This window comes from Nicotiana sylvestris, chromosome 11, assembly GCF_000393655.2.
Source record: "Nicotiana sylvestris chromosome 11, ASM39365v2, whole genome shotgun sequence".
Lineage (NCBI taxonomy): Eukaryota > Viridiplantae > Streptophyta > Magnoliopsida > Solanales > Solanaceae > Nicotiana > Nicotiana sylvestris.
The window spans coordinates 52984451-53056539 of record NC_091067.1 but is presented as its reverse complement, the minus strand read 5'-3'; the positions used below and the strand labels follow the sequence as shown (position 1 = coordinate 53056539).

The 72089-nt window shown below is 38.8% G+C and overlaps 1 protein-coding gene across 2 annotated transcripts; it reads left to right on the top strand.

The window, feature by feature from the left end:
* The first annotated feature begins 17110 nt into the window (after nt 1-17110).
* Nucleotides 17111-35547, top strand: LOC104229239 ((DL)-glycerol-3-phosphatase 2). 2 transcript variants are annotated; one of them, XM_009781843.2, is made up of 7 exons: nt 17111-17360; nt 19992-20216; nt 23041-23101; nt 23251-23398; nt 29939-30018; nt 34306-34375; nt 35234-35547. In XM_009781843.2, the coding sequence occupies exons 1-7, from the start codon at nt 17273-17275 to the stop codon at nt 35279-35281; spliced, it is 720 nt and encodes a 239-aa protein (XP_009780145.1). In that variant the 5' UTR covers nt 17111-17272; the 3' UTR covers nt 35282-35547. The 2 variants fall into 2 exon arrangements, with proteins under 2 accessions (XP_009780145.1, XP_009780144.1); XM_009781842.2 differs by lacking the exon at nt 34306-34375 and having other exon boundaries at nt 17120-17360.
* Nucleotides 35548-72089: the final 36542 nt, after the last annotated feature.

Genomic DNA, 72089 nt, shown 5'->3' with positions numbered 1-72089 from the left:
GGATATCAATCCCCACTTCCTCATTCATGTTCTCATCAATCACATTTTCAACCACCAAAGGAATCTCATCTTCTTGAAACTCAACCTCATCACTCAAAATTTCTTTTTACTTGGAGGCATGCATATCACCGCCTCATCCACTTCTTGTAGTCACCGCCATAACATAATTGTTCCCACCCTTCAGGTTAACTACCGTATCACTTGGTAGAGCCCCCTTAGGGCGAGTATTCAAGGACTGTGAGATTTGGCCTAATTGAACCTCCAAGTTTCTAATTGATGTATTGTGGGAAGACAACTGAGCATCAGAGTCCGCATTCTTTTTTATCATCTGTTCAAACATCATTGCAATTCTCCCCATTTCATTGTTGGAAGAACTAGGACCTTGGGATGGAAATTCGGGTGGATTGTTCGGTTGTTGATACATCGGGGGCATTTGAAAGCCTTGCCCCCGATTTCCTTGATTGCCATTGTTCCAACTACCCTGATTGTTGTTACCACCACAGTTGTTGTTGTTGTCATTCCAATTACCCTGATTGTTTTGATTATTGTTCTGATTGCCCCGATTGGAATTTTGGTTGTTGTTCCCCTAATTACTATTCCCTTGTTGTTTTTGTTGATTGCCCCAATTGCCTTGGGGTCTCCATTGTTGTTGGTTAGAAGAATTGCCCCTTTGGCCCTAATAATTGTTCAGATATTGCACTTCTTCATTCTACCCATCATAACCATCACCTTGGAATCTACCACAATCATTGTCAAATTGATCCGAACACCCTTGGTTTTGTTGACCTCTTTGTCTTCTTTTGTTCACTAGAATGTTGACACCCTCCATAGCATTTACATGGCGTGGATTTTGAACCTGCTGTAATTGTGCCTTTGCTAGCTGGTTCATTGTTATTGTTAGCTCTGCTATAGCCTGCCCATGATCATGTAGATCTTTGTGCAAGTGAGTTACCGTGGGGTCACCCTGTGGCACATTGGCTCTACTTTGCCAAGTGGAGGATGTGTCAGCCATCTCGTCAAGAATGTCACAAGCCTTATCATAAGACAACTTCATGAAATTACCCTCAGCAAGTTGGTTCACTATGCACTGATTTGTTATGTTAATGCCCGGTAGAAAGTCTGTTGTATCATTGCCTCAGTCATATCATTGTTAGGGCATTCCTTTACCATGGTTTTGTATCTCTCCCAAATCTCATGTAATGGTTCTATAGGCTCCTGCTTGAAGGCTAAGGTCTCATCCCTCAATATTGCTATGTGCCTCAGTGAGAAAAACTTTGCAATGAACTCATCCCAAGTAGTGATGGAATGGTTGGGAAGTCGTTCAAGCCAATCCAATGCCTTCCCTCTAAGTGAGAAAGGGAATAGTCTCAACCGAAGTGCATCCTCTGACACATTAGTTTGCTTGCTCCCTCAACAGGTATCCACAAAACCCTTGAGATGTTTGTAAGCATTCTGAGTGGGAGCACCCGTGAAATACCCTCTCCAACAATGTTAGCATCACATTTGTAATTTAAAAATTGCCCGCCCGGATCCGGGGAGGGACAATTGTACTAGCATATCCTAGGTTGGGAAGCACTCGAGGAGCCACTCTTGGAGGTGTCAGGGGAGGGTCTAGAATATTATCATTCACCTGTCGGCCTCTCTTTTGAGCTTGAGGTACTATAGGAACCTCATCTCAATATTGTCATGCACCTCCTCCCCCGGCGGAAGATCTCCAAGAGGTGCGTTGTTTGTTGCCATTTTGTACCAAAGTTGTGATACACACAAATTAGTAACACAGAAGGAAAGAAGAACAATACACAAAACTATTTAGATAGATAGCCAAAATCGTTAGTTCCCCGGCAATAGCATCAAAAAGTGATCGGAGCCAACCCTACACCACTACAAAGTAGCGAGAGTGGTCAAAGAAGCTTTTACCCGAGATGGTCGGTATCGAATCCACAAGGAGCTAGAAGTGGGAATTGGATTCCTATCTAAACTAGAGATGCGTAGTGCTCTTAATTGCACTTCCAATCATAGTTGGTCTTTTGATTACTTCTAATATTATGCTAATAAGATGCTAAATTAAGCTAATAGTAAGATACTTGAAAGGTTGACTAATTGGTTAAAGAGGCACTAGGGAAGTGACTTTCTCCTAGGTGAATACTTGACGGGTTCTCGAATCTAAGGCAAGGTTGTCATGTTGGGGATTACGATATAACCAATGCATGAAACTTCTCACTCTATACCTCTTGATAGTTTGAGTAATTTTGCCCTAATTGACTTTCTCAATACCAATTGGGTATGATAATTGGCGCAAGCAATTTAGGTTCAAGTCGGGTATTACTATCTCTAGGTTTAACCCTTTAATTGGTGCTATCAATCTCTTGAATATGCCCCAATTCCTTATTGGACTAATTTTCCTAGACTCAAGCTCTCTTTCTCAAGAAGAGCCCAAGTAAAAAAGGCACAAATTAGTGTTTGCAACCACTAATTCAACATGGAAAACACAAATTAGTCCAAATATCAAACACCCATAGACATTCAAGCCTTAAAACTCAAGACCCATCAAGTACTCACATTAGGGTTGAGCCACAACCCTAGCTAATGGGTCTAGCTACTCATAATAATAGAAGAAAACTAATAAATAGATGAAGGAAAACCCATGAGATTTAATTAAAAGCTAATAATTGAAGATTCAATGATAAAACCACTATAAAATTACTCAAAATGGTTAAGAACAGCCATTCATGTGCTCAGCCAAAGTCAGATTACAAAAGATGACCCAAAAATGGGAAAAGAAAGTATTTATAATAGGCCAAATTTTCTGGACAAAAATAGCCCTGCGGGGGTACCGCAGACCGCAAGAAATTGAGTGCGGCCGCGGTGAGGCTTCTTGGCTTTAGATTTCTGCTCTTTGAACTTGGCCACCGCGGGCCACATAAACTGCACCGCAGTCGCGGTGGCTTCTACTGTGGTCCACACAAAGAGGACCGTGGACCGCATTGGCGTTAACCTCAAAATTCCCAACTCTCTGAACCCCATCACTACGGACCGCACAATATCGATTGCGGTCGCGGTGAGACCAATGTGGTCCGCACAAAATGCTTTGCAGCCGCATTGCTTGAGTTTCCAAAATAAGCATCTCTCTGAATCTCCTCACTGCGGACCGCACTAAATGGAATGCGGCCGCAGTGGATCTGTTGCACTATGCTTGGACTTGTTCTTGGTACTTGTGCATGTTTCACCCCTTCTTGAGATGGTTTTGACTAATTGTCACCTTTTTTACCAAACCCTGCAAACAAGTACAACATGTAAGCCTTTAGAACTATTTTGTATACATTTTTAATTAAAACTCAAGTAAAAAGGAGTGTAAAATGAACCATAATCCCTAGTTATCAGTAGGCAAACTCCGCTAAAGGCAAAAATTGATCCCACGAGCCTCGAAAGTCCATAACACAAGCTCGGAGCATATCCTGCAAAATCTGAATAGTACGTTCGGACTGCCCGTTCGTCTGAGGATGAAATGTTATGCTCAACTCGACCCATGTGCCCAACTCATACTGAACTGCCCTCCATAAATGTGAGGTAAACTGCATACCTTAGTCCGAAATGATAGACACGGGCACACCATAAAGACGAATAATCTACCGGATATAGATCTCGGCTAACCTCTCAGAAGAATAGGAAACTACCACAGGAATGAAATGTGCTGACTTGGTCAGCCTATCAATATTAACCCACACTGCATCGAACTTTCTTTGAGTCCGTGGGAGTCCAACAACGAAGTCCATAGTGATACACTCCCACTTTCACTCAGGAATCTCAATCTTCTAGAATAAACCACCAGGTCTCTGATGCTCTTACTTTACCTGCTGACAATTCAAACATCGAGCCACATATGCTATAATATCCTTCTTCATCCTCCTCCACCAATAATGTTGCCGCAAGTCCTGATACATCTTAGCGGCACATGGATAAATGGAATACCGGGAACTATGGGCCTTCTCTAGAATAAACTCTCGAAGTCCATCCACATTAGGCACACAAACTCGACCCTGCTTCCTCAAAACTCAATCGTCTCCCAATGTAACATGCTTGGTACCACCCTGCTGCACTGTGTCCCTAAGGACACACAAATGAGGATTATCATACTGTCGATCTCGGATACACTCAAATAATGAAGACCGAGCGACTGTGAAAGCTAACACATGGCTGGGATCAGAAACATCCATCCTCATGAACTGATTGGCCAAAGCCTGAACATCCAAAGCAAGCGGTCTCTCACCAACCGGAAAATACGCAAGACTGCCCATACTGGCTGACTTTCTACTCAAAGCATCGACCACCACATTGGCCTTCCCCAGATGATATAAGATGGTGATATCATAGTCTTTCAATAGCTCCAACCACCTTCTCTGCCTCAAATTTAGCTCCTTCTGCTTGAACAAATACTGCAGACTCTTGTGATCCGTGAACACCTCACATTACATGCCATACAAAAAGTGCCTCCAAATCTTCAGTGCGTGAACAATGGCTACTAACTCCAAATCATGAACTGGATAATTCTTCTCATGAATCTTCAATTGTCGTGAAGCATACGCAATGACCTTGCCATCCTGCATCAACACTGCACCAAGTTTAATACGAGATGCGTCATAATAAACTGTGTATGGCCCTGAACCTGTGGGAAAAACCAACACCGACGCCGTAGTCAAAGCCTTCTTGAGCTTCTGAAAGCTCGCCTCACACTCGTCCGACCACCTGAACTGGGCACCTTCTGGGTCAACCTAGTTATCGGGGCTGCGATAGATGAAAACCCCTCCACAAACCAACTGTAATAGCCCACCAAACCCAAGAAACTCCGGATCTCTATAGCTGACGCGGGTTTTGGCCAGTTCTTGACTGCCTCTATCTTCTTCGGATCCACCTGAATACCCTCTGCTGAAAAATGTGACCCAAGAATGCATCTGAACTCAACCAAAACTCACACTTTGAAAACTTAGCATACAACTGACTATCTCTCAAAGTCTGAAGAACAACTCTCAGATGCTTCTCATGCTCCTCCCTGCTGCGGGAATAGATCAAAATATCATCAATGAAGACTATCAAGAATGAATCCAAGTAAGGCTTGAACACTCGGTTCATCAAATCCATGAAAGCTGCGGGGGCATTCGTCAACCCGAATGATCACCTAGAACTCATAATGCTCGTACCGAGTGTGAAAAGCTATCTTAGGGACATCGGATGCCCTAATCCTCAACTGATGGTAGCCAGATCTCAAGTCAATCTTCGAAAATATCTTGGCACCCTGAAGCTGATCAAACAAATCATCAATCCTCGGCAATAGATACTTATTCTTAATTGTGACCTTGTTCAACTGCCGATAATCTATACACATCCTCATCGATCCGTCCTTCTTCTTAACGAACAACACCGACGCACCCCAAGGCGAGACACTAGGTCTAATAACGCCCTTATCAAGCAAGTCTTGCAACTGCTCCTTCAATTCTTTCAACTCAGGGGGGGTCCATACAATATGGCGGGATAGAAATGGGCTAAGTGCCCGGAGCCAAATCAATGCAGAAGTCAATATCCCTGTCGGGTGGCATACCCGGCAGGTCTGAAAGAAATACCTAAGAAAACTCACGAACAATAGGCACAGAATCCATAGAAGGAACCTCAGCACTAGAATCACGAACATACACTAAATAGGCCAAACATCCTTTATCAACCATACGCCTAGCCTTCATATATGATATAAACATACGGGTAGAATGACTAGGAGTCCCTCTCCACTCTAAATGAGGTAAACCCAGCAAGGCTAAGGTCAAAATCTTGGCATGACAGTCCAAGATAACGTGGTAATGTGATAACCAGTCCATCCCCAATATGACATCAAAATCAACCATGTCCAAAAGTAACAAATATACCCGAGTCTCAAGACCCCCAATCATAACTATACATGAACGATGGACACGATCTACCACAATATAATTACCCACTGGTGTAGATGCATATACAAGAGCACTCAAAGAATCACTAGGCATGACCAAATACGGTGCAAAATAAGATGACACATAGGAGTATGTAGATCCTAGATCAAATAGAACTGAAACATCTCTACTACAAACCAGAACAGTACATGTGATAACTACATCGGAAGCCTCAGCCTCAGGCCTGGCTGGAAGAGCATAACATCGGGGCTGGGCCCCACCACTCTAAACTACCTCTCTAAGATGGCCTCCTGCTGGCTGGCCTCCACCTCTAGCGGCCTAACCTCCAGCTCTAACTACCTCTATCTCTAGCACCTCTAACTCCACCTTTAGCTGGCTGAGTGGGCGGTGCAACACTCGGTGCCTGAACTATGGCATGGGAACCTTGATGCTGAGAGCTGCTCGGTGATAGAGGGCAAAATCTAGCAATATGCCTTATATCGCCACAAGTATAACAAGCTATCGGCTGCTGAGACTACTGACCCTGACGGCCTGAATAACCACTTTGAAAACTCTGGAGTGGAGGTGCACTGATAGAAGCTGGCGGTGCACTGTAGGGCAACTGATCTGAATAATGCATATGAGAACCATGACCACCTGGAGTACCGTGAGAAGCCTGAAGTGCTGAATGAAACAGCTTGGAAGAATGGACCCTACCAAAAGAATCTCTGCCTCCAGATGAGGCACCACTGAATTTGCCCGAATGACGAGGCCTCTTGTCAGACCCCTGACCACTCCCTTGTGATAAAACCATATCAACTCTCCTGGCCACATTGGTTGCATCCTGAAAAGAAATCTCGCTCCCAGTCTCCTTAGTCATCTACAATCGAATAAGCTGAACGAGCCCCTCAATGAACCTCCTCACTCTCTCTCTGTCTCTCTCTCAATAGGAAGTATAAGAAGAGTATGACGGGCCAACTCAATAAATCTGGTCTCGTACTGAGTAACAGTCATAGAACCCTGCTGGAGATGCTCAAACTGCCTCCGATAGTTCTCCCTCTAAGTGATAGGAAGAAACTTCTCTAGAAATAGCTGAGAGAACTGATCCCAAGTCAAAGCCGGTGACCTAGCTGGTCTAGCCAAATAATAATCTCTCCACCAAGTCTTGGCGGATCCAGACAAATGAAAAGCAGCAAAGTTGACCCCATTGGTCTCCACTATCCCCATGTTTCATAGAACCTCATGACAGCTGTCCAAATAACCCTGGGGATCCTTAGAAGATGTACCACCAAAAGTAGTAGTGAAGAGCTTAGTGAACCTGTCCAATCTCCACAAGGCATCAGCAGACATAGCTGGCCCCTTACATGTCTGTGCCACAACTCCACGCTGAACTACCCCAACTGGCTGAGTTGCTGGAGTCTGAAACTGGGGAGCCATCTGCTCCGGAGTGCGAGTAGCAGGAGTCTGGGCTCCTCCTCCATCCTGAGAGATGGCTGGTGCTACAGGAAGCAAGCCTGCCTGGGTAACACTCTCCATAAGGCCCACTAGATGGACCAGAGCATCTTGAAGTACCGGGGTGGCGATGAACCCTTTTGGGACCTGAGCTGGTCCTGCTGGAACTGTCTAGGCTGGAACCTCATCTTCAAACTCAACCTGAGGCTCCGTCGCTGGTGCTGCTGCTCAAGCTCTAGGTTGAGCTCTGCCTCTGCCTCGGGCCCTAGCACGGCCTCGGCCTCTGCCCCTTGCAGGAGTTGATACTGGGGGCTCGGGCTGCTAGTCAGCTGATGAAGCGGTATGTGTTCTCACCATCTGCGAAAGAACAAAGTGGAAGTTCAATTAGCATTGAGAATTCAAGTTGCACGATAGGAAAGAATAGATGTGAAGTTTTACCTAACTCTGTAGCCTCTGGGATAAATACAGACGTCTCTGTACCGATCCCTCAAACTCTACTAAGATTGTCCGTGATTTATGAGACCTAAGAAACCTAGAGCTCTAATACCAACTTGTCATGACCCGAATTTCCCACCCTCGGGAGTCGTGATGGCGCCTACTCGTGAAAGCTAGGCAAGCCGAGTATTATAGATTCATTAACCTTTTTACTTAGCCTTTTTAACAGTTCGATATAGCAAGTGATCAACAACGGAATAATTATAATAAACCGAAATGCAGAAGATGAAAACTAATAGTTTAATCATATACTGGTGCGGAATCCAACATACAACCCTACCCAGAATTTGGTGTCACAATGTCACGCACTATCTACGAATACTAAAAATAGTGGTCTGAAAGATAAATACAAAGCTATCTCTGAAATACATAAAAGAAACAGAATGGAAAGATAGAAGGAGACGTCAAAGCCTGCAGGACTACCTCGGGTCTCCACCACTGGACTGAAGGCAGCAACCTCACTTTGGTCCAAAAGCTGTAGCACCAGAATCTGCACACAGTGCAGAGTGTAGTATCAGCACAACCGACCCCATGTGCTGGTAAGTGTCTAGCCTAACCTCGGCGAAGTAGTGACGAGGCTAGGACAAGGCTACCAAATAAACCTATGCAGTTAAATCATATACAACGGAAAAATAAAGGCAAAAATTTACAGTTAAAGACGGGAGGGGGAAACATGCTGCAGAAAATATCAGGTAACAACAGAAAGCCAATAGGGAAATGTAAAGAACGCCATAATTCAAATTATCAGCAAGAATCAGGAACTCAATAACACGTGCACGACATCACCCTTCGTGCTTTTACTCTCATCCTCACCATAAGAATCAATAGAATCGGCATGGCACACCCTTCGTGCTATTACCTCACATAATCATAGCACGGAATTATCCTTCATGCATTATCTCATATCATGGCACGACATTGTACATCGTGCGACACAGCATCACCCTTTGTGCTTTTACCTCACAATATCGGCACAACATCACCCTTCTTGCATTAACACTCTCAAAATCACGCACGGCATCACCCTTCGTGCTTTACACTCTTCCTCACCCAAGAAACAATCACAAAGCAATTTAGGCAAGGGAATCAATAATATCACAATAGAATCCCGGCAAGGGAACAATAACATATCAATAATATCCTGGCAAGGGAACAATATCATGAGCAATAATATCCCAGCAAGGGAGACAATATCAAAAGCAATGACATCCCGGCAAGGGTGACAATATCATAAACCTCTTCTCTTTTCCACAATTACTTCACAACTCAATTCTCAACTTGAGCCAATGCTCTAAAACGTTCAATTACCAAGAATACTTCCATAAACTTTGTTCAACATTAGAAATCATCATATTAAGCAAGAACAATACAAACAGAGTCACATCAATCATTGTATAAGACTCACAAGCATGCTTGACACCGACGTATAGATACTCGTCACCACACCTATACGTTGTACTCAACAATTAACACATAGCAAATAAGACACAACTCTTAATCCCTCAAGCTAAGGTTAGACCAAACACTTACCTCAATGCCACGAACACAATTTAAGCCTCAACTACCGCTTCTCTTGTTTCCACCACCAATTCGCTTGTATTTAGCCACAATTCACTTAAGATATCAATAAATGCTAAATAAATCAATTCTAATGTATGAAAATAGGTTTTCCAATGATTTCCCCAAAAAAGTCAAAAAATCGACCCCGAGCCCACATGGTCAAAACCCGAGGTTCAAACCAAAACCCGATTACCCATTCACCCACGAACCCAAATATATAATTTATTTTTAAATGGGACCTCAAATCGAGGTCCAAATCCCCAAAAATTAAAAATCCTAAGTTCTACCCAAAACACCCTATTTCCCCCATGAAAACCCTTGATTTTGAATTGAAATAATGTGAAAAGATGTTATAGATTAAAGAAAATGAGTTAGAAACGACTTACAATTGATTTGGAGAAGAACTTTTCTTTAGAAAATCGCCCAAGAGAGCTTAGGGTTTGAGGGAGTTTGAAAAATGAAGAATTTTCATCTAAGTTATGATTTACACAGGTGCAAATGTCGCAATTCCGACCAATTGCGAACCCCTTTGGAACCTGTTGTCTTTGCAAATGCGAAAAATCTGTCGCATTTGCGACCATGGGAAAATTCTATCACCTTCGCAATTGCGAAGGAAACATCGCATTTGTGATTGGGAGGGCTTCGCAATTCCCACCCAGTGTTCGCATTTGTGAAAAAGGCCTGCCCAGGCCTGGCTCGCATTTGCGACAGTGGGGTCGCATTTACCAAGCCTGTCCACTTCGCAATTGCGAAGCCTGATCTTGCAATTGCGAGATCAAAGGCATGGGCAAAAGTAGCAGATACGAGCAATTGCTCCTAAGTCCAATTTCACTCTGTGACCTATCCAAACCTCACCCGAGCCCTTGGGACTCCAAACCAAACATGCACGCAAGTCCAAAAACATCATACGGACCTGTTCGTACGATTAAATCATCAAAATAACGTCAAAAACTATGAATTAAACCTCAAATTCATGAAATTACTCAAGAACATTGAAATTACTATTTTCTCAATAAAAGGTCTGATTTATACCAAACAAACTCTGATTTTTACCAAACTTCACAGATTCAACTTAATTATTATTTCAAACTTGTACCTTGCTCCAGAACCAAGATACAGGCCCGATAACATCAAGAAATTACATCAATTCACTTCTAAAAGCCTTCATATTTTCCATAAAACAATTTTCTTTAAAAAATTCATTTCTTAGGCTTGGAACCTCATAATTTGATTCCGGGCATACGCCTAAGTCCCATATTTTACTATTGAACCAACGAGACCATCCGATCATGGGTCCGAGTCTGTTTACCAAGAATGTTAACCAAAGTCAACTTTAAGCAAACTTTAAAAGCCAATTTCCTTATTTTTCTTAGTTTTCACATAAAAGCTTTCCGGAAACGCGCCCGGACTGAGCATGCAAATCGAGTGAGATAAAAAGAGGTTTTTAAGGCCTCGCAACACAGAATTTACTTTCAAAACGAGTGATGACCCAAATCACTAGACTTTGTTGGTTTTCATGGACTGTAATTCTTCTTTCATTGCTTTCATCCACTCATCTTTTCCAGGGATCGATAAAGCCTCAGTCACAGACTTTGGCTCGTCCATTTCTGTGGGAGATACCAAGAAAACATAATCTTAAATGTCATAAGTACGTTTGGGTATATTTTTTCCGGCACTCTTTCGTAGTTAAAATTCAGGTTCGTCAGAAGGATTTTGGGATTGAGAGTTCCCACTCCCACTCGGATTAAGAATAAGATCTTGATCAATTTGATTATTAACGGTGTCAAAAGACACTTGCTGACAATCTAAGTTCAATATTTCATAAAGAGGCTCTCCATTCTTTACCTCGGCCTTCTTTGGAAAATTATTTTCCAAAAATATGACATCTCGTGATTCAATCTCAGTAACACTTCCATCCTCCAATTCACCAATGAATACATACCCTTTGGAGTGTTCTGGATATCTTATAAAAATACATTTCTTGCCTTTTGGACCTAATTTACCAAACTTGCTAAAAAAATATTTTACATATGCACCACAACCCCAAGGTCGTAAATCCTTTAAGTTTGGTTTATGATCAGTCCAAAGCTCATAAGGAGTGGAAGAAACTAATTTAGAAGGCAATTTGTTCAATATGTAAGTTGCAGTCAATAACGCATCTCCCCAAAAGGAGATAGGTAAATTTGCATGCACCATCATGGACCTTATCATGTCCAATAGTGTTCTATTCCTCCTTTTTGCTACATCATTTTTGTTGAGGTATGTACATAATAGTTAATTGTCTGGTGATTCTTTTTTCATTGCACAATTCTTCAAATTCTTTTGAAAGATATTCACGCCCTCTATGGGTTCTTAGGGTCTTAATCCTTTTGTCTAGTTGATTCTCAACTTCATTCAAATATGTCTTAAAGCATTCAAGTGCTTCAAATTTATGAGAAATCAAATGAACATAACCAAACCGTGTGAAATCATCAATGAATGTAATAAAATATAAAGTACCAGACCTAGCCCTCACATTCATTGGACCACAAATATCAGAATGGATTAATTGCAATGGAAAATCAGCTCTCTTAGCCTTTCCAAATGGTTTACGTTTAATCTTTCCGGCAAGACAATTTTCAGAAGTTGGCATTTCAATTTTAGAGAAAGAACTTAGATGTCCTTCCTTAGCCAATCTATTCATTCAATCCTGCCCTATGTGACCTAATCTTGCATGCCATGTAATAACATCAACATTATTGTTACTAGAATAACATTACATAACACAACGGTCAACATAATAGTTATACGTGGAAGGATTATAATCTAACACAATAAAACCATCATAACGATGTCCAAAACTATAAAAAATATTGTCTTGAGTAATTCTAAGACCACTGCGACTAAAGTTCAAATTGAAATCTAAATCTAGAAGAACAGACACAGATACTAAGTTTCGTTGAATCTCTAGAACATATAGGACGTCATGCAACATCAAAGATCGGGCACCACACATGTCCATTCTGCAAGTGCCTATCCCTTTGACTTCAAGCTTTGCATTATTTCTCACATATACGTGCTTTGATCCAGGTGGAACTCGACGAAATTCTATACACGCTTCTCTATCGCGACTTACATTGTCTGTGGCCCCTGAGTCTACAATCCACACAGGATAAGATTCAATTAGTAAAACAGTGCTAGAAACATATATATCACTAAGAGATGCTCTTTGAAATGCTACCTTTTTCGGCTCAGTGCACTCACGAGCAAAATGCCCTGGGATTTGGCAATTGTAACACTTAATCTTGCTCTTGTCTTTCTTCTTGTAGAATCGTTTGTGGCTTGTTTCTTTTCTTGGAGGGTCCTTCTCCAATCTCCTTACCCTTTCCGTTATTTTTTCAGTTCTCCTTGCGCTTGAAGCTTGATCTCTTTATACCACTTGATTCTGCCACAAAGGCATTAGGTACAGCTTTAGCAACACCAATCCGCTCATCTTCAAGCTCCACATGACGGGCAACATCAGCAAAAATTTTGATGTTATCATTGTGGGTCAAGTTAACCTTCAAATGTTCCCAATTATTGAGAAGAGACCGAATCACTGCCTGAACCTGCTGCTCATCAGAGAGAACATGACCATCACTTTTGAGTTGAGCAATCATATTTGACATCACCCTTAGATGTTGCTTGACACCGTGATCATAACGCTTTTGTACGTGTCAAACTTGATTGTCAGTTGTCGAAGGCTAGTCACAGTCGTACCCCCATATGCCTCTCTTAAATGTGCCCACATGGCTAGAACAGTAGGATATTGCTCACATTCGTGGATGAGATCATCAACAACTAAACTTACAATAGTTCTACGTGTAGTGGAATCTTTCTTTTTCTAAACATTGTAAGTTTCCAGATCCCTCCTGTGTTGGGCAGTGTTACCCTCCTCTGGGTGACTCATATAATGGTTAATATTTTCAAGAGCATCTTGCTCTTCGAGTACATACCACATCTTACGACACCAGATATCGTAATTTTCACCATTCAGTTTGTAACCCTTGCTCAAGTCGGCAATGATACTTTTTGATGTCATGTCTGTTATTAGAGACAATATTACAAGTTTAACTCATCAATATATATTTCAGTTAATTTATGCATGTGATTGTACACTCAAGTAAATTAATTATAATATTAATTCTATATTTAGTATAGAATCGAACGGTCACTACGTTTTCATTCATCATCTATATCTAAATATTTTTAAAAAATATTAAAATCACTTCTTAGTGTGTACTTTATTTCAAGTTTCAATCCATTACAAAAAATATAATAAACAATGTATGTAACTGGTGATACAAATAACATAATATAAATTTCATTAAGATAAAACACATAATAACAATTTACATGTTTGCTAGGACATTCATATACCAATCGAACACTAACTCTTGCTCATATACGCTAAAAGGTGCACTAGGCCAAACATCATAATAAATCTCAATTAAAATTTTACCCCAAGGCTCTCGAAGAGAGTCCGCTAAAATATCTAATGCTTCCCAATCAGTGATCTCTACTAATTAGCCAATTCAGCTCTTTTTATCTTAAAAAGGTATACATGTTCAGGAACGGAAACATTAGTGCCCTTTTTAAATTCCTTAAACTCCCTAAATTTCTTTTCTCTTTCCCTTCGTTCAGCCCTTCGATCCCTTAACTCATTTTGTCTCGCCCTTGGGACATTCCTGATGACTTCAAGCTCCGAGTCTGAATCATTATAGAAAAAAGTCCTGCGACGACGTACCCTTCTACGTTGTCCCCTTCCTTAACTTCGAGAACTCCCACTTGGAGTAATTCGAATTTGTCCCTGTTAAGCCATATCTGAAATTGGACCAAGAAAACAATAAGAATGGCTAAAACTACTCAATGTGACAACATATGTCACAATAACTCGTAGAAGTATATCAATATAAGGGATAAAGGCTAAACTAATTTTATATTAAGTAGATAAAAAAAATTATTTTTCCAGTTTCAATAAGTGAAGGCATATTATGAGAACAGAATGCTTATGAACCAGAAACACAAATTTCACATACCTAATTCAAAGTCAGAAAAGTCCCACAATTCACTATGTTGGGTGATATTTTTTTACAAGAATTGGTAAACTTCAACTTGCATTCCCAACAAGTTTTGCCACTGTCAAAATCCATGTTGCATTAGCAATCTAACAAAGTTGGATAAGTCGTTTGCCACAGAACTAAGACTTAATTTTTTCAACCAAATCCAGTAGTGAATTAGCAGGTACTACCATAGACTGACAGTAACCCCACAATCAGAATAATCACCACTTCTGCCTCAAATTTGATCAAAGTTTATCACTTTTCTCCTAAAAGTAAGTTACTTTATTTAGAATTCTTTATAAGAATTCTTTCTTATAAAATATTTACTTTCTTATAAAGAATTCTTTATAAGATTCATACAGTTGTGAACTCACCAGCAGTTATCAAGAATTCTCAACTTTGTTGTTTAGAGGGCGAGTACACATCATACTAATGGTATTTGTTTTGCTTTGTCTTAATACTAAATACATGAAGAGCAACAATTGAATTACCATTAAATAACAGTACTAGATGGTAGAAAAAATTAACGCCATTTTAGTACTCCTTTTTCAATTTTCTGAACCAAACTTTTTCAACAGAGTTTTCTATTATTCCATGTTTAAAGAAACAAGAAACAACGCTGGCTCTGATACCATTGTAAGATTAATAATCGTGGGGCGAGAATAATATTTATATACTTATCAATACATCGGAAGACTTGTTGAACTCACCACCAAAAGAATTACCCCAAGTCGAACTTTAAATCTCTTGGAAAATAAAGTTTAGTTTCACAAACTGAATGTCTTTGTTCTTGTGTGTTTTGCGAAAAGAAGAAGAGAAATCTTCACTGTTATGGAAGAAGAAAATAGATGAAAAAGGAAGAGCAAGAACCCACTTTCTGTTCATTCATCCCACTTTCAATAGGAAGACCAAATGAGTTATTATAGAGAAAGAATTAACTGCTATGTGAAACTGCTCAACTACACCCAAACGTATAGTAACTTCCCCAAAGAAGTTACTTTGCTCTCAAACTCTATCTCTTCCCAAATGGGTTGGGTTAGCCCATATAGAGCGACTCAGTATCCGAATTTTAATACCCAACATTTTCATATTTGGTTAGCTTCGATATTTTAAAGTTTTCATCTCCAATTGCAGTAAAATGACTTTTACAGCAAGAGGAGGGAAAGTATTTTTGAAACTTTCCAATTGATGGTTCCAACCCTCCCATCCCATCCACCACCCTTTTGCCACCGTGTTCGCGCCACCACCCTACCTCTCGGCCCAATGCTCCCTCTCCCGATCCTTCCCGGCCTCAAACTCCTCATCCTGACCCCCCGGACTACCTAACCCTCCAACTAGAAGCATATCCAATGTTTGATGGTTACGAGTGCCATTGTCTTTAATGTACCGCTTGTCAATGAGATTGAGTTAAGACGTGCGTTTAGTTTATTTGACTCATTTTAAATAATTCGATTTGGTTCGCTTTATTTGGAATTAAGTTAATTTGATTTACAAGATTTTTGGTGTATAAACAAATGCACAATCATATGACTAAATAATTCTCCAATTCAAAATCAAGAAAAAACTAACATTACACAGATAAGAATAGAAAATGATTACTATCACATTCAAATACAATATTGAAAATCTAAAAAAAAAATGGAAGCAAATATATAATTTAGATAAATAATAAAAATTTGATTGTACAAAGAGAGAGGAAATACAAAGATAATTTTTTTTCTTATAGAAATTAAGAAAAGAAAAGAAAAAAAGGAACAAGTACGACGGGAAAAGTGAAAGTCGTCATATTTTAAAGTGTAAACGCATGAAATTTTGGGTGAGGATGCACCCCCGTCTTCTGCGTATATCCACCCTTGCCTTAAGATATAGTCACTCCACCTCAACCTTATAGAGTTTGCTTAGAAAATATATACTCGGGGATATATTTTTGAGTATATATTTTTTGCCTACTTACTAAATATTTAATTTTCAGGAAAATATTTTTGTTCATTCCTACCAAACACATCCTATAAAGGATAAATACTATTTTATAAATTGCAACTTTTAGCTTTTGGACATAGATTTGATTGAAACTTGATTTTTTTTTTGAAATTGTGTGGAAAAATATTTTTCGGAAGTTGAAATTGTGTTTGGACATGCATTTATTTGAAAAAGTTGAAGTTTTGTGAGTGGAAGAAAACTGTCCTAAACTAGTTTTTTTGGAACTTGATGTTTTTTTATATCTGATCATATTCTATGAATAAATAATTTTTTTATTTTTTTAATATGGCCAAACGAGAGAATTTTTAAATCTTTTCCTGGGATGTCAACTACTAGCCTATTTGGCCAAGCTGCAAAAATCTTTTTTTTTAAAAGTGCTTTTCTCAAAAGTACTTTTGGTGAGAAGCAGTTTGTATATGACTAATTAGTTTGAAAAGCACTTCTGAGCAGCAATTAGTGTTTGACCAAGCTTTAAAAAACTACTTCTAAATGTATTTTTTCTCGAAATTGCTTCTGCTTCTCCTCAAAATTATTTTTTTTACGAAGCTTGGCCAAACCGCTCAAATTGAGCCAAAAGTTCTTTTGGGCAAAAAAAAAAAAAAAGCACTTTTCCCCAATTGTTCAACCACATAATACACTAAAAATTCAGCTAAACCCATCAGTACTGCTTTAGTGCATTTTCTTCAAATTAAGCCGAGAGGCTAACAAAAAATAAGCTTACAGATCTGCCCAAATTTTAAGCGGTTGCAGGTTGTTGTGGGCTACTAGAAGCTAAAAGTTGTTCAAAAAATGGCGAATCAGGGCAGCACTGATGCTTCATCTGCAAGAAAAGCCTCAATCACTCACGTAATCTTTGACATGGACGGCCTTCTTCTAGGTATATATCATTCTGTATAGGATCTTTCTTACTTGATTTACTATAGTTCCATTCTATTTTGCAAATCTGGATGACTTGAGAATGCAATGCCCACTGTTTCTTCACCCAATTGCCCATTTTGCCAATAACTGGTAATGTGCTTGTGCGAATTTCCTATAAGTAGTTTTTCAAGGGTTGGTATACCTTTGGTATCCTATCGTTTGCTTAAATTGTTTGTTCTTTGGATGTCGTAAAATTTGTGATCATTGGGGAAGTGAAGTTAAAAAATTTGAGTGTGATATGTTCTACCCTTATTTTAAATCATAATCAATCTTAATCATATTTTCTAATATTGATTTCTGACCACAATCTACATAGCCCCTCTTATTTCTTCCTTTTGTATGTTACATTTAGGATTGATGCAATTGGTAATGATTTAATGACTTGTAGACACGGCGACGAAGTTGCATTTGTCAGTGAAAGTTAGTGTAAATTTGGTGAACTACAAATGCAAGTTCGTCATCGTCCTAATTCTCATCTATAAGTTATCAAATCGTTTCCAGTTGCATCAATCCCAAATACAACATCTTCCATAACCAGAGCTCATAGAAGAAAGAGATAAGAGGGTCTTGTATAGAATGAGGTAAAAAGTCCATAATAGAGAATATGATTATGATTGAAAGAAGAGGTTGAATACTGTGCTTTTGATGTTATACCTTGTCAGCTGTGATAGACTCAGGATTTGTAAAAATAGGGTAGGGAAGATCATCTATTTGACAATACTTAGCAGAACTTCTGAATAAAAATCTTAGGGGTTAGAGGGGACACAAGTAATTCCGTAAGGCGTTTTTAAAAATTTAGAAAAGCTTTTGAAGGGTAAAGTTTCATTCGTGGAGAATATTGAGCGCATGCGGTGCAACAAAACAATCAGCCGCTGCTTGAGGGCCTTATTTGATTTGGAATTTTGAAGTTGCCTTTCTTATTGATACCACAAGTTGTCAATGATAAGTGATATGTGAACAACTCTACAATATCTAGTCTCTTTAAGTGAAACCTTGTGACCATTAGGCCATTTCTTATGCAGAGAAGATTAGTCAAGATTTATTACTACTTTTCTCTATAGGTAAATTAACTGACAAGAGTGGGCTGCTCTAGTGGTGAGCACCCTCCACTTACAACCAAGAGGTTGTGAGTTCGAGTCAGCCTAAGAGCAAGGTGAGGAATTCTTGGAGGGAGGGATGCCGAGGGTCTATCGGAAACATCCTCTCTACCCCAGAGTAGGGGTAAGGTCTGCGTACACACTACCCTCCCCAGACCCCACTAGTGGGACTATACTGGGTTGTTATTGTTGTTGCCTATAGGTAAATTAAGCCACTAAACATTCTAATGGAGATGGTATAATAAGAGTGTTCCTCAAGCATGTATACGCATTTGTATGTCTATGTCTTTCTGATGTAACATCACATATCTGGCACGTAAGTTACTCAAGACCTATGTTGCGGGGACTCTCCAAAGTGTTGCCGCACCCGTGTCATATCCTTAAAAAATGCACTACCTTTGGAGGATCCGACACGCATCCCGCGACATTTTCGGAGAGTCCAAGCAACAAAGCTCAAGACTAAGACATTTCTCACCTATCAAAGAAAACAAAATGGCCTGTTTTAGCTCTTTGATTATATTTCCCCCTAATTAAAAGGAATGAAGAGTAAATTACCGAGCTTTGTGGTTCTGAGAGCATGCTACCATAGCAGAAAAAGACTTGCTTTCTTTGTTTTAATGACATATTACTCACTGCCTATACGCTGGTATGATTCTTATTTCACTAGAAACCTTACACGTGTGCATCTGTAGCGGAAACATTAGCAACGGGATAGTTAGAGAAAGTCTCCTCTGCCATGCATTATTTTATCTTCTACTTTTCTTAGAGGTGTACGTACAATCTCATGAAGTGAGGATTGCGCAGGACCATATAAGGTGAGCAAATATTCCACATCCCAACGATATGGGACAACTCAACAAACTCTTATACGCTAGAAAGCTTGGTGCGCTTTGAGATTTATAAATGTCAACAAAAATCTAGTTCCATCTTTGTCAACCAAAGAAAAAAAATCTAGTCTCCCGTTCTCTCAGTGCAACAGTAAGATTGATGTTTATTTCTTATAGGTGATCTTGAAGTTTAGAAAAAGGATCCATGTACTATTTCATTTGATTTTTAGTGAGGTCATTTACTTTTTCAATCCAAGAGTTTGTTATTTTGGATTTTATTTTGTTACCCAGGTTATATAACTTAAATAACCATAGAACAAATTCACACAGCCAAATCTGTTATGCCCCTTGGATATGTGTATGTGGTTTAACCACAGCGGACACTGCATGGCTTTTTATAATTTAATGTTTTTTACATCATGTGATATATTAGGACACTCCAGTCTGTTTCTTTGAAAAAAAAGAGAGCTTCTAAATAATGGGAAGAGCAGGTGAGGATAGATTGTTAACTTGGGGGATCCAAGGGGAGATTGATATACCAGGCTTTTCCTGTTTGTTGGATTCTATTGGAAAGAAACAAGGAAATCTTTGTGTAGTTGAATAGTTGCTACTTGAATTCAAGTCTTGGTTGACTAGCTTATGTGTTGCTTTTCTTTTGTGTATCAGACACGGAGAAATTCTATACGGAGGTCCAGGAGATTATACTTGCTAGGTATAATAAGACTTTTGATTGGTCACTCAAGGCAAAGATGATGGGGAAGAAGGCGATAGAGGCTGCCAGGGTCTTTGTTGAAGAGACAGGAATAAGTGATTCACTTACAGCTGAAGATTTTCTTGTAGAAAGAGAGGAAATGTTGCAGAAAATGTTTCCCACAAGTGACCTCATGCCAGGTACAAGTTTAAGCACTAGTGGCAGATTATTCTTCTTTATTCCTTTCTCAAGTTTCAGGTTTCTCACCCTTCCTGAGTGTTCTACATAAGAGTAGCAGACGTTTATGGGATTGGTTATTTGTCTTAAAATGGCATGGAGTAGCCACCTTCCTTTTTGACCAAGTTCCTTTTGATGGTCCGTTCTGCAAATTTTCTCTGCAAAGTTACTTTTGAGTTTAGCTTCAGTAATCATCGTTTTGTTTCTTCTGACAGTTACATCATTCCTTCATTTTTATCAATCTATTGATTTTCGAATAACCCCTTCCGTCATGAGATGTGACTGAAAGAGCCATTTTTCTTTTTAGTCATTAAAGAAATCTTCTGTTTCCAGAAAACTCTGGTTATCCTCCTAGTTCTTCTCACATTCAGTTTTCCATTTTTCTCAACCAGTATATGGCACAAATTTCAGGTTTTAGCTTCAGGTGAAAACCATGTGAATGTATTTTTATCTTTTAGCATGAAAAAGATACTTTGAAGTGATAGTTAGAACTGTCGAGGTGTGCGCAAGCTAGACTGGACACCACCGTTATATAAAAGAAGTTGATCCAAATGATGTGAAATTAAGTTTTGAATAGTGCTAAATAGACAAGTAGGGACAGGTGGAAAATTTTTGTATTGTATCTGGTGTTCCCTTCAATATTCAAGTCGGATTCTAAACTTCCTATTTGTGAAATTTGTGAAAGGGAAAAGGCAGGGGGTCGCGTTCTCATGAATCTCTCTTGAAACGAGACGAGATCTTCTGCTTTAATGCTTATTTTTGTGAAAGGTAAAAGGCTGTGTTGAAGCCGTATATACAGAGCAAAAAGATCATCAAAAAGAGACCCTAAAAGGTCTTACAAGGATCCAATGATATCTGCCAAAGCCTCTACATCTTGCAGAAGTTCTTCTTTACACCAAAAATAAAATAGTATCATACAGTTCATCTTAACTTTCTGTAAAGGGCTGCATTTCCTTCAAAACACCTAAGTTCCTTTCCATCCATACTGTCCACCATACCCATGCTGGATTTTTTTTTTTTTTTTTGATTTGCACCGGGTGTCCGAGTCTCTTCGAGCCCCGACTAATCCCGGGGGTGCACAGGCCCTCGGCAAGGAGTTTCACGCAAGTGCACCACGGTTAATTCAGGTTTTACCCAGTCCGATGGCCCTCAGAAATTGTTTGCACCCAGTGGGTTTCGAACTTGAGACCTTGAAAGGGAGCAAACCCCAAGGCTCAAGTCAATTGCCACCAGGCCAACCCCTGAGGGTTCCCATGCTGGAATTGAGCTCCATCATCTCTTCTGCTTCACTGTACCTCCCATGTTGTTTCAACATTTTAGCAGATCTCCTGTGGACTTAGGCATAACCCACTTAATTCCTTTCATACCGAGAAACAATTGCCACAGCTGGTCAGTGAGTCGACAGTGAATGAAAAGGTGGTTGATGGTCCCGTACTCCTTCCCACATACAAAAGCATCTAGAGCATAACTTGAAGCCCTTTCTCTTCAAGTTTTCTTGAGTCAGACATGCCCTTTAGAAACTAACCATACAAAGCAAGCTACTTTATAGCAATCAACTTTATCCAAGTTTTGCTAAGGGAATAACCAGTTCTTAAGGATGAGACACCCATATTGCCTGAACATACAAGCTGCTAAATGCTAATGGGGTTTCAATCCTTTCTCTTTATCTCTATCTCTGCCGGCTAATGGGGCCTAACTTATATGGTATTTCACGATGAACTTCTACCAATAGGGGATAGCTTTAGCTGAGTTTAATACTCTGGAGAGGCTGTGCTTTACTTGATGGAAATAGCTCCGCATTTCTTTTCATCACCCAAAAGAAGAAGCGGGTAATATGCAGGGATCGGTAACCTTTAGATGCCAAATAAAAGCTTCCCTTATAACATTTTTGCTTTATTTTGCATTTCAAAGCCTTGGAGCTGTCGCCAGAGGATGGCCTAGTGGTTGGGAGCTGGAGTAACAACCTTGATCAATTATATTCGAATCTCAGCAGAGGCGACCCTAGATGAAACTTCCAATTTGCCTAAAGTCTTGGTGGCTAGAGCTATCCGGTACATGTGCTAGTTGGGGATGATAGGTACTGGATTGATTTTGTGGAGGTGCATGCAAGCTGGCCTCAATACCACTATTATCAAAAAAAATTATAAAAGAAAATTCTATATTTAAGTGAAATGGAGCATATGATTTCCTAGTTATTCAAGGAAAAGGCTTCTGTTACCCTCTTGTAGTACACTCTTCAAAGTTAGAACATTTCTGCCTGCATGAGAAATGATTTGCAGTGGTTTCTTTCTGCTCCAACCATCACAATGGCAAATGGTTAGTTTGACTATTCATTTTGTGTATTGTGCATCTGTTAACTCCTTCCAAAAAATTCACCATTTGTAGGTCCCTACATAAAATGTAGAAAGCACTGTGTGGGACAAATTTCGTAATTCAATCTTATCAAAAGGATTGAAATTAACATTTATAGCTTGTGTGAGTAAAGCTGCATAGCAACTTGAGAATTGCTTGGAAGAATTACACCCATGATCTTAAATCTAATTCCTTATCTCCTTTCTTGTAAATCTTGTCCAACATCCTCTAGGATAATTATTTTTTCAAGTTCCTTGTGTCTAGTAATGTAATTTTAGAACAGTTATCTCTGAAGTAGAGTGGCTATCAAGTATGAAACTTGAATTGCATATACATTGTATACTGTTTATTTCAGTCTTTTGATTTTGTTTAATGCAAAATTATATTAGTATACACGAGTCTCTTTGCATCTTTTAACGTTTTGTCCTGTTACAGGGTCCAGCCGCCTGATTCATCACCTTCATGCAAATGGAATACCAATTTGTGTTGCTACAGGGTATGACATCTTCTTTTGGTTTTGTTCTTTAGAAAGTTTAATGTTGGTGGCGCAATTAGTATAGCAAGTAGACGTTAGATTCTGCATAAGCTAAAATAATGTTTAAGAAGTAAGATGCAATAAGTGAACTAATATAAATGCATTTTCAGTACACACACACGGCATTTTGACTTGAAAACTCAAAGACATGGTGAACTTTTTTCACTGATGCATCATATCGTTCGCGGTGATGATCCAGAAGTTAAACAAGGAAAGCCATCACCTGATATATTCCTTGCAGCTGCAAACAGATTTGAGGTAATTTTCTGATTAACTTTGATGTATTTTTATTTCTCGAGGACTATTGTTTTAAAAAAATATTGCTTTTCTTGTAGATTGACATAACGGAAAAGGGCCAGATTTGCCCCTCTACCATAGCAAATAAGCTATATTTACCATCTGTTTCAGTTTCATAACAAAGATACACTTAGTGTTATACTTTTGAGTTTATTTTACCCCTTATCCGTTAAATCCCTCTTTTAAACTTGAAAATAACACATGGCAAGCCCTGATTGAACTAAAATAAATCTGCCCCACTTTTAAGTATTAATTAGAGGGAAAAGGTCCAAATTTATCCCTCTACTTTCGGATATTGTCTACATTTAACCTCCGTTATACTATTCGGCCAAATTTACCCCTACCGTTATACTATTCTGCCAAATTTACCCTTACCATGTGTAAGCTTTTAAAAATTACCCCTCAGTCCATTAAGTAACCCAAAATCTCCCAAATCGCTTTTGTTTAAATCACTTGGTCTTCATCTTGATCCACTAAAGGGCAGCCCGGTGCACTAAGCTCCCGCTATGTGCGGGATCCGGGGAAGGGACCGGACCACACGGGTCTATTGTACGCAGCCTTACCCTGCATTTCTGCAAGAGGCTGTTTCCATGGCTTGAACCCGTGACCTCCTGGTCACATGGCAACAACTTTACCAGTTACGCCAAGGCTCCCCTTCTTCATCTTGATCCATTATTTTCAGAAATACTATTAATGTGAATGCTAAAGGTATCCAACTATAAAAATTATTTATGGATATTTTTAATTACCATCGCACCTACTTTTGGAATTGATTTAAAATTTTTATAATTTTTCAACCATAAACACAACAAATTTCTATGGGTCCATTATTATGTATTATGTGCGACTGCTCATCATGTATGTACATGTATATACGGATATATTTTGTAATTGTCTAGTTAGTATAGAGTTCGGTCGATTAACTTTAGAGTGCACAATGCGTAGGCATTTGATTAAAGCAAAGTTGAATTCGGCAATGCAAAATTTCCATGGAACTTCAACTTCTATCACTAATACTTGCAAAGTCTTCGTACCTTTGGTGGAACAAATTCATTAAAGCTGGGTGTTGTAAATACTTTTGAAATTTAGACAAGCTACCTAATTTAGATTCTTCAATTTACTATACTTTGTTTACTAACCGCTGCATTATTTTAATATTTCTTTCTCGTATTTCTTTTTTCCAATTAAGAAAGCAGGTAAATGCCAACTATTTTGAAAATAGTGGATCAAGAAGAATAAGTGACTTAACTAAAATGATTTGGAAGATTCTGGGTCGCCTGATGGACTGAGGAGTAATTTTAAAAGTTTGTTGATAGTAGGGGTAAATTTGGCCAGATAGTATAATGGAGGTTAAATGTAACAATATTCAAAAGTAGAGGGGTAAATTTGAACCTATTCCCTTAATTAAATCCAAACCGACCCAACTTATTTACCTACCCATCTGAACCCCCCTAAATCCTCTCATTCCCTCATTCTCAGTCTAAATAGACCAACCCTCAATCAGGGCCCGCGGAAGGGAATTGCAGGCATCAGCCATCAAATTATTATGTGACATGTCAAAGAGTAGCAACATTCGTTCCTTCATTGCACCTTCGGAGTTGTTTCCCAAGTTGGTTCCTTTTCTTGAGGATAGAGCTCTTGAAAGAGATTGTGTTATTATTTTGCAAAACTTATGCATCAATGAAGATGCTAGAATTGCGATAGCTGAAACTGATGGATGCATTGCCTCACTTGTGAAACTTTTCTAATGTTACAATCGCAATGACCAGGAGCATGCAGCGGTTTTTCTTCTTTCTTTATGCTCTCAAAAGGTTCAATATTGTCAACTGGTGATGGATGAATGAGTCATCCCTGAACTTGTCACTATACCTATTAATGGAAACAACAAAGCAAAGGCAATGACTTTGGAGTTGCTAAGAGTGCTGAGGGGTGAAGGCACAAAATGAGAGAATGAGGGCATTTAGGGGGATTCGAATGGGTGGGTAAATAAGCTGGGTCGGGTTGGGTTTAATTAAAAGTGGAGCGTATTATTTTAGTTCAATCAGGGCTTGCCACATGTTATTTTCAAGTTTAGAAGAGGGATTCAACGGATAAGGGGTAAAATAAACTCAAAAGTATAACAAGTGTATCATTATGAAACTGAAACGGAGGGTATAGCTTATTTTCGATAGTAGAGGGGCAAATGTGGCCCTTTTCCATTGACATAATCTGAGAGATCTCATAGTTATGATACTAATCTTTGCTCTAGGTCAATCTTGTAGTACACAAACCTTGTCTAATCGATAATTTACCTACTAAACTTTTCAAATGTACGTGTTACTGTTGGCTTAGTTCTTATATCAAGCTTCATCATAATCTAATTCTTTCGAGATTTAAATTTTACTCTGTAATCTATTCGCAAGGACACAATGATCAACACATTATCATCTTTAATTGCTAGCTCCTAACTAAAAATGTAAAGACTATAATTTATCTTAGGATGTAGCTTTGTGACAAATTATCTCCATCACTTTTAGGGTATTTGTGAGAAAGCGCAAGAGAAAATATTATTGATATTCTATCAAGTGTTTTACAATAGCTCTATTTATAACTATACACAATACAATATTTTTACTTCTATTCCATAGGGGACTAGGACTATATACATTGCTATTATAATACACTCTCTCAAGCCGGTGCATCCACATCATATGTATCGAGCTTGTTACATATGTAACTAATACGAGGACTGGTGAGAGACTTGATGAAAATATCTACAAGCTGATTATTCGACTTCACAAACTTTGTAGCAATATCTCAAAGAGTGTCTTTTCTATGACGAAGTGACAGTCAACCTCAATGTATTTAGTTCTCTCATGGAATACTAGATTTGATGCAATATGAAGGACAACTCGATTATCAGTTTATCACACACAAGTTCCATGTGGCCGATCTCACGAAATTTCAACTCCTGGAGCAACTGTTTGATCCAAACTAGCTCACATGTTGCCATAGCCATTGCTTGATCTTCTGCTTCCGCACTAGACCGAGCAACCACGTTCTGTTTCTTGATCTTCCAAAACACCAAATTTACCTCCTACTAAAAAACAATATCCATGCGTAGAACGTCTATCATAAGGTAATCCTGCCCAATCAGCATTTGAATATCCAACGATCTGCTCGTGGCCTCGATTCTCAAACAATAATACTTTGGCTGGTGCTGATTTTATATACCAAAGAATGCAGACAATTACATACCAATGACTATCACAGTGAGAATCCATAAACTGACTTACAACACTCACAGGAACAGAAATGTCAGGTCTGGTCAGTGTGAGGTAGTTTAATTTACCAACTAGATGCCTTGTATGATCGCTAAATGGCTCCCCTTGTCCTGGCAAAAGTTTAGAATTCGGCCTGTCTCCTCAAGAATATCTAAGGCATATTTCCGTCGCGAGATCGCACTACTTGAGCTAGACCGAGCGACCTCAATACCCAGAAAGTAGTTTAATCTGCCCAGATCCTTAGTTTGAAAGTGCTGAAAGAGATGTTGCTTCAACTTAGTAGTATCATCCTGATCATTGCCGGTAATACCAATATTGTCAATATAAACCACCATATAAATATAGAGATTTGAAGCAGAATGCCGATAAAACATAGAGTGATCAGCTTCACTAAGAGTCATACCAAACTCCTGAATAACTGTGCTGAACTTACCAAACCAGGCTCGAGGAGACTATTTTAGACCATAGAGTGAATGACGCAACCGACATACAAGGCTACTAGACTCCCCCTTAGCAACAAAACCAGGTGGTTGCTCCATATAAACTTCATCCCCAAGGTCAGCATGAAGAAAAACATTCTTAATGTCCAACTGATAAAGAGGCCAATGACGAACAACAACCATGGATATAAAAAGGCGGACTGATACTATTTTATCCACGGGAGAGAAAGTATCATTGTAATCGGCCTAAATATTTGAGTATACCCTTTGACAACAAGACGTGCCTTAAGTCGATCAACATTGGCCATCTGGACCAACTTTGACTGCATATACCCAACTATAACCAACAGTAGATTTACCTGAAGGAAGAGGAACAAGTTCCCAAGTACTACTCGTATATGAAACAGGCATCTCGTTAATCATAGCTTGTCGCCATCGTGGATGAGATAGTGCTTCACCTGTAGACTTTGGGATGGAAACAGAGGACAAAGACGATTCAAACGCATAACGGGGTGATGAAAGACGATGATAACTTAAACCGATATATTGGGGATTAAGATTAAATGTGGAACGTGTACCTTTTCGAAGTGCAATCGATGGACTAGGAGGAGACACGTCCGAGTAGGAGCAGGGTAAGGTGCAGGACATGAATCAGCAGGGCGTGATTTTGGACGAGGATGACGGTGATAAGTCAAAAGTGGTGTTCTTGCAACTGGGGATATTGGAGGAGCAACAGTAGAGTCCTTAAAAGTCGGTATGGGTAAGACTTTAGCGGCTGGGGATATTGGAGAAGCAATATTAGACTACTCAAAAGTAGGTATAGGTAAGACCTCAGATATATCAATACGATCATAAGAGGTAAAGAAAGGATGAGACTCAGAAAATGTGACATCAGCTGACATAAGGTACCTATGAAGATTAGTTAAGTAGCAACAATATCTTTGTGAACATGGGAATAACCAAGGAAGACACATTTGAGAGCACGAGGAGCTAACTTATCTTTCTCAAGGGCTAAGTTATGAACGAAATATGTGCTCCCAAAAACACGAGGGGAAGAGAGTATAAAGGTGACTTGGGGAACAATACAGAATACAGGACTTGCTTCTGAATAGGAGATGAAGACATCCGATTAATCAAGTAACAAGCTTTGAGAACTGCACGTCCCAAAAATGCAACGGAACATAGGACTGGATGAGAAGTGTGCGAGCAGTCTCAATCTAAGTTGCTCGAACACGGGTGCGGATGTCCGATACGGGTACGGATCTAGAGGTCGGATTATTCGAGATGTAAATTCTAAGATTCGGGGATACAGATCCTAGTACGGATACGGGTGCAAGGATTCGGCTAAAAATAATTCAAATATAAAAAAAGGCTCTAAATTATAAGAAATTATGTGAAATACTTAAGTACAGATTGTAAAGTTTGGATTCCTTTTTTATTCTTATGTTGTAGATAAGTAAAGGATTGATTTCTTAGATAACGTACGCTATTTTCTTCAACTTTACCCCAATTATTAGGATTTTGATTTCGGGAACCAAATTGTATCGCATCTCGAATTTTCCGTCCGTCGTGGTCAAAGTAACCGAAATTGTTTGATCAGATCCGGTATGGATCCCATACCCACACCCATACTAGTGTCGTGTCGACACGAGTACGGTACCTAAACTGCCATGTCGGAGCAACTTAGGTCTCAATGAGGTTCCTATTCTTTCTCTCTGCAACCCCATTCTGCTGAGGAGTATAAGGACAAGATGTCTGATGAAGAATTCCTTGAGATGTCATAAATTGCTGAAACTGAGAGGGCAAATACTCGAAGGCATTGTATCTGCGAGCATACTAGCCTGTTTGGCCAAGCTTAAAAAATCAGCTTATTTTTAGAAGCGTTTTTTTTCTAAAGTACTTTTCTCAAAAGTACTTTTGATGAAAATCAGTTTGTGTTTGGTTAATTGATTTGAAAAGCATTTCTGAGCAGCAATTAGTGTTTGACCAACAACAACAACATACCTAGTATTATCCCACACCGTGGGGTTTGGGGATGGTAGTGTGTACGCAGACCTTACCCTTACCTAGTGTTTGACCAAGCTTTAAAAAAGTACTTCTAAGTGTATTTTTCTAAAAAAATATTTTTCTAAAAAGTACTTTTAGACAGAAGCTATTTTTTTCTGCTTCTCCAATATTGTTTTTATTTCTATCCAAAAGCATTTTTTTTTCGTTCTAAAAGCTTGGCCAAGCACTTAACTTTGAAAAAAAAAGGCTATTCATGTAGAAGAAGATTCTCTTATGTGAATATAAGTTTCTCTAAAGTTATCTTTGATCAAAATGATTATTGAAAAGTCAACATCGAAAAACTTTTGGATAGATGGAGTATCTAAAATGAGCAAAAAATGGGCCCCATTATGGTATAGTATGTTCATATAGTTCTCTTTTTAGGAAGTCCACTATTTTGGGATGAACTAAAATTAGAAGGTGGGGTGCTCAATTTGAAGCAGAAAGAGTACAACAACTAAAAGATTCATGATGGAAACTAGGACATTTGACTACAAAAAAGCAACTTTAATTTGTTCCCAGGATTAGACAAAAGACTACTTTTTTTGATTGTACAAGGTTTCATGGAATAAAAAATGTAAATTAACACCGATTTGGTCACCAACGCTGAGGTAGTTAGATTTAATTAGTAAAACTAGATTTGAGTCCTTCAGAGTTCAGATAATGGAAAGTTAGAAGTATGGTCGGTATAATTAAAGTATGATATATCATGGATGCCTATGAGCTGTATATTTAAAGTTTAACATGGACAGGGTGGACCAGTAGATCCACAGAGGATTCTTGTATTTGAAGATGCGCCCTCAGGTGTCCTTGCAGCCAAGAATGCTGGAATGTAAGCCTATCACCCAGAACTTTAATGTTTGCTGATATGTTTTTCATTTTCTTCAGATAGCTTGAGAGAGCTATGCGATTGCTTTTCAGTTAAGTGCTTCAATTAAAATTAAACTTCATTGCACTTCTTCTTTCATGGTTTAAGGAGTTTACTGATACTAACCCCCATGCACTTCCCATTAAATGTTTGCACAAGTGCATTTTTTATATTGTCTTATGTATTTTTGCCTTAGTAGCTTTTACTAGGATAGTTTTTCCATTCGACAATAGTCTTATGTGCTTGAGATCCTGTATAAAAGGTCTCACGACGCAACTCCCACCGGAGTCGCAACGACGCCTAACACTACTTGCTACGCAAGCCAACAGTCACACAAACACAACGAATTTGGAGAAACATGGTTTTATAAGCTCAATAATGGAAATATCATGAAATATCTGATGAAAACAACCACAATACTGCTACAACCATCCCAAATATCAGGTGTCAACGAGTACCTGAGCACTACTGAGTATCAAAATACATGGCCAAATTCTCAATACAACTGTCTGAATAGTAGAACAATAATATAAGAAATAATGAAAGAGAACTACCTCGTAGTCTCCCAAAAGCTGGTAGCAACATAACACTAGAGATCACCTCGCCCGGAAGTACCTGAATTTGCACACGAAGTGCAGAATGTAGTATGAGTACAACCGACCCTATGTACGCAATAAGTAACAACACTAATCTTGGGCTGAAAGCAGTGACGAGCTCAGAAACAACAGCCAGATACCAATATCAATAATCAACAATAGTTCAGAATATAAAGGAAGCAGTAGAAGCGGGTAACTCAATGATATTATGTTCAGCTTGTTCACATTTTAGAAATTTAGGCATGCTTTCCAAGTATAACAGTTTAAGCCCAACGCGGATAAGATCTTCATTTACCAGCTAGCATGAGACAGGTACATCTCTATGCTTACATGTTAAATATACATGTCAAAACAATAATATTTTAGTGAAACCATTATGATTAACCACACATCAACACTTAGCACGGTACGAGTGCATGGCATAGCTGCCTACCATCAAGCACGTATATAAAACACTGTCCTGCGCTCACTGCTGGCATGTCAGACTCCGGAGAGGCGGATCTTGCCTAAGTGCTAATCTCAATCATATAGCCCAATAGTGAGGCCTAGTGCACGCGTCGCCCCAACTCATTAACACGTAGCTCAATATGAGCCTGGCGTACGCGTCACCTCAAAATCAATACCAACCGGCTCTATGGCCCAAGCCCAGTCATCAATTGGTTAAGTCTCACTTCACCACATCTCACAGTATTCAATTCAACAATGTTACACTTGAGGCATCAACAACACGTAAGGAATCAAATAAGAAAGTACTGAGATAATATATCATATACGGTATAGCATCATGACTAAGAGCATGTGTACAATTAATGCAAATAACTCAGAAACAACAAGAATAGCCCTATCGGGTTTCAAACAAATAGCACATAGTCTAGACATGATTTCCAACATAAATCAGAACTCAAATGATCATACAGGTTTAGAAACATGGATAGGACGAGGCACGATAGCAAACCAATCCCATAATAGTCTAAAAGCCACCTCAAATCATGAACACACCGGTGCACGTACACACGCCCGTCACCTAGCGCGTACATCACCCCAATACCTTTCATATAACATAGTTCCCATGGTTAAATACCTTCAAATCCAAGTTTAGATATGTTACATACCTCAAAACGCAGGACTCAATACTCCAAAAAGCCCTTCCCACGCGAATCGTCCTCCGAACGACTTGAATCTTGTCACAAATAGCTTAATATCATCAAATAATGCCGTAGGAAACAACTTCGAACAATAAAGTTTCGATCTTTGTCAAAATCAAAAAGTCAACCCCAGGCCCACACCCCGGAACCTGGTCAAACTTACAAGTTCTGAACACCCATTCAATTACAAGTTCAATCATACTAAATTCATCCAATTCCGACCTTAAATCGACCTTCAAATCCTTATTTTATACTTTAGGAAAGCTTTTACTAAAATTCCCAATTTCTTCACTTTAAATCACCAATTAAATGCTAAAAACAAAAATGGAATCATGAAATAATAACAAATCCGAGTCAAAAATACTTACCTCAATCCAAATCGTGAAAATCCCCTCCAAAATAGCTCAAAGTCGAGTTCTCTAACCCAAAATGAGATATAATAACCAAACCTTCGAAATAAAGTATTTAAAACATTCTTCCTAGGCATACCCTTCGCGATCGTGGCCACATCTTCGCGACCGTGAAGAACAAACTTCCAGCTTCTCAAAAGACCCTACGCGAACACGAGGCCAAGGACGCGAACACGAAGCACTACACACCCTGACACTATGTGAACACGGGCATAGCTTTGCGACCGCGAAGGCTTACAGCCAAATGCCCCCAGTCGGCGTACCTTTTATGCGAACACGGTGACCGTAACGCGATTGTGAAGGCCACTGCATACCAAACTATCGCAAAAGCGATTACCACTTTGCGAACGTGAAGAACAACCCGCCTGCCTTCCAAAAATATACTATGCGATCGCGACAGTCCCTTCGCGATTGCGAAGAAGAAAGCCAGACATCAGGATCATCTAGCCAGAACATGGAGAAATGGTCCGAAACTCATTTGAAACACACGCAAGACCACCGAGACACCATCCTAACATACCACCAAGTCTTAAAACACAATACGAACTTACTCGAAGCCTCAAATCACATCAAACAACACGAAAATCACGAATCGTACCTCAATTCAAGTCTAATGAAATTAATGAACTTTGAACATCCAAAACTCATGCTGAACCATATCAAATCAACTCCGAATTACCTCAAATTTTGCATGCAAGTCCTAAATGACACAGCGGACCTATTCCAACTCTCGGAACCAAAATCCGAACCCGATATCAACAAAGTCAACTCCCGGTCAAACTTCTCAATCTTCCAAACCTTCAACTTTCCAACTTTAGCCAAAAAAACACCAAATCAACCTACGGACATCCAAATCAACATCCGGACATACATCTTATTCCAAAATCACCATACGAAGCTGTTGGAATAATCAATAATGAAAATACCATTTCGGAGTTGTCTACACAAAAGTCAAACTCCGGTCAACTCTTTCCACTTAAGCTTCCAACCTTGGAATTAAGTGTCCCAATTCACTCCAACACTTCCCGAAACCAAACCAAGCACCCCAACAAGTCACATAACCACAAAAGAACATAGAAGAGGCAATAAATAGGGGAATGGGGCTACAACACACAAAACGACCGGCCAGGTCGTTACAAAAGGTTACATTGATTGATTTTATGAGCATGGTCACTCGTCTAAATATATATCTCAATAATTTGGCACTAAGATTATGTTTAGTTGATTAACTCATAGATGGTGTAAATCTCTTGATGATAACACTAGTTAAAATTAGGTAACAATATGATTTTGGTATGGCTCTCCATGTCTGAGCTACGTGCTCAGTATAGCAAATAAGGTTACCTTTTATATATCTTTCGATTGCACTGATGACACTTGTTTCCATCTAGCTGCTAGTTTTTGTCTATTCTCCTCTTTCTGGATGTCTGACAAGTCAATTTACTTGGTCTCCAAGCCTTCTTTTTTCAGGATCTTGCTTTTTTCTTCCTCCTATTGTGAATTTTGTCTTGACTTTCAAGAAACTCTCTGAACCTATCATGTTTGTCGATGCTTCCTCGTGTTATAATTTTGTTTTCTGATTTAAATTCTTTTCCTGCCCCTTTAGGGTCATCGGATAAGCAAAAAGATTTATATTATTTTTCCACCCTCAACTGCCTCAGTTGTTTGCTGCTTTACCAGAACCCTGAAATTTCCTCTGACACCCACGCAAACTCCAGTGTTTTACCCATGATGGATAGACAGCAGTCCTTGTTTGCGTCCTTAAATATACAGACACAAATATCTTGCTTATAGTGATCACCAGAGTCCTTGTAACATGGTTCTTTTTTGGCGTTTTCTGGTTTTTGTCTTTTCAAATTAGTTTCTACTGTTTTATCCATTATAAGGCTATCTTTTTTTTTTTTCTTGTTTTAATTTGATATATTCAGATGCTTTCAGTGTGGAGTGTTAGCCATTTTCATATTTTTTGAACTTTCTCACCTTTGTTTCCTACTATTATTATTGTTGAGTTCCCACATTGGTGGAATGAAGGTTTCATGGTCTCTTTATATGGTATTGGGTAATTCTCGCCACCTGAGCTAACTTTCGGGGTTGAGTTAGGTCCAAGGTCCAATTCTTTCACATGGTATCAGAGCCAGGCTTGCCCAATTCTTGTTTCATCCGATTTGGGGTGAGTTATGCTCAAGGTCCATTTCTTTCACAATATGTTTTTGGGTTCTAAGAGGCATGTAGCATGCTTTAACTACTAAAATTCCTGAAGTTCTCTTTGTTGATGAGATTTTTTTCCTGGTAGATGCAACGTATGCCAAGCGAGTCCTGAAGTTGCATTTTAATTTTCGTTGATGTAGAAGATTACTGTTTAGAAACCAGAAACGAAAGGGAAGATGGAAATAAGAGATAATATGGAAGAAATTCGGTCTCTTAAATTGGTTCAGTTATTGTTTGAAATTTTGAATGGGAAGTAAATGTGAACAAATTTCCTTTGCAGATTTTCCTTTACAACCCTAAAAATGAGATGTGCTCAAGTTCCTTTCGCTTTAATTTTGCTTTTATTTTTGCTCCTTAGCTCTTCCATCCTTCCTTTTGTGAAAAAGGTTATGATATAGTTACCTTCTGCCAGCTTACCATGTTTTTTTCCAGCAAAAATATGGTGAAGCATAAGGAAAAAGAAAAGAAGAAAAGAAACTTTTCTCGATGAAGATGCAAAAAGAGGGGCAGTTATTTGCTATATTTATCCTTATTTTTCATTCTTACTAACAATGAAATTCAATTCTGTGTTTGTACAACAAAGCAAAATGCTCCTGCATCTTTTCATTCTGATGCATACCCATGAATTCATTGAAGATATCTTGTATGCCTCTCTTGCATCTTTAGATGAAGTCACTGATCTTGCTCTTATCTCCATAGCACGTTTTTGTCTACTTTGTTCCTATTTTTTGCCTTGATGTTATAGAAATGTGTCATAAAAGTTCTGCTCATGGTCAGGGTATCATCATCTACTGACGTGGGTTTTATGCACTGCATGCAGGTCAGTGGTTATGGTTCCAGATGCAAGGTTGGACAGTTCATATCATGAAGTTGCTGATCAGGTTTTGAGTTCTTTACTTGATTTCAACCCAGCAGATTGGGGGTTGCCTCCATTTGAAAATTCATCAACCAAACTAGATTAGAAAACTCGATTCGTTTATTTTGATCATGATCCTAAAGTTCCCAAACCGAGCCATATTATGAGTTCAAAACTCAAAGTTTGGGGTTCGCCTCCAGTTTCTAATTACTTGACTCATTATTTTAGATACTGAAGATCCATTTCTGTTAAAATGAAGAAATTGAAGATTTGTTGTATTTCACCTCATGCATGTGTCCATAATTTTTTTTTCTTTGATATCGGCAAACCCCATTTCCCCACCCACATCAGCCAAGTGGCCATTTTCCACTTTGTTCCCTTGGTGGAAGGAACTTCCTACACTTTCTTGAAGGTGTAGGGCTCATATTAAATGCACTTGTCCTTCCAACATATGTTATACTTGTTTTTTTCCTTCTCATAATCGTGGTGTCCAGGAAATTTGAGCTCATCTCGACTTATTTTATCGTGTATCTAGTACCTCCTACCAGCGCAAGTATCGAATAACTTTATCTATAATAGCTTGGACATTATATGAGGAAAAATCACCAAACATTTTTACTTTTGGTGAGATTTGAAACTAAGACCACATGGTTCTCAACCCATTTCATTGACCATTATGTTACACCCTTCGGTGCCACATGTTTTAGTTGTTTAAGATGTAGCGACATTTCTTGGTGCAACTGAAAAACGTGAATTTCTGTGTGATTAACATAGCTAAGTTGTAGATTAGAGAGGTCCGCACTTTCTTTTAGTCTTTATTGAACTTAATAATAATAATATGCTTTCACATGCAAGCTTAAAGAATAAAAGTGGTACATATTATATTAAATACACTGGTCCTTTCATTACCATATAAACTGTTGCTGTGATGAAATCTTCATTTCTCACATTTGTTTTCCACGGTTTTTTATTACTTAATATAGCTAATAATTTTATCGGTGGTGAATGGTGATATATCCACTGAAGCTTGGAAAAATATTTTTTTATTGTCTTGGGAAAACTCATTTTTCATCCACTAAGTTGGTCAGAAATAGTCTAGTCAACTTGTCTAAGAATTTGAAGTTTTAAAATGCGTTAAATGTTCAAGACAATATAATTCAACATAAACGCATTGTAAAAAAGTTATGATGCTATACAATATGTTAGCATTACAATCTTCTTCAGCTTTTTCAAGAAACAAAACTATTGGTTTCAATTGGTAACGAAAAGATCTAGTTTACTATTCATTACCTGTTTGTTTCAATAGGCAACGAAACGAAAGAAATCATAATACAAGAAAAGAAAGGAGTGAGAGCAAGTTAGAAGAGTTCTTTTCAATAGTGAATTTATTTTGTTCGTCTTAGTTTGGAACTGTTGATCCTTGCCAGAGTAATAGAATTTCAAACTTTTTGTACCTGGTGTGTCCTATCATTCTTGGCTAAAGAACAGTTACTGCTCAATTAATGCTTGCCTTTCTACTATAAAAAGTTTAGAAAATAATGGAACGAGATTTGCTGTAATTTGCATTTGTCCTTCTAATGTTTCTCAAAATGTGATGATTGTATAAAACCAAAGTTGACAAAGTTGATATTTTTTTTTTTATATAAAGTTCTATACAAATTTAAATTGTACTTCACAAGTAACGTCCAACAAGTTTATAAATGCGATTGTCAAATATCCAGCTATGCTTTATGAAAATCTGTTCGATCACCAAAAACCATTGGTTTAAATTACCAAAAACATCTTAAATTTAACTCAAAAAGCATGTCACATCATTTTGTATTTCTTATAACTTCTTTAGGTTACATAAAAAGCTTTCAGAAAGAAAAAAAAAAACAAGAAATACGTTCATTTGTACACATTTCTATATTTGGTATTGCAACTAAAGCTTTATATTTAACCACCTTTACCACGAAAGTAAAAGGGACTACCATGACAAACCTACTTCACCTCCTTTATGCTCCACCGCCAGGTCAAGCCTATCAGATGTATAGAAACTAAATCCAAATAATTTCTGAGCTGATCAATGATTTAAGTCAATAATGTTGTTCCTTACAAGTGCAAGTAGAAACATCTTGGATGTGTTTGGTACGGAGAAAAATATTTACCAACAATAATAATAATAACATGCCCAGTATAATCCTATATAGTGGAATCTGGGGAGGGTAGTATATACACAGACCTTACTTCTATCTTGTGGAGATGGAGAGACTGTTTCTATGGAAATATTTATCATGAAAAATATTTTGCTACTGCTTATTTTTGGTGTTTGGTTAGTAAGCATGAAATATTATCCCAAGAGCATTTATGTATAATTTAGACAAGCGCTTTGGGGACGGCGTGAGTAGGTTCGAAGAACCCCGACGCTAACACTGACCACTATGCTGACCCCGACCTCGACCCTAACCCCGATTCCTGACTCCAAACTCGATGCCTGACTCCTAACTCAATCCAACCGCGACTGTCAAACCCAACCCAACCCCAACCCTAACCCCTGACCCTCGACTCTCGAACCCGAACTTGAACCCGGCCTAACCTTGACTCTTGACTTAGATCCTCGGCCTCAATCCCGACCTTGACCCACGACCATCGGCCTCCAATCTCCGATCCCAATCTCGACCCTGACCCTTGATCGTTCCCAACCCTTGGTCCGACCTGACCCTAATAGCGACCCTTAACCTAACCCCCACTTCCCAACCTTTAGTGGTTACGGTTGGGTTTGAAGTTGAGGTTCGACTTGGGGGATTAGGGGTGAGGGTCGGGTAAGTTTTGAGATTAGGGACGGGGTCGGGGTCGGGATTGAGGGTTAAGGGTTAGAGTCGAGGATTAGGGGTCATGGTCGGGGTTGGGTCACGAATCGAGGTAAGAGGCCGTGATTGGGGTCGGGTGTCGAGGTCGAGGTTGGATTAGGAGTAGATCAGTACGATTAGGCATGGTGGATATGGGGTCGGGGTAGGAGTTATGATCGAATTGGTGGAGTATCAAGGGTAGTCGTGGTGGAGGGGTGGTAGGAAGTGGTGGGATGGAGGGGTTGGGTTGTCTGGTGGCACGAGGTGGAAAGGGGATGGGGAGGAGGGTGGGCTTTGATTAAGTTGTGGGGGTGGCAAGGTGGGTTGGGTGAGATGATGTTGGTTGAAGGAGGGTTTGCAATATGGTTGGAGAGTTTCGAAAAATATTTTTTCAACTTTTTCTAGGGTGATCATTTTCCTATAATTAGAGGAAAATGAGTTCTTAAGTTCTTTTTTAAATATTTAAGCCAATCAAATATAAAAAAATTGGAGAATATTTTCTTCCATACCAAACACAGGCCTTATGGGTTTATTTTCCTAGATCTAAACGTAATTGACCGTTATAGATATGCAGTGGTGGAGGTATACTATTCTAAGGGATGTCATATGCCACCACTTCGAAGAATTTTCTTTAAAATGTGAGTATAAATAATATTTTTTAAGTGGTACTCTATTCATTTCAATTTATGTGTATTACTTTCCTTTTTAATATGTTTCAAAAAGAATGCCTCATTTTATATTTAATAACTCTTTAACTCCGCCTTTTTTATATGACATATTTAAGACCACAAGAATTAAAGACATTTTGGTATGTTGTATACATATTTAGTTAAAGACCACTAGATTTAAAAGTACTTTCTTACATTTTAAAACTTTGGGCCCAGCCAAACTAAGACACATAAATTGACTTGAGTATCAAGCCTCACTTCTACGTTCGCTTCCTGGGTGTCGCGCCCCGTCTTTCCTCGTGGAGTCTGGGTTTCGACATTCATTGGGAACAACTCATTTCCTTTTGGGAATTGGGTATGGAATTTGAAGAGTCGCCACCTAACGGATTTAAGGTGCGTTAGGGCACCTAAAGCAAATAACTCATAAAACCGGTTTGCGTTATCAGAAATTGGGTAAGGGCTTGAAATAACCTTGAGGGGAAGGTGTTAAGCACTCCTTGAGGTCCACAATGGTGGGTCCCAGCCAAACTCGAATTAGGTGAATTAGTCTTATAAACAAATAAAGCAATTTAGACAAATGGATATTACATTTAAAATAAGGAGTAAAGGGGGTCCTAGGTTTTTTAGCCTATAGGATCACTTCTATGCAATACTTGGTAATCGTTCCCAAGTTGGGGTGCTACACATAACATTAGCGCACATGTCATCATATCCTTTACTACCCAATTACCCTTCCCTTAGTGGTCATTTAAGCGGTTCTAACTAAACGTACTCTATGCGTGCATTACCTATCCCTTACTTATGGTCCTGGAGGTGTTTAGGACTTCTAGTTAAGGTAGATCTAGACTCTCCTACAGTATTTAAAAGGAGAAAATCTAAGCGACAAGCAAAACAAATTGGACTGTCAGACAAAGGAACAATTAAAGGCTCACATTTTACCTCCACAAATAGGCAGGCAATTGCATATCTCAAACAATAGTATTTCTGATACTTTAGAAGTCCTATAGCAGGATATCTAGGTGGGAACAAAGCAGAACATATGCAGCATTTTATTAAAGCGAGGCAGAATATACTTAATTAGTTGCCTACTAATTTTAGGACTAGCTGAATCTGGGCAATTCACAAACATAGTTTATAATTTCCAGATTTTAATCGCCCTAAAGGCTTGCCTAGGCGTGGATCAGAGATGTCCTATGAACATGATATCTAATCATCAATCAGAACCGTAATAAACTAGTAAACAATTTTAAGCAGGCAGTTTGGTTCATTAGGTCTTATAGACATGCTGTCTAGGTGTAGAAACGGATTTTAAACTTTTAGACATGGTATCTAGATGCGGGAACTAATTTAAACCTTATAGGCATGTTGTCTAGATGTAGAAACTAATTCAAAACTTATAGACATGGTATTAAATGAAAAAATTGGTTTCAAAACCTTATAAACATGGTATCTAAATGCAGAAATTGATTTTAAAAATCTTATAGATATGCAGAAACTGAATTAAACCTTATTTGCATGGTATCTAGAATGCATGACTGATTTTAAACTTATAGATATGGTATCTAAATGCACATAAGTAAACAAACATCGCAACAACCATAGTTTCTAATGCAGGAACTGATTTTAAACTTATAGGCACGGTATCTAAATGCACATGAGTAAACAAACATCGCAACAACCTATAGGCATAGTTTCTTAATGCAGGAACTGATTTCAAACTCTATAGGCATGGTATCTACCCGTTCCCAACAAAATACATATAAGAATCCCTCCTAGTTTTACTAATATCCCCAATATCTGTTTACAAAGAAATTATTATTACAAACCAAACATAAATAATGAATTACAGAAGTGAGGCTGCTAAACTATAGGGAGCCTGAATAGGCCCAGACAGTAAACCTGGAAGAACCAGGCCTTCAACCAAGTATGAACATGCTAATATTCTCATAGTGCACCCAATAATATCATGGTGTGTCAAAGTTCCCAAGGGCCTCAGGGACCCCGGGCAATGCTCATACCAGAAAAACCTTTAAAGAAACATTTTGTGAGCAAGTTTTGGAGAGCCAGCCCCAGTGTGTCAAAGTTCAGAGGAGTCTCATGGACTCGTAGGCAATGGTCACACTGGAGGGGTAGGACCCTAGATGTTCTAAGAGTAGGAGTTGAAAACAAGAGATAGTTTTAAGGAAATAGTATTGGGTTTTCAGGAGGTGAGGAGCAAATAGAGTCATTCAACACTTAGAAGAAATTCCAGTAATCCAACAATAGACAGAAGCAAGATCACTTCAAGTAAAGTTTCAACTTAGTTTACTAGTTTTACTAGGCGAGCATATGGACAGACACTAAACAAAGATATGACATGCTGGGATCAATCATGCAGTCATATACAAAGGGGTAGCAGGGATTGGGAGAATGTAAATTATTAATCCGTTAGGGGGTGAACACTTAAAATAGGATATAAAGAACATGCTAGTGGAGAAGTAAATAGACATAGGCCTAATTTATATATGAGCAAGAATGCAAACATGCTGAAAGCAGAAGAACATAGGTCTAGTTAAAATAGAAGTAAAGAGGCTGAAAGCAGGACATACATAGGTCTAATTAAACAGAAGTAGACAGGCTGATTGCAAGGAAATACATAGGTTTAATTAAATAGCAGTAAACATGCTGATTAGGAAAAATAAACATAAAGCACATGGATCTAATGAAATAAAAGCATACATGCTGATAACAGGAAACACATAGTTTAATTGAATAGCAGTAAACATGCTGATTAGGAAAACACATAGGTATAGTTAAACAACAGAAAAGACATACTGATTATAAGGAAACACATAGGTTTAATTGAGAAGAAGTAGACATGCTAATCAAAGCAGTAACAGGAAGAATACAGAGTTAAACACAGAAGTAGACATGCTATTCGAAATATAGAAAGACATGGATTCAACAGAAGTAAAGCAATAGGTAAGAGAGCACATAGGTTCAAGCTTCATCATATAATGAACAACATTAGGAATAGGGGGTATACCAGTTACAGATGGTAAACAGAAGGTGAAAGATGTACAAGACTCAGTGGTCTAACCTTGACTTTCAACCGGCTAGGCAATGCAATGAACACAAGTATCAGAGAGGTTTTGAGAGCAAGGTTTGTGTGTATGTCTGTGTGTTTTTGAACTATATTTGTGTGTTGAAGAATCAATAATGAGAGTATATATAGCACTTAGTGAGGTAAAACAAATAAGGTAAAAAGAAAATCACAATTCGTAAAACAAGGGTAATCAAATAAAATCAATCAGCCAATTAGAGAATAAATTCCTATAGAGAAATCCGGAAGAGACCCCTTAAATTGGGGAGAGTCAATTAACGGTACAGAACTAGGGTTCAAGTAAGGCAAGAAATCAATCTCATATCATATAGGAGTCACTCAAATCCTCAACCCATACTAACAGTTTGATTAAGGCAAATACAACTAATCAAGGTCGCAAATAAGGAAATAGGTAAAATCACAGAAAGCACTAATTTTAATAGGAAAATATGATTCGAATCCTAATAAAATCAATCAGCATATTGGGTTGACAGAAATAGACAGACAACGGGAAGAAAATTGAAGAAATCAGTGCCATAAAAGAATGAGACCTAAGGTTTAAAGAACATACACAAAAATTATCCAAATGAGTAAAGAATAATCAGATTAAGCATTTGAAAGAAAGAAAAACTTTTGAAGAAATCTGGGATAAAAACCCTAATTTTAGAGAAGTGCTAAAATCGGAATAGTAGTATCAAAAGTATAGGATTTTTGAAAAAAAATATCAAATAGCACTTAAAACCTTCCAGATCTACAAGGATCTGGACAGACGCAAGTAGTTATAAGACTAGGGTTTTTTCGAAAATAGCAGAGATGAAAGAAGCTCGGTCCAAAACCATATATTCGAACCAAAAATAGGCAAGGAACACTACTCACAAACGAGAATGGCCAAAGACAGGCCTGTAAGACAGATTTCGACAAAAACTCGGTTGAATCTCTTTTAGATTCTCTCATAAATCAATGAAGTGAAACAACCAGAAGATGTAACAGGTTAGATAGGGTATCAAAACACCAAATAACCCCATATCTAGTCGGGGATCGAAGGGGTTTGGGGGAATTAGGGGATGACGACGCTAAGGTTAGGGATGGTTTCAGAGAGAACAGAGAAGAAAAGGGATTCAAGGGTGGCGGGTTGTAACAAATGACTAGGGTTAGGGGGGTCGTTTGGATTAAAAATGGAAAGAGTGAATGTGGACCGTTGATTTCAGAAATCAACGACCACAATTAGAGGAGTTTTGGGTCGGGTAGAATTTAATTGGGCTAAGGTTGATTTGAATTGGACTTGGGTGGTCCGAAATTAAGCTTAATAAAAAGGGCTATTTATTAAATACCCAATTAATTAATAAAATAATTTGTAAAAATAGCTAATTAAATGATAAAAATGATTTTTATATATGAAGATGATTTAAAATAATTACTTAATATTATAAAAATATAAAAAGTTATTTTTATATAGATAATGTAATTATGCTTATGTATGGGCTATTGTTGTAAAATATGCAATTATAATCTTAAAAATGCAAATGTAATTGTAGAAAATATAATTAAAACATTTAAACACTTATAAGAGCATAAATGATGAATTAAGATGACTAAATCACTGTAAAGTAATATGAGGGATACTTATTGAATATTTATATAATTAAAAGTGCAGGAATAAATTGATTTAAGATCTTTAAAAATTATAAAAAAAATTGTAAAACACTTGTGCATGTTTGTAAATGCATGCACAATATTTTGAAAGTGTGTATGCATATTTTGAAATATATGAGGGAAAAATTGGGTATCAACACTGTCACACCTTCTTTTTTTTTAGACCCCGAGAGGGTATATGAGAGTTTTTCCAATTAAAGTAACATAAATTGAAATGGGATTAATTAATTTATCAGAGTCGCCACTTGGAATAGTTTATTTGGTGTTCCAAGTCACCGATTATTTTAAAATCCCAAATCGAGGAAATTTTGACTTTATTTAAAAGCCTGCGAATCAGAAATTCTAAGTAAGGAATCCTGTTAACCCGGGAGAAGGTGTTAGGCATTCCCGGGTTTCGTGGTTCTAGCACGGTCTCTTAAACTATTAAAATTGACCTATTATCCGATTTATTACGTATTTTAAACCTAATGTACATTTTTAACTTTATAACCGATTTTAATTAATTTAAATCGCTTTTAGGAAGATTCAACGTTATTTAAAACATGTCTTGAACCACGCTATATGAAATGCACCCGTGGTTCGCGACACGTTCTATTTAACATTATTGAGAATTGAAATTGGGCACATGAAATGTACACCCGAATTTAGTAATTAAAAATTACAACTACGTCACGGGAACCGTACCCGTAGCTATGATGAATTATTTAAAGAACGCGCCTAAAGCAACTACGAAGGTTCTGATTAATAGCAACATTTATGAGGGCCATGGTGAGTTTAATTGATGGCACACCTCAATTTTTAAAAGGATTAAACTGTCACGATCCCAGTTCGCCCTCCATGAACTATCACGACGACACCTAGTCTCTACGACTAGGTAAGCCTAACAAATGCGGAAAAAGGAACTAACTTGCGGAGTAAATAATCAAAAACCAAAAATAACTGAAGGAAATAATATTTAAATGCCGATTGACATATACACATAACTTCTCGAAATCTGATACACTATCCCAAAACCCAGAAACTCAAGGATCCACAAGCTGAGAAAAAAAATACTACATAGCTCTAATCTCCGGAATGTCTAACAAGAACAAAAGTGCAGTAGGGCTAAATACTAAAATACAGGAATAGAAAGAGACTCCTCGGTCTGCGGACGCGGTAGATATACCTCGAAGTCCCGTAGAATCGCCGCGCCTCAAGAATGGTAAGCCAGAGTAGAGGTACTTGGATCTGCACATGAAAAACATGTGCAGAAAGAGCATGAGTACACCACAATGGTACTCAGTAAGTGCTAAGCCTAACCTCGGTCGGGTAGTGACGAGGAAGGTCAGAGCCCTACTGAGGTTAATAAATAATAAAATGACAGGATAAGATAAGCAGTAAAATTGAGAATCTATATTACGAATCGATACAGTATAATAAGAGTACAATAACGGAAACAGAGATAAAGGCAAATCACATGGAAAATAACCGGGGATCTCTTAGTATCCCGAGGATCTCTTGGTATCCCGAGGATCTCTTGGTATCCTCAATATACGTGCCAGGGATCTCTTGGTATCCCGCACCTCAGTTTAGATAATAAATATGTACAGGGGATCCCTCGAGATGCCATCCCGTAGTCCTTAAGTAAAAACACACAGCAACAACACAAGAATACCCAATTAAGCTAAATTTTGTACCAAGTAAACAGTTAATTTCTAGCCTAACATGCTTCACGTAATGAAATTAAGACATTTTAAGCAAATAGACAATTAAGTCAATTAAACATGCTTTTCTAAACCAGCAACTGGCTAAATTCACAAGTAGAATAAAATAGGAAAAAGAACTCAATTGAAATACTTAAGTAAGAATCGGATTTTCAACAATTAGCTCAAGTACGCGCTCGTCACCTTACGTACAAGGCATTTCAATTACCAAATACATCAAACCTAAGGGTAAGGTCCCCCACACAAGGTTAGACAAGCCACTTACCTCGAACCAGCTCAAAATCAACCCGACACCACGTCTTTGCCACGAGTACTCGACTCCAAATGACCCAAATCTATTCAATTCAATTGCATAATGTAAATAGCACTTCAAGTAACTAATTCTACAATTAAAGTCTATGCTAATACGCAAAATTATTAAAAATGACCAAAATGCCCCTCAGGCCCACGTCTCGGAATCGGGTGAAATTTTCATTTTCAGAAACCTCGTACTCTCACGAGTCTATATATAACAAGAACACTGAAATCGGAGTCCAAATGACCCCTCAAATCCTCATTTAAAGGCCTCTTAAACTCAAGCTCTAATTACCCATTTTTTCCAAATTTCTCACCACTAATTAGGTCTTTGATCACATAAAACGAGTTATGAACTCAAGAATGTTACCTCCAAGTGATTTCCCTTTGTTTCCCTCGAAAATCTCCCTCAAAAGCTTCAAACCCGGATGAAAATGGTGAAAGAATATCTCAAATCTGCCCAGCGATTGCCGCATTTGCGGCCCTGGGACCGCATCTGCGGAAACTATGTCGCATCTGCGACTTTCATTTTATTGCCAACTTTTGCATCTGCGGAACTCTAACTGCAGGAGCGGTTGCGCTTCTGCAAACATTTCACCGCATCTGCAGTTCCTGAGGAATTCCCAAATTCCGCTTTTGTGGTCTCTACGGCTGCTTCTGCGGCTCCGCATATGCGGTCCCCAAACCGCAGATGCAAAAATACCAGAAGCAGCAAAAATACAGCAGCTGCAACATGTTCCTCAATTTCTCGTTAACCATCCGAAATCACCTCGAGGCCCTCGGGACCTCAACCAAAAGCACAAACATCACCTAATACCTTATTCACACTTGTACCAATCCTTAAAACACTTAAAACAACATCGAAACATCGAATTAACCAAGGATTTAAGCCTAAGAACTCAAAATTTCTTCAAAATACGCTTTCGATCAAAAAGTTTATCAAACCTCATCCGAATGACCTAAAATTTTGCATACACGTCACACTAAACACTACGGAGCTACTCCAACTTCCGGAATTACATTCCGACCCTGGGATCAAAATCTCACTATAGAACTTTTGGCATTTCAAGCCTAAATTAGCTACGAACCTCCAAAACACAATCTGAACACGCTCCTAACCCCGGAATCACCCAACTGAGCTAAAAGAACCATCAGATTCCATTTCGATTCCGTCTTCACACTGTTCCAACTACGACCAACTTTCTAACATTTAAGCTCTCATTTAGGGACTACGTGTCCCAAAACTCTCCGAAACTCAAAATCGAACATTTTGGCAAATCAAAATAGCAGAAATAAACTAGTGGAAAGCAGTTAATAGGGGATCGGGGTGTTAATTCTTAAGACGTCCGGCCGGGTCGTTACATAAACTCTTGAATTAAATTTGTGAGGGCCATATATTATGGGTTTTAAGCATGGCACACCTCAAATTATTTTAAGAAAAGGGGTATATATTTTAAAGGCAATCTAAAGGTACTCTTATTTTTAATCTATTTTTAAAACAAGTTATCACAACTACGTCACGAGAATCACACCCATAGTTATAATAATTTAATTGCGTGCCTAAAGCAAACTACGACGTTCATAAATTATTTATTTCTAAGTTTGAGATTATTGCGAGGCCTAGAATTGAAATCAATTGGTTGATCTTAGAAAGTAAACCAAGCATGAAAATAATCAGTTTTCTAAATCACTTATGAAAGTTCACGAAATAAACCCAAAAAGGACTTCAAAACCTTGGCTCAATAGGGTCATACTAGATTCTATTTACCCCCCAAATTAATCAAGAGAAACAAAACTATCCATTTACAGTTTCCGCATAACAAAATAAAATAAACAACTAAACATTCAAAGATGCTTTCCTCCATCTGAAGAACTCTTTTTATGTGATTTTCCTAGCCTAAAGTGTTTTAAACTCTATATATCCTTATGACAGAGAAGTAGTATCAAAGTCAAACACACAACAAAATTATTGTTGCACTAATATGTTTAAAAAGCCATATCAGAAAATGTTCAGGCATTTGGATGGTTCACTGTTTTAAGAACAGGAAATTTCTTTGTCCACAATGTAAGCATATGAGCTCATTTTATTCGAAGGACATTAAATAAGAATATCTATGTACCTTTAGCTGGAATTGCAAATTTTATGTGTCAAATTTTCACTCATTTCTCCAAATAACACCCTTCAATTTTTCGTAAGCCTCAACAATACTCAATAGAAAGGCCTAGCTTTTGATATAGCAATAAGGTAAAATACCACTTCAATATCAAAACTTATATATAAAATGGACCCATTTTCCTCTAGTTCACTACGGAACCCAACTAATAATCAGCTTAAAGTTTTCAGCAACAATCCATCAATTACTACAAAAATATTCTCAAATCACAAACTAAGTAAGTCTTAAAACGAAACCAATACAAGCACACAAACATATGGACTTCATGAACAGAACAAATGTATAAAATATGATTAAGGAATCTGAATTAAAGAACAAATGAAATAAATATTTCTATCACAAAAACTATTTTTTGCATACTGCTTATCAAACACTTTTAATCAAATGAAACACACACAACTTAGTACTAACATGTGGGATTCGTAACCATTCTTTCATAGATGAGCTAAAGAACAACAATAATTTCATATCATAAACGGATCTGAGAACAATTTTATGAAGAACATACCTATGAGCAAAACAACTGAAAATAACAAACGAAATTTTGGGATGGGAGAAGAAATTCAGCGACAACAACAATAGCTCAACAAATCAACCAACCAAATCCTAATTGCAACCAAAATTCGGACAGAAATCCATTGTGCCAAAACTCCAAACCCACTTCAATCCAAAACCATTCTTGAAAAACCAGAGATCGAAGAAAAATGCTGAGATTTGTAATTTTTTTTGATTTTTCTTTTGAAAGAAAATAAAACTTGAATCGACAATCAACCTCACACTATACTTTTATATATATTTTTTCGCTTTTGAAAAGATTTCGATCAGAAAAGGAAAAGCCTGAAGAAAGGAAAAAACTTCAAAACCCTAGTAATTTCACTACTAATTTACTGAATATTTTTCCTTGATTTTTATTTACCCTAGAAAAAGAAAACTTACCTCATAAATATTACCCTCAAAGAATTTCGAAGCTTCTGCCCAAATATCCGAAAATCCTCACATTTTTGAATGATTTTTGGGACAAATGGAAGGCATGGATCGATTTACATCCATCCACGACTCCCATTCATCCAGCAAGTCGTTCCATCATACAGAAATCGTGCTATTTTGGAGAGAATATTCTTTATTTTCTAACAGAAAACCATTGGAATAAAGTGACGTGGAGAGGAGGGGATCCATTTGAGTGAACTCGCCTGAGTTTCAGGAGAGTTGAGGTCGGGCTCAGTGAGGAAGATAATGAATAGTACATTGGGGTGCCATTTCTTTATTATTTAGGTCTAGGGTTTGGGTTTGGGAAATGATATAAGGATTTTATATATGGAGGGAGACGGGCGGGTCGGTGGAGCGGGTTTTGGTCCGGTTATTCTTGGGCTGGGGCAGTAGAAAGGGTTATTTGGGCTAAGGGTTTAAGGGTGCAACCCAAGTGTGTTAGACCCCCTTTTAAAATTATTTTTCCCTTTTTATTTTATTATATTTTAATCTTTTTTTTTAATTTAAAATCCCAATAATTAAAAATCCTAAATTATCTAAAATATAAAATTAAACTAATTAACTAATAAAAATTATAAACATCACTTAATTCTAAATTGAAAGAGAAAACCAATAAACTAAAAATTAAAAGACAAAAGTGTAAAAATGAGCTATTTTTTGTGATTTTCAAATTTTGATAAAGAAAATAATTACTGATTAATTCTAAAAATGTAAAAACAAATCCTAAATGCAATGCATGATATTTTGGTATTTTTCATGATTTAAATAAAAATTAAACATGCACAGAAATGCAAATAATTAAGAATATGCTATAAAAATTCCTAAAATGGCAAATAATTAATAGAAAACCTATTTTATTGGGATTTTATAGGAGTATTTCGTATAGGGCGAAAATCACATGCTCACAGCTACCCCTCGTTGCTCGGAAACACGAAGGGTTTTCGGGCAAAGACAAAATGAGCAAACTATGAGGGATTTTTGCCCATTTGAAACTCCATGAGAAGCATCTTTTGAAAAAACCTGACCGAACCTTGCTTCAGAGGTTACCTACATATCCTTGGCTATAATGGAATCAGATCAGTGTAGTTCTAGAAGTTTTGGTAGCTGGGACTACCGAGAAACTGTGATTTCACTGCTGTTGTTGCTGTTTCTGCTTGCTGAGCTCCTTATTACACCAAAATGAAAGATGAAAAGCTAAACTAGCTAAGCCTATCAAGTACGAGTTACAAGATTTCTATCTATAACCTTCTAAAGCTTGATCTTGAGTCTTGGCTAGTTCTTCCTGCAGACTTTGATCTGAATCTTGATGCTTGTTAGCTGCAACCGCTGGTTCACTCTTCTTCAACTTTTCAGATCAAGGTGGGACATGCGAAGATTGTGACTTCAATCAAATTTTGAGTAGTCCGCATCTTTTCTCTGTTTCTGCACTTTGAGTTCAACTTCTTTTCTTTTATTTGGGTTGAGACTTCTTCTTTTGGTCATCTCAAAACTTTATGCCTCATGGTGAAAACCTGTTTAGGCACCAAAGCAAACAAATGAACGAAATTTTCTGCCTAAGTTTTCACTAGAAAAATTTCGTGAGTTATTATAACAAAATCTAGACTATTTCTTTATTTGAAAGTAATAAAATGAGGATTGTGTATCCTTGGGAAAAAAATTAGGGAGTGGAGTCCTATATCTATACTAAAAATTAACTAGGGAGTGGAGACCCTATGTCTAAAATAAACTCAACTAGGGAGTGGAGACACTATGTTGGAAAAACGACTAGGGAATGGAGACCCTATGTCTAAAATAAACTCAACTAGGGAGTGGAGACCCTATGTTGGAAAACGACTAGGGAGTGGAGACCCTATGCCTAAAATAAACTTAACTAGGGAGTGGAGACCCTATGTTGGAAAGGCGACTAGGGAGTGGAGACCCTATGTCTAAAATAAACTCAACTAGGGAGTGGAGACCTTATGTTGGAAAGGCGACTAGGGAGTGGAGACCCTATGTCTAAAAATAAACTCAACTAGGGAGTGGAGACCCTATGTTGGGAAGGCGACTAGGGAGTGGAGATCCTATGTCTAAAATAAAATCAACTAGGGAGTGGAGACCCTATGTTGGAAAGGCGACTAGGGAGTGGAGACCCTATGTCTAAAATAAACTCAACTAGGGAGTGAAGACCCTATGTTGGAAAGGAGACTAGGGAGTGGAGACCCTGTGTCTAAAAATAGACTCAACTAGGGAGTGGAGACCCTATGTTGGGAAGACGACTAGGGAGTGGAGTCCCTATGTCTAAAATAAAATAAACTAGGGAGTGGAGACCCTATGTTGGAAAGACGACTAGAGAGTGGAGGCCCTATGTCTAAAAATAAACTCAACTAGAGTCTGGAGACCCTATATTGTAAAGCCGACTAGGGTGTGGGGACCCTATGTCTAAAAATAAACTCAACTAGGGAGTGGAGACCCTATGTTGGAAAGGCGACTAGGGAGTGGAGACCCTATGTCTAAAAATAAACTGAACTAGGGATTGGAGACCCTATGTTGTAAAGGCGACTAGGGAGTGAGGACCCTACGTCTAAAAATAAACTCAACTAGGGAGTGGAGATTCTAGGCTATCATTTTTTCTGAATTTTTCTTCTTATCTCTTTTTTTTTTCATTTTCCTTTTTTTTTCTTCTTTTGTTTTTTTATTTTTATTTTATTTTATTTATTTCATAGAATGAGTAAATGCGGGAAAGAAATTTGGAGGTGACTTCCCTTTATGGATTGTTGTTGCAAAACTGTTTCTAGCCCTTGCGCAGTTATTCTTTTTGGTTGCACCTGCTTCTTGTAAGGTTACTTTGGATTGCACCTGTTTTATATTTTCAAACAAAGAACAAGTGTTAGTTTGAAACGGTGGTTGGTTTTGTGGCCTTGATTGTTTTTGATCACTTGATCTTGGCCCAACTCTTTTAATAAGAACCTCTATTGCTTGCTGGCTTTCTGGAGGTCGATCTCTCTTCTAAAACCGATGACCTTGACTTTCCAAAATTTCACGTGATGGTTCACCTATGTGGGACTTCGACCTTTTCATCTTATTCTGCCTTTACGGGCACTTGACTTTGGAATTTTTTTCATTTTCAATAATTTTGACTTCGGAGCATCGGCCATCATGGCCAGTCGGGATCGACTTGATGCACCTGCTGAGGCTGGGTGCTTTTTTCTTTACATTCAGATTTTGTCAAGCAGAGCCCTGTAAACCAATCTTGCCACCTTTTCTTTGTATTAGTTTCAGAGAAGAATTAAACTGAAAGGGATTCAAAGAAAAGTAAACAAAGGACAGGAAAATGAGTTTAAAGAGAAGTATCCCATTCGGGGGAGGAGAGAAGGGCTTATCTGGGGTGTATGCAGACTTTAATAGACATGACATGCTTCTTGGACTGGATACCCAATCTGCGCAACTATCCAACTTCTCATAAACCCATTATGACCCGTGTTTTAAAAACCGGGAAACCTCCAGGACTCTTTCAGTGCCAATGGTTGTAAGGTATTATTCCTTTTCGATCAACGGCACCCTTTGTGGGTTTTCGCCAAAGACCTCTCTCATTTCTCTTCTCATTGTCGCCTTATAGTGCTATTTACGAGTTTTCACTAACAAGACTCTCTTATTTTCAATTTTCTGCTCACCATCGCCTTACGGTGCCCATGTAGGTTTTCACCAATAAGACTCTCTCATTTTATTTCTCTCATCTTGATTGCATCGGATCCAAATAGCTGCGTTCTACGATTCTTGAACATCCTCACTGACTGATCGGAAGGACTTGAACAAGGTTCGGGATAAAAGGAATTTGGATCGAATTACAACTTTGGAACCATTCAGGGGAAACATCGCCAAAGCATTACAACATCTGCCCCAGTTTCACTTTTGGAGGAAATTGGATTTTTGATTTGGTGTGACTGAACCCCAGAGAGAGGCTGCCTACGTATCCTTTCGGAATCAAGTCGAACATAGTTAGGGAACTTTGTTTTTGATTTTTTTTTGTTTTTTTACAAACGTTTTCAGGTCCCAAAGAGGGTAATCGAAGAAAGGTAACTGGCTTAAAGGGTTAGCAAAGGATTGGAGTGGTTGGGGTATCAAGAATGAAAGCCTTCGTCATCCCACTCGGATAGTATCGGTACTGCAGAAAGATTAAACATAATACCTTTTGACTGCATCTACATTTACAACTGTCTCGGAATTATTTCCTTCAATGTCGCCCAAGTACTATTCCCCTTTTGGCTACAACTTTCTTATAATGTACGAGCCCTTCCAATTAGGAGTGAACTTTCCTTTTGCTTCCTTGTGATGAGGGAGAATACGTCTCAAAATGAGTTGCCCCACTTCAAAGTTCCTAGGCCGCACTTTCTTGTTGTAGGCACGAGCCATTCTTTGTTGATACAACTGCCCGTGGTAAACTGCGGCCATCCACTTTTCGTCAATCAAGGTTATCTGTTCTAAACAGGTTTTAACCCACTCACTGTCCTCAATCTCAGCTTCAACAATGATCCGAAGAGAAGGGATTTCAACTTCTGCGGGTTTCACGACTTCAGTGCCGTAAACCAATAGATATGGGGTTGCTCCAACTGATGTGTGCACAGTTGTGCGGTATCCCAACAATGCAAACGACAACTTTTCATGCCATTGTCTAGAACTTTGGATCATCTTTCTCAGAATCTTCTTGATGTTCTTGTTTGCTTCTTCGATAGCTCCATTAGTTTTGGACCGATAAGGGGTAGAATTTCGATGTGTAATCTTAAATTGCTCACATATCTCCCTCATCAAGTGACTATTCAAGTTTGCAGCATTATTCGTAATGATAGTTTCAGGAATACCAAAACGACATATGATATTAGAGTGCATGAAGTCTACCACTGCTTTCTTATTGACAACTTTGAGAGTGACTGCCTCAACCCATTTTGTGAAGTAATCAATAGCAACCAATATGAATCTATGCCCATTTGAAGCTTTTGGATCGATCGGCCCAATGACATCCATACCCCAGGCAACGAATGGCCACGGTGCTGACATAGGATGCAGTTTTGTAGGCGGTGCATGAATCAGGTCACCGTGTACCTGACACTGATGACATTTCTAGACAAAACTGAAGCAATCTTTTTCCATAGTCATCCAGTAATAGCCCAATCGAAGGATTTTCTTTGCCAAGACATACCCATTTATGTGGGGTCCACACATTCCTACTTGCACTTCATACATGATCCTTCCGGCTTCTTCGACGTCAACACATCTTAACAATTTGAGATTTGGAGTCCTTTTGTACAAGACCTCACCGCTCAAGAAGAAATCGCTGACAAGCCTTCTAATGGTTCTCTTTTGGTCTCCATTGGCTTGCTCAGGATATTCTTTCATTTTCAGAAATCTCTTATATCAAGATACCATGGCTGGGCATCCGGTTCTGCCTCAATCATATTGCAGTAGCCATGCCCTTTTCGGATTTGGATTTCCAATGGGTCAATGTGGGCATTGCTTGGGTATGGCAACATCGAGGCCAAAGTAGCGAGTGCATCAGTTAAATCATGTTGTAAATGAGGAATGTACCTGAACTCGACTAACTTGAAATGCTTGCTAAGATCTTCCACATGTTGCCTGTATGGAATATGCTTAACATCCCAAGTTTCCCATTCTCCCTGAGCTTGTCGGATAATCAAGTCTGAATCTCCCATAATCAACAATTCTTCCACATCTTGGTCGATTGCCATATTAATACCCATAATGCAGGCTTCATACTCGGCAGTGTTGTTTGTGCAGAAAAGCCGAAGCCGGGCTGTGGCTGGATAGTGTTGACCAGCGGGTGAGATCAAAATTTCCCCAATCCCGACACCTTTTGTGTTTACAGCTCCATCGAAGAACATTTTCCAAGCATTGGTGTTTTCTGATGTTACCTCAACTGAATTCACCTCCTCGTCTGGGAAGTAAGTACTCAAAGGCTGATATTCATCATCAACAGGGTTTTCAACTAGGTGATCTTCTAAAGCCTGGGCTTTCATTGCCGTGCGGGTGACATAGACTATGTCAAATTTAGTGAGTAGGATCTGCCACTTTGCTAACCTCCTTGTGGGCATCAGCTTCTGGAATATGTACTTCAAAGGATCCAGCTTGGTGATGAGGTAAGTGGTATAGGCCAACAGGTAATGCCTTAGCTTCTGAGCGACCCAAGTTAAGGCGCAACAAGTCCTTTCCAACAAGGTATATTTGGCTTCATAACTTGTGAATTTTTTACCCAAATAGTAGATTGCCTGCTTTTTCTTCCCGGTAACATCATGTTGCCTGAGGACACAGCCAAAATAATTCTTTAAGACCGTCAGGTACAAAAACAAAGGCCTCCCAGGTTCGGGTGGGACTAAGATTGGTAGGTTCGACAGATATTCTTTGATTTTGTCAAAGGCTTCTTGACACTCATCTGTCTACTAAATCGCTGCATCTTTCTTCAACAACTTGAATATGGGCTCACATGTAGAAGTCAACTGGGCAATGAATCGGCTGATGTAGTTCAACCTTCCCAGCAGGCTCATGACCTCTTTCTTGGTTCTTGGAGGAGGCAAATACCGAATAGACTTTATTTTTGTTGGATCTAGATCGATGCCCCTCCGACTGACTATAATCCCAAGATTTTCCAGATGGAAGCCCAAATGTACACTTAGTCGGATTTAGCTTCAAATCATACTTACGCAACCGCTCAAAAACATTTCTCAGGTCCCAAACATGGTCGTCCTATGTTCTGGATTTTATAATCACATCGTCCACATACACCTCGATTTCTGGGAGCATCATGTCGTGAAATATTGAAGTCATGGCACTCATATAAGTTGCCCCAACATTCTTCAAACCAAAAGGCATGACCCTGTAACAATAGGTGCCCCAGGGTGTAGTGAAGGTTGTCTTTTCCGCATCCTCTTCATCCATCAACACCTGATGATATCCTGCATAACAATCCACGCGAGATTGTATCTCATGTTTGGCACAGTTATCAACAAGGATGTGGATGTTTGGCAAAGGGAAGTTGTCCTTGGGACTTGCTTTGTTCAGATCTCGGTAGTCAACTCACCTAGTTTTCCCATCTTTCTTTGGTACAAGAACCACATTAGCCAGCCATGTGGTGTATCGGACCACTCGGATTACCCCCGCCTTCAACTGTTTTGTGACCTCTTCTTTGATCTTGTCTCTGATATCAGTTTTGAACTTCCTTTGTTTTTACTGGATGGGGGGGGGGATGGGGTAATCGGGGTAAGCCGACAACTTGTGGACGACCAAATCGACTCTTAATCCTAGCATGTCATCGCAAGACCAAACAAACACATCTCTGAATTCGAACAAAAGTTGGATCAATGCATCCCTGGTTCTTTCATCCATGTGAATGCTTATCATGGTTTCTTGGACTTCTTCAGAACTACCCAAATTAACCGGCTCAGTTTCATTTAAGTTTGACTTAGGTTTATTCTCGAATTGTTCCAATTCTCGGTTTATTTCCCTAAAAGCCTTTTCTTCCTCATATTTCGGTTCTTGATTCATTATTTCATAATTAGACAACATGTTTGGATCTGGGCATGAAGTCCGCAAGCATGTCATCTTATTTAAAGCTGCATTATTAGAACTGAAAGAAGAGACAAGAAAAAGTAACAAAAATCAGAAAGAATAAAGAGAGATGAACGATGAAATATTGATTTCATTTCATTGAATTTTGAAGATAACAGGGTTTACATTGGAATTTAAAGACAATAAACTAAAAGAAACATCCGAGTTACACTCTGAAATAACTCGTGATGTAGAAAAGGTGGCAAGACTGGACTACCGGGATTTCCGCCTGACTAGGAACAGAGTAGCCTTCCTGTTTTGCAACTTGGCATTGGGCCCCATATACAGCACCTCAGCGGTGCTCGAGTCTTCTCCCGGCTGGACCATGTGGGGTTTATACAACATCTGCCTCATGGCTCCACATATGTCCTCAATTTCCTCGGCCGTGAAGGCCTCATCTTCTTCTTCTTCGTTGTACTTGGTCCTGATGAATGTTTTGTAGAGATGCGGAACCAGCTGAGGTAAAACCCAACCATTGCTCTTTTGTTCATTTTCCCATGTCACATAAGCTTTTGTGGCATGAAAACCCACACCGAAGAACTTCTCACTGGTAGGTAAAGTGATAGTTTCTGTGATACCTTGCAATAATGCCCCGAGTCCCTTCCCAACGTATAACCATGCTTGATCAATTCGGTAGCGACCATGATGAATGCATTTGACAGAAAGGGTTGAGGACACGGGCTTCCCTCCTCACATTGATTTGCGACCACCACCTCGAAAGCTGATGGGTCTCGGTAAATTGACTGCTCGTCTTCTCCATGAACCACAATTTCCTGGTCTTCATATTCAAATTTCACCATCTGGTGGAGAGTGGAAGGTACTGCCCCTGCAGCGTGAATCCAAGGTCTTCCCAAGAGGAAATTATAAGAAGTATCTATGTCTAGGACCTGAAATGTCACCTCGAAATCCACAGGACCAATAGTCAAGATCAAATCGATCTCACCTATGGTGTCTCTCTTGATGCCATCAAAGGCACGCACACAGACATTATTAGGCCTGATTCTCTCAGTCCCAAGCTCCATTCTTTGCAAAGTTGAGAGAGGGCATATGTCGACCCCCGATCCACCATCCACCATGACTCTTTTTACATAGTACCTCTCACATTTAACTGTTATGTGGAGGGCTTTGTTGTGGGCGGCCCCTTCCGGGGGCAAATCATTCTTGCTAAAGGAAATCTGATTGACTGCGAAGAATCTTTTCGCCATCCTTTCTAGTTGTTCGACAGTGGTTTCTATCAGAACATAAGCTTCATTGATGGTTTTTATCAACACTTTTTGATGCTCAGTTTAGCTTATTAGCAGAGACAACAACAAGACCTGAGCGGGAGACTTTCAGAGTTGGTCAATTATCTCATAGTCCGTAGTTTTCATTTTTTGGAAGAACTCTTCTACTTCTTCGGCACTAACTAGCTTTTTGATCGGGAAGCGTTTCTGCTTGGCATTGTTCACTTCTTCCAGATTAAGGTATTTCTTAGTTGGGTTAGTTTCATTTGCTTCTCCTAGGACCTCTTCTCCCTTGTAGGTTACTACCGCCTTGTTGTAATTCCATGGGACGGCAGTAGGGTCTGTCATGGGCCTCTATGGTGCGCGGCCAATAACCATAGGTTCATTCAGCCTTGGTGAAATTACTGGCCCCCGTACCACATAGGTCCCTTTAAGCACGTACATCTTAGGTCCCTTATTCAGCTCGAACCTTTTTGGAGGGATCAATGTCATTAGCTCTTTCCTGTGAGGTCGGGGAACATAAAGAATGGCATCTTTTGGGGGTATTGCCCCAGTTTTGGTTTCCACTATCTTTTCTGTATTTTGAGGGGTGGGTTTACTCTTCTTCTCCCCCTTGTCTTGCTTTGCAATGGCCTTTGGCTTCTTCTCGACATCATCGATTACAATGATGGCTTTCAAAGCAGGATCAAACTCCTTATCTTCACAAATCATTTCAATAACCGGCCCGTTGTTGTGAGCCGGTAATAGGTTGTTGGTCACATTAGGAATTTCTTCATTCTTTAGCACTATCCGTTTATGCTCTATGAGATTTTCAACAGCCCTTTTCAAGGTCCAACAATCTTCAGTGTCATGCTCTTCTGCTCTCGAATGGTAAGCACATTGAGTTCCGGCTCTGTAGGAGGGCGACTCTAGGTTTTGCCTAGTTTGGGGTACGGGTTGCAATAAACCCATTTAGACCAGTTTAGGGAAAATGATAGAGTATGACTCACCAATAGGCGTGAAGTTTGTTCTCCTGGGTGGCTCCCGAGCACGGGCCTTGTAGGGGAAGTTATTTTGTGGAGGTCAGGGATTATACTGAGCTTGGTTAGGAGGGTGATTTCTGGGGAATGGAGCTCGGTTTTGGTTGAACTGTTGTTGTGGCCGAGCATATGGCTAGGCGTTTATTACTATATACGGATGAGGAACCATAGCATAGGCCACATCCTGATGAGGACAATAATGTTGTAGGGTGCTTGGAGGGAAGTAACCTCTGGGTGGACGAGGGTTTCTCAGACTTGAAATTGCCATCACCACCTCCTCTTTCTTCTTTCTGTTTGCTACACCTCCGGACCCGCCTTGAATTGCTTGGGATGTAGCTCTTATGACAGATTGGCTCAGTATGCGCCCTGTTCTCAGACCATTCTCGACCATCTCACCAATCTTGATGGCCTCAGCAAACGGTTTCCCCATTGCAGACATCATATTATGAAAGTAGTCAGCCTCTTGGGCTTGTATAAAAACACTAACCATTTCCGTTTCATTCATCGGGGCTTGACCCTGACTGCTTGTTTGCGCCATTTAATAGCATATTCTCGGAAATTTTCTGAGGAGTTCTTTTTGAGATTCGACAGAGAATTCCTGTCGGGAGCAATGTCTATGTTATACTGAAACTGCTTGACGAAATCTCGAGCCACATCATCCCAAATGTGCCAACGAGATATGTACTGGTCCATGTACCACTCAGATGCAATGCCAACTAGATTCTCTCCGAAATAAGCCATTAGGAGCTCTTCTTTTCCGCTTGACCCTCGTTATTGATTGCAGTCCCTCTTGAGATGGGCTATGGGATCCCCGTGCCTGTCATACTTTTCGAACATTGGGGTCTTGAAACCCAGGGGAAAATGCACATGTGGGAACATGCATAGATCTGCGTAGGATACGCTCTTTTGTCCGCTTAAACCTTGTATATTCTTAAGGCTCTGTTCCATGCTCCTTATTTTTTGGGTAATTTCCTCTTGCTCGGGGTTTTTTGTAGCCTTCTCCTGCCCCACAGTAAACGCGTACCGGGGTTGTTGAGGGTAAGAATTGGTGGTGAATTGGGTAGATTTTGGTGGAAAAGATGGTACTTGGAAGGTGAAAGATGATGGATCAAAGCTTGGCCTGGGCAAAGTGGGTTGCACTGCAGCTGATGTTGGTGGTGCGGTAAATATGTTGGAGTTCACTCCTGAAACCACCTGGGGGCGAACCTCAGAAGGTGTTCCGGTGAAGTGAGATGAGATGGTGGGGTATCCAAGTGGGGTATTCGGGTAATTTATCGGGACATTGGAATTTCCACTTCTCCGGGACGTAACTCGGGGAAACCGGGTATGGAACTCGAAGGCTCTCTACCATTAGACTAGGCGTCCCACATTTCTAGCATGTGGAGGCGCATTGCCCTATTCTCTTCAGCTGCTGCTGACTCTGAAGTTGGGATAACCGATAGCGGGCTATCCTCTGAGATGGGAATCGTTGGTGGATGACCTTCTGATGACATTTCTACACTGCCCTTTGGTCTTGTGAAGTACGGGTGTGAAGCCAGGTTACCATAAACCAACCACCTTAAAAACAGAACCTATGCTCAATAGTAGACAACAAACCGGTTAGTTTGAAGTAATTAACACATAGGAAATCGCACGTTGGGGGTATGATGCACCTATGCAGTTAAACGTGTTTCTATTTGTTTTGCAACAATTGCATGTCTCATCCCAGATTTTGTTCATCTCCCCGATTTTCTCTCTTGCTCTCTTTTGCACTCTTATTTTCTCTCTTTTTGGTTTTTCTTTTGGCTTTCTTTTTTTCCACATTCCTTTTTTATTTTAAAAATCATGACCGGATCCAATGAGGATTGCCTACATATCACGATGCCATGTGAATCAGATCATCACGTAGTTCAAGAAATAAATGCGGAAAATAAAGAAACAAATTTTTGGGATTTTCCAAATTTTCATTAATAAAAACTCTACTGGTCTTTGTTACAAAAGACTCTATCATACTCTTTCTAGGAATTTCAAAACTACAAATAGACTCGAAACATACTTTAAAACTAAAAACTGAAATACAGACTCAAAAATGAAAATCAAGAGTACATAAGTGATTCTACTCCAGGGGCCCGTGGGACATCAATCGGTCTTGCCATGGGCCTATGTGAAAGATCCCCTTGAAGACGCTCCAGGTCACTCATTATTGGCGAACAAAGGTCATTACCACAGTAAAGAAAGTGGTTCTAGTCATGTCTTCACATTCATGGCACTTCATGATGATGTAGTCAGCAATTGCTCTAACCCTCTCCCTGATGATACCCTTTTCTTGGAACAAACACCCGATTTGCTGAGACCTAGCTTCTAGCACTTGGGTGTCATGATGGTTTTGACCCTGCAACTATTGCATACCTTCCTCTAGCTGGGACATTAATGCATAGAAATGTTCCCTTTCTGCTTTAAAGTTCTTAGCTTGTTTGGCCATCTCATTTTCGAGGGTAGTTAGCATTTTCTTCAAATTTGTGACTGTTCCCTCGTATTTACTTTTCAACTACCGTACAAACTCAGCCCATCCCTATGCATTCTTTTTCAGCTGTTCTCGGGCTCTTGCTACATTAACCTCGAATTTTTCCAAGTCATCCTGATACTCAGATACTTTCCTTCTAAGACCATTTATGAGCCTTTTTTGCTCGGCTTCTTTCCTGATTCTCAGCAGCTATCTTCATTTTTTTGGATCTGGGCTTGAAGGGCTTTGTTTTCTTGAGCCAGCTTCTTCTTTTCCTCTTAATCAGCAGCTGCTTGTACACTATTGTCAAATTTGTGATCCCTAATTTGTCCCTCCAATTTTCTTATCTTGGCCCTGTAGCTTTCCTCTTTTGCCAACCAATCCCACTGCTCTCGTGAATCATTAGTGAATTGCTGGACGTAGGGTTTTTTAGCAGGCCGTTCGGGCTCCTAATGAACTTGAAACCTTTTACCAAACCAAGTCATGTAATTAGGGTCTAACTTGCCTTTAGATAGATCCTACACCTGAGTCTTTGGCTCTAGAAATCTACACTCATTCCAAATCTGATGAACTTTTCCTTTTGGGAATACAGCTTTCGGACCCAATTCGATGATTTGTCGACTCAGATCTTCATCAAGTGGGATAGTTTGGAACTTGCCTAGTTGGCGCAGCACCCTGTGTGGAGCATATGGCTGAATGATCCGGAGACCCATTAAGAGAAGATAACACACCTCGGCTGACATGTAAATGACTTCAGTGACAGGGAGCCAACCGAAAGTCCACTCAATTTTATTTGAAGTTAAGGAACTCAAATGCGCAAACCAGGCCTCTGTACCTTCTGGAAATTCACAACCCACCATCCGATTTTTATGCTTTTCAATGCAATTTTGACCAGTCATGCCGTAGTTCATGTACCCCAAGCGGTGACAAAGATGTTCTTGTATCCAAAGTTGTAGGAGCATGTTACAACCCTCGAAGAATTTTCCCCCTTCTCGACAGATAGTTAAAGCTCGATAAATCTCCGCTAAGATCATTGGAACAAAGGTGCCATTACTTTTTTAATCATGATGTCGGCCATTCCTACAAGACCCAATTCTATGTTTTCATCTTTTCTTGGGCAAATTAAAACACCCAAGAATGCCACTGTAAAAGCTAGTCCCCGTTGTGCTTCCCATTTATCTTTGTTTCCTGAATGAGTTAGGCCAGTACCTGGTGCCTCAAAACCATGGGGATCACCATAACACTAGTACAAAAAGTAGAATGTGCAAAATCCTTCGGATACATTTCCATCTTGAACCTCCCGGCTGATGCTCAGTAGGTCTAAAAACTTATGAGGATTCACTGTTCTTGGCTCCACTGGGTACCGACTTCTGAGTTTCCCACTAAGATCGGCATAGCCCGCTATATCCTCTAGCATGGGGGTGAGCTCAAAATCAAAAAAATGAAACACATTATGCGTTGGGTCCCAAAAAGGTATCAAAGCCTCAGTCACATCCAACCTCGGTTTGATTTTCAGAAGACCAACAAGACCGCCCAAAACTTTTACCACAGTATCTCTGCTGACTTTTCCTAAGTCATTCCACCACATGTGGAGTCCTAATGGGATTTCTTCAAGGATTGTGAAGGGTTCATTTTCAATTGTGCTCATCCTGCACATTTATTAGAGTGATTGGTTAAAAGATCATGATTTATTTTGACTTGACAGAAAATTATCAGTTTTCAAAAGTTTTTCATTTCAAAACAAGGAACGCCTTTTGCAAATACGACCCTTTAGCACCTCAGGGAAGAAGATTTTAGGGCTGTGTTTGCTAACTGGCCAAAATTTGGAAAAGGAACCAAAGGTGGCTATTTTTGTGAAAGCAACCTTCCGGCGTCCTTTTGGGAACGTTTTAGCTATTTAGACAAGAACGACATCACCTAAATTATTTATGACAAAACAACAAACTTTTTTGTTATTTTTGCAAAAATAGAGTTGCACCCGGTGAGCGTTGCCTACGTATTCCACATCCGGTGAGAATCAACTTGTGTAGTTCAGGCAGTTTTGACATAATAAAAACAATACCAAATATTTTTCTTGAAACAAATTTTTCTTTCTTTTTTTTTCAAAATTTTGGTAGAGTTTAGGTACTTTTTTGGATACCGGGTTTTTCAAAGACAGGTAATTATCTCTCTCAGCCTTCAAATTGAGTTTTCTCTTTCCAACTTTTCTCCATCATTCAATGCCAGTCAACATGCAATCCGAAGTAAATAAATGCACAAGTAGCAAATAGAATGCATCAGGATGGTCTTTTCATTTCGGGTACACCTGTCCTAGACAGACCCAACCCCTGTGTTGAGTCTCCAAAGTCAAATGCATGTGATGCAAACAAGCGTTCCTACTAGGGATCCGGTATGAGGCTTTGTTATACTAGGTTTAAAAACTTGGGTGTATTGTTCCAAACCTGGCTTGCCCAAGCGGACAGGGGCAGCGTACCGGGAATACAAAAGCTTCACCGGCTTTGCAACTTGTCCGAACCTCGTTCAAAAAATTGTGATATGACTCTAACAGAAAAGAAGTTACACGAAGTGTACACTTCCTAGATGATTTAGAAGACTCAGAGAGAAAAGAGTTTCGTAGCAATTTATATATAGTCCAAACAATATCAAAGCAGTAAAAAGCGGCAATTAGCACATTAGGCTCAACATGTAAAAATCATATACAAACAAGCCAACTATAACAGTTATTCTAAGCTCGAATTCTTGAACCCTGAACCAAAGTTCTGGGTTTGGATCCCCAGCAAAGTCGCCAGAGCTGTCACACCTCTTTTTTTTACACCTCGAGAGGGTATATGGAGTTTTTCCAATTAAAATGACATAAATCGAAATAGGATTAATTAATTTATTAGAGTCGCCACTTGGAATAGTTTATTTGGTGTTCCAAGTCACCGGTTTATTTTAAAATCCCAAATCGAGAAAATTTCGACTTTATTTAAAAGACTGCGAACCAGAAATTCTAAGTAAGGAATTTTGTTAAACCAGGAGAAGGTGGTAGGCATTCCCGAGTTCCGTGGTTCTAGCACGGTCGCTTAAACTATTAAAATTGGCCTATTATCCGATTTATTACATGTTTTAAACCTAATGTGCATTTGTAACTTTATAACCGCTTTTAATTAATTTAAACTGCTTTTAGGAAGATTCAACGTTATTTAAAACATGCCTTGAACTACGCTACATGAAATGCACCCGCGGTTCGTGACACGTTCTATTTAACATTGTTGAGAATTGAAATTGTGTAACTTGAAATGTACACCCAAATTTAGTAATTAAAAATCACAACTACGTCACGGGAACCGTACCCGTAGCTATGATGAATTATTTAAAGAATGCGCCTAAAGCAACTACAAAAGTTCAGATTAATAACAACATTTATGAGGGCCATGGAGAGTTTAATTGATGACACACCTCAATTTTTAAAAGGATTAAACTCTTGAATTAAATTTGTGAGGGCCATATATTATGGGTTTTAAGCATGACACACCTTAAATTGTTTTAAGAAAAGGGGTATATATTTTAAAGGCAATCTAAAGGTACTCTTATTTTTAATCTATTTTTAAAATTAGTTATCACAACTACGTCACGGGAACCGTACCCGTAGTTGTAATAATTTAATTGCGTGCCTAAAGCAAACTACGATATTCATGAATTATTTATTTCTAAGTTTGAGACTATTGCGAGGCCTAGAATTGAAATTAATTGGTTGATCTTAGAAAGTAAACCAAGCATGAAAATAATCAGTTTTCTAAATTACTTATGAAAGTTCACGAAATAAACCCAAAAAAGACTTCAAAACCTTGGCTCAATAGTGTCATACTAGAGTCTATTTACCCCCCCAAATTAATCAAGAGAAACAAAACTATCCATTTACAGTTTCTGCATAACAAAATAAAAATAAGCAACTAAACATTCAAAGACGCTTTCCTCCATCTGAAGAACTCTTTTTATGTAATTTTCCTAGCCTAAAGTGTTTTAAACTCTATATATCCTTGTGGTACAACAAAATTATTGTTACACTAATATGTTTAAAAGGCCATATCAGAAAATGTTCAGGCATTCGGATGGTTCACTGTTTTAAGAACATGAAATTTCTTTGTCCACAATGTATGCATATGAGCTTATTTTATTCGAAGGACATTAAATAAGAACATCTATGTACCTTTATCTGGAACTGCAGATTTTATGTGTCAAATTTCACTCATTTCTCCAAATAACACCCTTCAATTTTTCATAAGCCTCAACAATACTCAATTGAAAGGCCTAGCTTTTGATATAGCAATAAGGTGAAATACCACTTCAGTATCAAAACTTATATAAAAAATGGACCCATTTTCCTCTAGTTCACTACGCAACCCAACTAATAATCAGCTTAAAATTTTCGGCAACAATCCATCAATTACTACAAAAATATTCTCAAATCACAAACTAAGTAAGTCTTAAAATGAAACTAGTACAAGCACACAAACATATGGACTTCATGAACAGAACAGATGTATAAAAAATGATTACAGAATCTGAATTAAAGAACAAGTGGAATGAATCTTTCTATCACAAAAACTATTTTTTGCATACTGCTTGTCAAACACTTTTAATCAAATGAAACACACACAGCTTAGTACCAACATGTGGGATTCGTAACCATTCTTTCATAGATAAGCTAAAGAACAACAATAATTTCATATCACAAACGCATCTGAGAACAATTTTATGAAGAACATACCTATGAGCAAAACAACTGAAAATAACAAATGAAATTCTAGGATGGGAGAAGAAATTTAGCAACAACAACAATAGCTCAGCAAATCAACCAACCAAATCCAAATCGCAACCAAAATTCGGACAGAAATCCACAGTGCCAAAACTCCAAACCCACTTCAATCCAAAACCATTCTTGAAAAACCAGAGATCGAAGAAAAATGCTGAGATTTATAATTATTTTTGATTTTTCTTTTGAAAGGAAGTAAAACTTGAATCGACGATCAACCTCAAAGTATACTTTTATATATTTTTTTCGCTTTTGAAAAGATGTCGATTAGAAAAGGAAAAGCCTTAAGAGAAGGAAAAAACTTCTAAACCCTAGCAATTTCACTACTAATTTTTTGAAAATTTTCCTTGATTTTTCCTTACCCTAGAAAAAGAAAACTTACCTCATATATATAACCCTCAAAGAATTTCGAAGCTTCTGCCCAAATATCCAAAAATCCTCACATTTTTGAACGATTTTTGGGATAAATGGAAGGTATGGATCGATTTACATTCATCCACGGCTCCCATTCATCCAGCAAATCGTTCCATCGTACAGAAATCGTGAAATTTTGGAGAGAATATTCTTTCTTCTCTGACAGAAAACCGTTGGAATAAAGTGACATGGAGAGAAGGGGACCCATTTGAGTGAACTCGCCTGAGTTTCAGGCGAGTTGAGATCGGGCTTAGTGAGGAAGATGATGAATAGTACATTGGGGCGCCGTTTCTTTATTATTTAGGTCTAGGGTTTGGGTTTGGGTTTGGGAAATGATATAAGGATTTTATATATGGAGGGAGACGGGCGGGTCGGTGGAGTGGGGTTTGGTCCGGTTCTTCTTGGGCTGGGGCGGTAGAAAGGGTTATTTGGGCTGAGGGTTTAAGGGTGCAACCCAAGTGTGTTAGACCCCCTTTTAAAATCATTTTTCCCTTTTTCTTTTATTATATTTTAATCTCTTTTTTTAATTAAAAATTCAAATAATTCAAAATCCTAAATTATCTAAAATATGAAATTAAACTAGTTAACTAATAAAAATTATAAACATCACTTAATTTTAAATTTAAAGAGAAAATCAATAAACTAAAAATTAAAAGACAAAAATGTAAACATGAGCTATTTTTGTGATTTTCAAATTTTTATAAAGCAAATAATTACTGATTAGTTCTAAAAATTTAAAAACAAATCCTAAATGTAATGCATGATATTTTGGTATTTTTAATGATTTAAATAAAAATTAAGCATGCACAGAAATGCAAATAATTAAGAAAATTCTATAAAAACTCCTAAAATGGCAAATAATTAACAGAAAACCTATTTTCTTGGTATTTTATAGGAGTATTTCGTATAGGACAAAAATTACATGCTCACAAACACTAGGTAACTCCGCTGAACATGCACTCAAAGTATGCTGTCTTTGTCCTGATCAACTTGATACCTTTAGACTCAAAGGGTATGTCTCCAAACCTCCCGCCTCTCGTTAACACCATACCTACGTCTCATCAGTCAGAACTATGTAATCTACAAATAACTTATACCAGGGGACCTGTCCTTGGATGTGTCGCATAAATGCATCCATCGCCAAGGAAAATAAAAATGGGCTAAGTGTTGATACCTGATGTAACTCCAACTCAGCTGGAAAATACTTCATGTTTTCTCCTGCCATTAGGCTTCTATCACCCTCTCCCTAACTTTCATCGTATGGCTTAGCAACTTGATACACCCATAGTTGTTATAGTTTTGGATATCTCCCTTGTTATTATACAACAGAATCATCATACTCCTCATCCACTTCTCAAGCATTTTCATCATCCTAAAAATGACGTTAAACAACCCAAAGAGCCATTCCAAGTCTGCCTTACTCATTCTCTTCCAGAATTCAACAAGGATCTTGTCTGGCCTAGTCGCTCTAACCCTACTCATTCTGCGCATAGCCCCTTTGACCTCCCCCACTCTTATGCGTATACAGTACCCAAAATCACGATGCCGTTCCGAGTACTCCAAATCACCCAACATAATGCTCCTATATCCCTCTTCATTCAAGAGTTTATGGAAGTAAGCTGCCATCTTCGCCTGATCTGTGCCTCGTCCAACAAAACTCTATCTTCCTCGTCTTTTATGCACCTTACTTGGTCCAGATCACGGGCCTTCCTTTTCCTCACTTTGGCCAGCCTGTACAACTTCTTGTCCCTACCTTTCTCTCCAAGCTCTTCATATAAATGACCAAATGCTGCGGTCTTACCTACAGTAACTGCTAACTTCACCTCCTTCTAAGCTTTCTTATACCATTCTCTATTTTCCACCTTGTCTATGCTATCTACAAACATCAAATACACAACTTTCTTAGCTTCCATTTTCCCTTGAACATCTTTGTTTCACCACCAATCCCCTTTATGGACATCAGAGAAACCTTTTAAGACCCCTAACACCTTTCTCGCCGCCTCTCTAATACAATTCGCTGTTATAGTCCACATACAACTCGCATCCCCACTACTTCCCTAGATCTCCATAGTACACAACTTCTCCCCCAACTCTTGAGCTTCTCCTTAGTCAATACACTCCACTTGATCCTAGGCAGGCCAGACGGAACCCTCTTTGAATAAAAAGTAACCTACAGCCTGACCATTTATAAGGATTGAATACAAATTATTAGACAGTATCCTCCATACCATGTTGATAAAGTGCCAAACAAACTCCATTGTCCTTAACGCATGCATCATATATTTCCATTAAACCTTTTCATAAGCTTTAGCCATGTTAAACTTAATCACTACATTATCAGGCTTGCCTCTCAATCTAATATGAGAAGAATATTTTCAAATATACTGTAATGACCCGACCAGTCATTTTATGTATTGTAGCCTCATTCCTTTATTTATTGCTTATTCTATGTTCATTTGTGGTTATGTGACTTTTCGGGGTGGTTGTTTTGGTTTCTGGGATATTGGAGTGAGTTGGGACACTTAGTCCCAAGGTTGAAGGTTTAGGTTGGAAGAGTTGACCAAAATTTGACTTTTGCGTAAATGACTCTAGAATGGAGTTTTGATGGACCCGATAGCTTTGTATGGTGATTTTGGACAGACGTATGTCCGGATGTTGATTTGGAGGTCCGTAGGTTGGTTTGATGCTTTTGGTGAAAGCTGGAAAGTTGAAGGTTTTGAGAGGTTTGATATCGAGATAAGATTTTTGTTCCGGAAGTTGGAATAGGTCTGTTGTGTCATTTATGATTTGTGTGCAAAATTTTAGCTCATTCGGACTTGGTTTGATATGATTCGACATTAGTTTTAAAAGTTGGAAGTTCATTAGTTCATTAGTCTTGAATCAATATGCGATTCGTGGGTTCAGTGTTATTTGATGTGATTTGAGGCTTTGAGTGAGTTTGTATTGTGTTTTAGGACCCGTTGGAATGTTTGGACGGGGTCCCGAGGGCCTCGGGTGTATTCTGGATGGGTGTCAAACCATTTTTCCTTCATTTTGTACTGCTAATTTCTGGCATCCGGGTTTCCTCTTTTGCGATCGCAAAGAGAGGATGCAGTTGCGAAGAGTTGTTGCTGGTAGTGGTCATTTACTCTTCATGTTCACGGTAGTAAGCTCGCGTTCGCAAAGTTTTAAGTGGCTGAGGTCAACACAATCATGGGTATGGTAACGCATTCGCGTAGAGAAGAGGTCAGTTGTGGAGGAGGGATCAGGCGTTAGGATTACATAATCGCGTAGTGGCAGGGCAAGTGAGAATCTTGTTCGCGACTGTGTTTGCGCGTTCGGGTAGGCTATTTGAGGGTTGTGATTATTTTGTTCTTCGCGACCGCGATGTGGGTCGCTGGATCGCGATTCACAGTAACTAGGTAGATTGTTAAAAACCCAAATGGAGGGTTAGAGTTATTATATCACATTTTGAGTTGTAGAGCTCGATTTTGGGTGATTTTGGAGGGATTTTGACGTTTTCGATCGGGGTAAGTGTTTTTTGACTCGTATTTGTTGGTTAATCATGATTCTATTCTCATTTTTGTCATTTATTTGGTTAGTTGAAGTAGGGAAATTGGGAATTTTGTAGAAAGTTTTCAAAAATGAAAAATGGGGGTTTGAGGGTCGATTTGAGGTCAGAATTGGATGATTTTGGTATGGTTGGACTCATAATTGAATGGGTGTTCGTAATTTGTGAATTTTATCAATTTTTGAAGTGCGGCTCGAGGGTCGACTTTTTTAGGTCAACTTTTTGATTTTGGTTAAAGATCTTAGCTTTATCATTGGGAATCAATTCCTATTCCTTTTATTGATTATATTTAGTTGGTTTGGTTAGATTCGGATCGTTCGGATGACGATACGCGGGGAAGGGCTTATTAGAGGAGTGATTTTGCTTGCTTGAGGTAAGTATCTTATCTAAACTTGGTTAAGACATTAGTTGGCTGAATTATTTATGATAACTAAGTGCTATGGGTGGTACATATGTGCGGGGTTAAGCCTATATGCATGCACCGCGGTACTATTTCCATGCTTGTGGTAGTGTTTAGGCTATGACATACCTTGAAATTATTGCTAAGCTTCAAGTTAAGATGCTTCTCTTATTTGTACCCCACTGTGAGCTATTTTGTACCATATTTGAGATTTCATTGAGGTTATTCTTTTGACTGAACCTGATAAACTGCTATTTCTTGATGAAAATTATCTATTCTAGATGTGATAGCACACATTGCATATGCCTACACTATAGCATATTATTTATACCAGTCCAGGAGTATGAAACTTGATAATCATTGATCATGTAGATGTATTCCTGCATATTTGTTTCCTCTGTGCTATGAGCTGGGATGGTAGCCTATGACCACGCCGGACGGATTATGATTATTGGCACATGAGTTGTCCGTGCAGCACATGAATTGTCTGTGCAGATCCAGTTATTGATATTATTAACACGTGCGTTGTCCGTGCAGCACGTGAGTTGTCCGTGCAGCACTGTGAGTTGTTCGTGCAACACGTGTGTTGTCAGTGCGGATAATTCTATTAGCACGTGAGTTGTTCGTGCAACATGTAGATATGGGCCCATCCTCCTAGGGTCACCCTTTCATGTTTTTCTCTTGATGGTGTACACACGGTTATTGAGGAAACTGATACATGGTTTGAAACGGATATGAAAGGTTGAGGAATGTCTGGCCAGTGTTGTTTTGGAATTGCATTTCATCCTTACTTACAATTTCCATGGTTTATTATCTAATTTATCTGCATATCATCTTATACGCTGTACCAGTGACTGGGTAGAGATTTTGAGTAATTGTACACACATATACAAATAGTCTTTTCAGTACATTACACATGATCACATTACTGTGTTGTACTTGTTGGATTTATGAAACTGTACTAGGTAAGCAAGTATTATTTATAATTCTTGTTTCTTTTACCTCACATAGGCTAGTTACGATACTTATTGAGTACATTAGGCCGATTGTACTCATACTACAATTCATCCTGGTGTGGGGATGAGTTATCAGTAGTAGATTTACTTAACAGACTAGGCTTCAGGAGGCGAGGTAGAGCTACATTCTTGGCCGCAGTTTTGACTTGTCTTTTCTTATGTACTGTTGTTTTAGTTCAGACAGTATTATTATTTAGTGCTGACTTGTATTCCGTTGTAGAGCTCATGACTCCGTATTTACCAGTCTCTAAGGTTTACCTTGTATTAGAAGTATTTGGTTATATTGAGATTTTAGCTTTTGCTATTTCTGTAAGTTCTGTTATTCTAGTTCTTTATTGTTATGTATCGCTTGCCTAGCTGGTGTGTTAGGTGCCATCTTGACGGATTGAAATTTTGGGTTGTGAAAATTTGGTATTAGAGCCCTAGGTTCATATTTATTACTAGTCGTGAGAAAATTTAGTAGAGTCTTGCAGATCTATATAGACATGTCTGTACTTATCTTCGAGAGGCTACCGAACTGTTAGGAAACTTCACTTCCTTATATTCTGGTCATGCAAATTTGTTTTTTTTTGAAATTTGAACTTGACTCTTCTATTTTCTCATACGTGGTGAGTGTACATGCGATCGAATTAGGCGGACATCTACTAGTACCACTAGTTAGGGCAGCGAGAAGCTGGAGCCACTATATAGGCTGAGGTGCGGCTCGTACTACACCCAGAGCAACACCTGTGGAGCCGCTAGTTGCTCCAACTCAAGATTAGGTATTAGATGTGGTTGAGCAGATGGGTGGACCAGCTCTGGTACCAACAGTGCACATTGTGATTCCTGGCCTTTTGGAGGCCTTAACTCAGATTTCGACTGTGTGCACGAGCCTGGCTCAGGTAGTCTCAGTTCTAGCTACACCAGCCACTTCACAGGCCATAGGAGGTGCCCAGA

What these genes read in the sequence shown, in the direction of transcription:
- LOC104229239 (XM_009781842.2), top strand. Translation starts at nt 17,273, where the DNA reads ATGGCGAATCAGGGCAGCACTGATGCTTCATCTGCAAGAAAAGCCTCA. An exon ending in CCAATTTGTGTTGCTACAGG is followed by an intron (nt 23,102 to 23,250) that starts GTATGACATCTT and finishes ATGCATTTTCAG; the next exon opens with TACACACACACGGCATTTTG. An exon ending in CAGCTGCAAACAGATTTGAG is followed by an intron (nt 23,399 to 29,938) that starts GTAATTTTCTGA and finishes TAACATGGACAG; the next exon opens with GGTGGACCAGTAGATCCACA.